The sequence below is a fragment of the Fundulus heteroclitus genome, chromosome 19 (assembly GCF_011125445.2).
Source record: "Fundulus heteroclitus isolate FHET01 chromosome 19, MU-UCD_Fhet_4.1, whole genome shotgun sequence".
Lineage (NCBI taxonomy): Eukaryota > Metazoa > Chordata > Actinopteri > Cyprinodontiformes > Fundulidae > Fundulus > Fundulus heteroclitus.
The window spans coordinates 20,521,950-20,594,038 of record NC_046379.1 but is presented as its reverse complement, the minus strand read 5'-3'; the positions used below and the strand labels follow the sequence as shown (position 1 = coordinate 20,594,038).

General features: G+C 41.7%; 1 protein-coding gene across 2 annotated transcripts; it reads right to left on the bottom strand.

Moving 5' to 3' along the window:
* Positions 1-36,275: 36,275 nt before the first annotated feature.
* LOC105918769 (SLIT and NTRK-like protein 3) lies at positions 36,276-66,781 on the bottom strand. 2 transcript variants are annotated; one of them, XM_012853925.3, is made up of 7 exons: positions 66,292-66,781; positions 61,571-61,851; positions 61,144-61,395; positions 60,800-60,915; positions 58,578-59,504; positions 56,129-56,348; positions 36,276-37,878 (listed from the first exon to the last, which is right to left on the bottom strand). In XM_012853925.3, exons 2-7 carry the CDS (start codon positions 61,784-61,786, stop codon positions 36,742-36,744), a joined length of 2,868 nt encoding a protein of 955 aa, XP_012709379.2. In that variant the 5' UTR covers positions 61,787-61,851; positions 66,292-66,781; the 3' UTR covers positions 36,276-36,741. The 2 variants fall into 2 exon arrangements, with proteins under 2 accessions (XP_012709379.2, XP_036006577.1); XM_036150684.1 differs by lacking the exon at positions 66,292-66,781 and adding an exon at positions 66,124-66,208.
* Positions 66,782-72,089: the final 5,308 nt, after the last annotated feature.

Here is a 72,089-nt window from a genome sequence, read left to right as displayed (position 1 = left end):
CAAAATGGACACCTTCAGGACACCTGACAACAAGCATGTTAGGTGTTAACTTTAACAGCAGTTAAAGTTTCTTTTTTTCTTTTTTTTTTTTTTGCTGAACTTCTGTTATACATTTTTGACACTTTACGGTACTTTGTTTTTCTTTTTATGCTTGGTGGCAGTTTTTCCCCCTGATCCATTTGTTTACTTTAGGTCAATATTTCCATGAGTCTGACTTGCTCTTACCTCTATTATTCCTCCCTTAAGCCGGGTTCACGGCTTAAATTGGTGGTCTGTGCTTATTCAGCGTGACAAAGGCTGCTTCAGCTCTCTGCCAGCAAAAGACAACCCACAAGTAATATAAAACAGTGTCATGTTTTCTACGCCCATAATGCAACTGTTGCCTCAGTAAATCACTGATTCCTATCCCTTTTTTCTGCGGTCAAGAGTGTTTCTGCTGCTTTCTCCACAATAGTCTTAATGAGCTCATAAAAATCCACAACTTGCATTTATTAATAGAGTGATGTGTCAGTTGCATCTGTCTGACACCTTGGCTTCCTGCAACAAGCTGTGTCACGCATTGTGACATGTTCAAGTCCTGTACGATTTGTGAAATTGGATGGTGGAATCAGTCCCACCTCATTCTTTTATGAAGGTAAATCCTCCCTGCAGTATTTTAACTCCGTTTTCTTCAACTCCCTGCAAGATTTTCCTGTTGACAACCTGTTATGCTCTTTGTTGTACTATGCTTCTTTTTCTTCCGAGCTGCTGCTACATTGGAACTTTGCTTGTCTTTGTTCGTTAATGAACTCCTTATGACCATGATTACACCTGCTTCCTTTCGATGCTTAGGTCCTCCATGACTTCTACTCATGAAAAGTAAGGCTTTAAAAGCAAAGAACACTCTACTTGCTGTCAAGCATAATGATGGGAGCCTCATGTTTACTACCAGTGGCACTGGTGACATGTACAAACTAGACTGATGGAATATTGCAGGATGAGGACTGCCTTTACATTTTTCTAACTCAGGTTTTTCAACAGGACAAGGATCCCAAACACAAGCCATTGCACAAGTTTAAAGTTTTTTTTGTTTTTTTTGTTTTCCTTTCCCATACTTGCCCTTACAATTGCCCGACGTGTAAAACTAGACTTCCTCTATTTACCGCAGTTTCTTCTACAGGCTCCATTAGTCAGTTCGCGAGAGAGTGATTCGGGTCACATTCTCTGGGCGTGCGTGCGTGTGATGCACTGCACGTCCTCGTTCACCCAGGCTACTCTGTTGAGTTTCGGCCGACATTGATGCATTAGCGAGAGAACGTAGGCTACTACCTTCAATATTTATTACGTTCTTTCCTCAGAAGACATTACACCTCTAAACAAAGGACTTATGCAGTCGCGGCGGCAGGTGCCTTTTCCTCTCCCTCCATGCATGTGCTCAACACGGTTGTCCTTTCAACTTGTCGCCAGAGCGGGCAGACGTCTGCAAAAACTCATGCACTTTCTCTATGCTACTTTTAAGCAGACTACCATAAAGTTTCTTAAGTGACCTGAATCCTATTGAAGATTAATGGGTATTATTTAAAGGTGCAGTTTGTGCCAGGAAACCAACCAATTAAAAATAACCTCTACCCTTTCTGATTAAAGCTATCCTGCCACAATGTTGCGAGAGGGGTTTTGATGGTTAAAGAAAGTGTCTGGTTTGAGTAGAACTAGCTAAAGGACATTTATCTAAATGTCACATGGGTTATACATATACCTGTACAACAGAACAGCTTAAAAAATTTGAATGTCTTGAAAACACTTTTTCCATTAAGAGAATATAATCACATATACAGTAGATATTTGTAATTTTAATGATTATGGTTTATAGACAATGAAAACCCAAAATTCAGTGTGTCAGAAAATGTAGTATTACATAAGATCAATCAAAAAAGGATATTCTAAACAGAAATGTCAGGCTTCTGACAAGTCTGTTTATCTTTATGCTTTCGGTATTAGGTTAGGCCTCCTTTTGCATGAATTACTGCATCAATGGGGCATGTGTAATGCTCATTAACTCAAAGAACCCGATTATTCAGCCAGAGATGGTGTATGCGTTTAAAAGGTTTATTCGTAAAATTAACAAGCCTTGGTGCAGACAAAACACTGACTGATCTGGGGAGCTGTGCTGGAGTGACACTGGGTAGGATCCGTGCCTTGGTGGCAGATAGAAGTCTAGGGCTGGGTAAGGTCAGAGGTCGTGAGAACAGTCCAGGTTAAATACAAGAAACAAGAAGCCAGATGAGGTATCAGAAAAACACCACGTGCAATATATTCTCTATGGGGTTCAGGTCAGGCCTATTTGTCTGAAAATCAACCACAGACGTTGTTACGGAAGCAGTATTTGGTACATTTGGAAGTGTGGGCTGAGTCCCGCAGGGAAGTGAAATTTCCAGCTTGACGGCTGAGTTGACTGTGGACTTCAGAAAAGACCAGCAGATGACGGGGCTCCCCAAATCATCATTGACTGCAGAAACTTCACGCTGTACTCCAAGCAACGTGGATTCTCTGCCTCTCCACTCTTCCTTCAGACTCTGAAACTTTGAAACGCAAATTTTACCTTATTCTAAGAGGATTTTAACCCACTGTGCAAAGGTCCTGTCTCTGGTTTAGGAGTGGCTTGACACAAAGAAGGCAATATTTGTAATCCATGAGTAGGATTATTCTGTGGATCTTCTTGATGTGCTGATTCAGTCTACTGCTTGTTAAGCTCCCCCAAATAATTGACTGGATTTTAATTGACAATTCTCTAAAGGCTGCAGTTATTCTTGTTGCTTGTGGACCTTTTTCTACCACACTTTTTCCTTTCACTCGACTTTCTATGAATACTTGATTTAGCTTTTCAATAAATTCAAATTTTCTAAGACACTGAACTTCTGGTTTTTATTATCTGTAAGCCAGAATTATCAAAATTAAAGAAACAAAGTCTTGGAATATTTCACTTCAAGTGTATTGAATCCATATCAAGAGTTTCACGTTGAGAAATGGGGAAAAATATAGACATGTTTCACAACATTCATATTTGTTGAGCTGTACTTGTATATGTATATAATATTTGACATTTTTTGAATAGGAGAATTACATTTTTTGAAATCATAAAGTTGTAGGTTGCTGTTTCAGGACACGCTTTAAAGAAATAATGGTTCCGATGAATCATTTAAAGCTAAAAATGGAAATGAGATTCATTCCTGTGAACTTCTGACTGTATATTAGTGCAAAGAAAAACTGTAGCTGGATGTTGAGCGGTAACAAAAAAGAATCCCCATGCAGTAAAAAGAGAAGCCAGATTTTTTTTTAAGTACATGTTTATGTTATGAATTTATAGCAGGATAAGTTACAGGAAAATAAGGCTAGGGTTTGTAAATTATTCCTACCTCATTTCACTGTTTACGATTACATGAATTTTCACTAGACACTGTTATGAGGATCAGCTTCATGTGAGCTGCAAGCATCTTGTGTTTTCAATAAAACATAAGCTCACAGTGTTCTGAAAGGTATTATAATAAATTTCCAGTTATTACAGTTTTTCTTGGTCTCTTTAGCATTGCAGAGTGTAGTCAAAGGACAGGCTTGCCTTTGCCTTGTGGGAGCTTTGCCCAACGACTATAATGCAAACAGACACTTTGGCTGCGACACAAGCATGAGCTAATGTTGGCCTTCACCGTTTACAGTGGCTTGCAACAGTACTCGTTTTCACATTGAGTCATGCTGCAACCACCAACATTGATGTGTTTCATTGGGATTTTATGTGACAGACCACCACACAGTGGTAGTCGATGCTCCAGCGGAAGGGAAATGACTGGCACATTGTTTGAATTTTTTTTAAATAAGTGCAAATCTGAGAAGCATGGCGTGCAATTGCATACAGGGAACACCCTGTACTGCAGCTTTGTTGTCCCTGTAGTCTTTGTACATTTTAAATGTGTGCCAATTATTCGTTGCAAAATGCCCGTACCTCAAGTTGGATAGAGAACATTTAAACATCAGGTTTTAAAATTTGACTTTACCTCAGATATAGGTCTACACTTTAACTAAGCCCTTCTCACACAAGAATGTGGTTTGATCTAAACCCACCTATTTTAGCTCTGGCTGTATATTTAAGTTTATTGTCCTGTGGAAATGTGGCCCAGATCTTTTGCAGCCTCTAGTTATTTACTCTGACCGACATCCCTACAATGCCAACATACCACCATCACCATGTTCTTCAGTGTAGGTTCATGGTTATGTACTCCATCTATCCTGCCATCGACTCTAACCAGGGTTGCATTCTAAAGCTAGGCTTATACTCGACTCATTGAACAGGGCGTGGGCCAAAAGCGATGAAATCACGGCATCCCTGCACGCCGGCCCTGCGAAGCTATCGCGGTGCACCCGGACGCACCTCCAAAGTTTTGAAACTTGGCTTGAACCACCTGTGCAAGTTTCATTCAAAATGGGGGAATTCAAAGGATTCAAGTTCTCCTGTACCGACATCAAATGGCACAGGCGGTTCAAGCAGCACAACTTTGCTATGCTACGTTGTTACTGCTTATTCTGTGATGGAAACCACCATAAATGTATTATTGGTATACTTTCAGGGCAGAGTTTATTGGCCAAGAGTTGCAAACGCACTGCAAATACAAAAAAGTGCTCCAAACACAATAGAAGAGGCTAACACACAAAACACTAGCAATGGAAAAATGCAGCAAAAGAGAAACGCTGCAATCACAGAAATTAGACACACAAAGTGCAAACACGCTGCGAACACAAATGATGCTGACACACAAAATACATGCAAAGGCAAAATGCTGCAAGTAGAAAAAAAAACAGCTGCAAATAAAAAAAACTGCAAACTATTTCCACATAAAGGAAGTGCTCCAGACCACTAGGGGGAGTAGATAACAGTCTGCCGACTATAGACCTCAGACTGCAGTGATTGACACATCAGAAATGCAAACTACTACAATAGATTAAAGTTTCAAGCGCGCTAATATTATGGATGTATATATGCTACTTTTCTATAATATTGTAAAAGATTAAGTGTTAAAAAGACACAAAGGAAAACATGTATTTTCTTTCTATCCAAGTTTCCCTGACTTGGTTGGTGGTATACTCCCCCAAGTGGACTTCCATCATGTGGAGCTAGTTTGCAGCTTTTCTTAACACGCAGCTGTTTTTGCTACTTGCAGCATTTTGCCTTAGCATGTTTTTTGAGTGTTTGTGTGTCAGCGTCATTTGTGTTTGCAGCATGATTGCACTAATTTCTGTGATTGTATTTAATAAAGAAAAGTTTTTTTTTTTTTTTACTTTTGATTAAAACAGTTCCCTATGGGCTTTACAGACTGGCTGTATTCCCCATCTTCATGTCTTTCTGTATGCAATAGGTGAACATACCCTCTTCTGATACGTCTCTAACCTTTCATTTATTCCTGTTTAGCTATTATAAACACACCAACTATTCTTCATGATTCTTTACAATACCCTGTGCGTTTCCTCCCCTTTTACTGCATTTCCACTGGTTGAGTAGTTTTGCTAAAGATCCAACTACATGATATTAAAATGTAAAGTTTTATAACGACAGAATGGGTAAAAAAGTTTAACACTGCCCACACACTGTGTGTAAATAGGACTACTGAAGTTGGGTCAACTTGTCTTTTTTTCCCCCTTTTAGCAACAGTTCGGTATGAGCCACAGTTCAAAGGTGAAAGAACAAGCATTCAGTCCCAAGAAAAGCTATCAGAGCTCCAAAAGCTAATGAAGCAAAGTGACTTTAGGGCACATCCTCCAAAGGTACTGGTTGCTACTATTAACCTTTGTCCTTTGGTCATATTTTTTATTCGCCCTGCAGTAAAACGTTAGCATTGGGTAGTCTGGCATGAGGTGCAGAGTTCAGCAGAGGCTATTAGAAACATATTTTTCTTTTGCGTTACCATCAGATCAAGGACGGAACAGGCGAAGCAGTACCTAACATTCATGCCTAAGGTTATCTGCCCCCTGCCGTCTGGTGGCTCTAGGAACCATCACTGGGTTAACATACAGTTTAGGATGATCCAGCTCCTTAGATGTCAACAGGGATCATGCCTCCCTGGGGCTTTGAGAAAACAAACAGTCTGTAATCACTTAATAAATTTGGTGACTGAAAATACCTTACGAACCTTTTTACATTGAATGCTAAAGTAAATAAATTCTAGGTTTTAGCACCAATTGAGGAAACACTGTATGCTTCATTGATTTACTCAAAAGATTTGTCTCATTACAGGCTTCTTCAAGTAGGTCTAACGGCAGGCTTTTGTTCTCTCTCATAAATACAGCTTTCAACGGCACTTTCAAGGAGAAAGACAATTGCATGCCAATAATCAGAAATGTGGCATCAGAGCTAAGAGAAGTCAACCATTATAGCAAGCAGGAAAAAAAGGGACTTTTAGAGAGTCAAATGACAGCGTAGCAAGGCCTTGTGAAACACTGGCAATGAGATCGGTCTTGTTTAAAAGCCCGCAAACAATGATGACACCATCAAAGGATCAATACGCACAGCTTTGTTCACGGGGGATTTTAAAAAGAAAACTTTATCACAGAGGCATCATCTGCTAAATAAAGAACACAAGGATCCAATCAGCAAAACTCCTGTCAAAAGAAAGCTGTCTCACATTGTTCTCAGGGGATGGGCAGCATCTTTAATCTGTCTCCCAGGAGGGGAGACAGAGCCAAACGCCCGGGTAAAAAAGACTTCCAACGTAACAATAACTTCAGCCTAAAGAATCGCAGGAACGTGGAAAGAGTTTGTGGAAAACGAGGCTCCATGTTGCACAGTGTACAGTGAAACAAACAGCAGAGGATCGCTTCTCTCAAACTGGACATCTGGCCTAAATTACTCCTCTACCTTGACCAAGAGGGCCAACACTCCTTTTTCTCATGACATGATCCACCCTCTGGGTTGCCTTGCAGCGGGATAATGAGCTCTAGCTCGCCTCAGAGTTGTGGGAAAATGACTGAAGAAGACCAGGAAGCTCAAACAGCCACAGTGACAGTCTGCCAGTGGCAGCTGGTGACAAAATAAAAATTTATGGGGAGGCGCACTGGAGGTCGGAGATTACCAATCGAACATGAATCCGCTGATGATCACTTGCCTGATGATCAATTTTAAGTCTGGTCAGTCTATTCCAAGTTCCTGTATCTGTGAATCTATTTTCTAAATAAATGCCTAAACAAAACAGCAAAAAAAAAAAAAAAAAGCTGAAATGGAATAAGACTGCTGTGTAGTCGGACACATTTTATGGCAGAACTGACCTTTTATTTTGTAATTATATTTACTGTAGCTATACTTTATTTCCTGAACTTTTGATCGAGGCGGCGCCCTAGCGGTTCAAAGGCTACTAGAGAAACTGAGAAAATGAAAAAAAAAATCCTGCTATACAGAATCAAAATGCTACCAAAGTTCCACAAATTCAGTCATATTTTTCAAACACTGCCGTGTTTGGTGAAATTGTAGGAAATAAAATTCAAATTTGGGTCATCTCTGGGTACCAGATCTGAAAATGGACAGTTATGCATATTAGTAAAAATGACAGAAAATTATCCACTTCCCTTTTCTCTCCACAAAATAATAAAAAAATTTTCAACAGAAGCCTGTCAAACAGAAGTGTTGCTTCCAAATAATAATTTATCTATTTCCCAAAGCTAGTACTGATCAACTCTGCCTGTAATTACCAGGAGTTTGAAACGCAATCAAAATCATCTGAGGTAAATATTTTATGGTAACCTATGCTTTCAGGATGTAAAAAAAAAATAGAAAATTTATATTTTGGCAGCTTTTGGTTACCATTTATCAAGGTTTTAAAGGTGTTAAAAATTAGGTGTTAAAAAAAAGCTGGAGTAACTCACAATATGGAGCATGAATACCTCAGCTCTGCCCCTCTCCCACTTGTTGCTGCACACAGCCTCTTGCTTACAGGAAATACAACGTTGGAAATAAGTTATGGAAAACTGTTTTAAATAAAAGCAGTTCCATCAAGTAACAGAGTTTTTGTTTTTAAGTTTTGTGTTGATATTATGATACCATAAAACCGTGGTATTTATATTCATGGTTATCATGCTGTGAGAACCTCACACTGCTCCATCCCTAGCTAGATAAAAGGGACCCAGGATGTGTTTTTAAAAAATGTTCTAAAATAACGCATTATTGGGCAAAGTCATTTAGCTAATTATGGGGCGATAAACACGTGTAACCATGAGTTTGTGTGTCTCTCTAATTCTTAAAATAGACATAAAGTATGAGTCAAGCATCTCTCCCCACTGACTCAGTTTGTCCACAAATAAATGAGGAGATACGCACGACATGCAAAATACTACACGAGTAAATTTGCCGTTTTCAAACACCAGACCTGGTTTTACTATGCAGATTACAGAGAAAAAAAATAATACAATCTACTGAAAGCAGCTGGTCATTTTAGGGGATGAAAAAGAGTGAAACTCAACCTGCAGCACTAATGGCTTTTACAAACAGCGACGCACCAAAAGGAGTTTGTCCTTTCTGCTAGTGAGGTCTGCGTGATATTTTAAGAAATAAATAGACTGCTCTTATTCCTGCTGCTGCTTGACGAAAAGGGCTGTTTTTTATAAAATTATTACCTTTCTACTTTGTTCCCCCATTTTTAACATAATCGTGCACGTAGGTCTGTAGGTAGTTAATGTAATGTACTTTGTAAATCCTGCGCAGAGATAAAGTAAACATTGGGTGCAAAAAAAAATGTCAAAATATCAAGGAGACTGCAGTTGTGCATGAATTCCCCCGCTTCAGATTTAAGTCACTGGTGTACTGAGATACATTGAATTTATCTCACTGTGCAAACATCCTCTGAAGATGTTTTGCCTTGGGTTGTGTGGTGTGGTTTACCCTCATTCATACAGATTAAATCCTCCTTTGCTCACTTTGCACAAAAATGCACTGAATGCAGTAAAAATGCTAATCATCTAAATCTTAGGATGGGGGGGGGGGGTCTGTATTCTGCAGGTGTTTGGCCAATAACACCTAAAGGGCAAATTTGGAAATGTGATGGTTGTAGTGAATTAAAAATTACACATTTACCAAAGTCATTAGTCTTCATTTGGTGGGTGATATGAATATCTGTGCAACATCCCAGTGCTGAGTTCTCTTGTTTAAAAAAAAACACACAATGAAATTAATGGAGGGGAGGGGAAATTGGTAGCTAAGGAAATGCCTGCTCGGCAATTCAGTGCAGCGTGGCTGATGTGAAAGGTCACAAGTCGTTAAGTTTCCTTCTTAGCAAAAGTATAAACAAAAACAAAGTTTCTTTGTCTTCGGGATAATTAAAGCCTGAAGTCACAGCTTGAAAAATAGTGCAAGTAAAATAAGTTTTTGGGGTCCAAAGCAATTGCGTAAAAGTGAAAGAGGTGACATTTCCACATGTGTAAACAGGATCTGTCGGAAGATCTGCTGTACAGCCTCAAAAAGAACTTGAGCGGGTCCTCTGGATGGGGTCTTCTTCATTAAACAGGAGATTCAGGTAAACTCAGCAGTAACTTTGCATAGTTGCTCAACAAGTTTAGCTGACAGTCAAAACTGGCTCTTCACGTGCAAAAGAGGACCATCAGGCTACCAACTCTGGTAGCCTGATGGTCCTCTGGTGGTGTGGTTCCCAGGGGGCTTAGTCATGCTGGCAAAACCATCATTGTAAGAGCGGGACAACTGGACCAGGAGGCCTCCATCCTTGTTTAATGACGGGCGGTTTCTCTTCACAAAAATGTCTCACTTTACTCCTCTCTCAAACCAACGTGCCTGTCTAACCAGGATGAGAACATTTTCATCCCTGAAAGAGTCGCCGCTTGCCTGCAGATGACAGTAAACCGCAGAATCTTGGCCAGATGATGTTGCTCTTCTTCAATCGTTTTTGGCCAGTGGCTGCTTAGTTTTCCCGAAGTGTAACTGGTCGTAGTATTCCTGGCACATTAACAGCACACACAACATTGCTCCGATTGCGTCGGGGGACCGGACCTTTGGGGTGAAGCAGTCTTGCCCTAATGTGTTTTGGGCTTTGAAAGCCGCTGAGACGTCATGTCTTGAAAATAAAGATCTCAGTTTCTGTGAAACTCCCACAACATAAGAGATGACTTCTGGTCTGGGTCTGGGTTTATGGGGTCCTCCTTTTCACCTGATGGCTGGCTGGAGTCCTGTTTGGGTTTGTTCTCTGCTTTGAGGAGATGACCACATTACTCTAGCGCCTGCCTGGTGTGTGATTTCTTCTTCTCCCTGGCTCCTGAGTTTGTTGGGACGTTGTCTGCTCCGTGACACAGAGCCCTGATGACTCCTAGCTTGAGCTCCAGTGGGTGATCGGAGTCGAACCACAACTACTGGTCTGTTTGGGTGGGATTGCAGTCCTTCATCTGAGATTGAAACGTCACAGTCAAGCAACGCCAACCTGGCCTTTCTTCCTTCCTTTCTTGTGAACTTGATAGATTTATCCCTAGAGTTGCTACTGCATAGAGTTCCACAGTATCAATACTTTTTAGGGGATCACACGAGTCTGCCTGGCACAAACTCCTGCGTGGCTAAGATCTTTTTTCCTTTTTTCATTCCTTGCCACTAATTAAGTTTGCCAAGTTTAGTTTTAACTGATCAAAGCGTTGCAAAGTTGTGATCTCGCTTCATTTTTGCCGTGTAACAATTTCGGCTGTGATTGGCTGTGACGGAAAGAGCTTCTCAAGAATTAAAAAAGAGAAGAAAATCCATACCATTGATTTTGTAGCTGGGGAAATAAAGTTTATGAAATCAAGTATGTCGCAGAGTCCTTTGATTTCGCTTCATTCCGAGTGTGGGACCTCATTTGTGAAATAAAGGCATCCGTGGATACGTCTCCCACAATCATCGCCACAATCACAGTGCCTTTTTTTCCAGAAATATTCCAGCAGACAGAAAAGAAAGAAGGTTCTGACGCGAGTAGCTGCAGAGCTTTGCTGTGTTTTTCCAAAAGCAGATCTTGTCACTATTTGAAAAATATTAAGTTTAATAAATTTAATTTAAGCTGAATTTGTTCCAGTTAAGGCTCCAACACAATTGATAGTTAGTAGCTCATTTGCTTTCCGCTAGGGATTTTCTACTCTGATTAATGCAAGACCATAGTGAAAAATTACATTTCATATTGAACATAATCATATTCACCCACAAAAAATAAAGAAAAGTTAGAAAATGCCTAATGTGTTTTATTGGAATTTTGTGATAGATCGATGCAAAGAAGCACATCATTTGAGAACCGTATAAAAAATGATCTGTGCTTTTCAGTTGTTTTTTTTTTTTTTTTTTTACAAATCATCATTTTTATTTATAAATCCTGCTGTTGTGTGAAGGCCTCAGAGGTTTGTTACAGAACATTAGCATCATAAAGACCAAAAAACACAGCAGACAGGAGAGGGACAACATTGAGGAGAAGTTTAAAGCAAAGTTAGGTTATAAAACTATATCTGGAGCTATGGACGTCTCAGAGCTCAGTGCAGTCACTCGTCTGAAAACCTCCAAGTTTTCTCCCTATGTGGAACATTAATTTAGAGAAACAGCCAAGAGGCCCAAGGTAAGTCTGGAGGAGCTTCAGAGATCCACAGTTCAGGGAAATCTGTAAAAGAACTGTTAATAGAAGGTCGTACAAATCTGGCCTTAAGTGCAGGCTGACAATAGCCATTACTGAAAAAATAACTATATAGGCCCTTTGCAAAACACATTCTGCAAGGTGTTATGGTAGAAGAGACCCAAAAGTAACTTCATGACCTATATTCAAAAGCTATATAATACTGAAATCTAACTGAGAACACACCGTTTCCACAGTAAAACATGGTGGTGGCGGTATCATGCATCGCATAAGCATTTATTCAGCAGGGATGCTGGTCAGAGTTAGGGGGATGATGGATGGAGCTCAGTACAGTGAAAGCCTTTAAAAGGCTGCAAAGTCCGGGGCCTGGAGGAGGAGCGGGCCACCTGGTCTGGGGTCTTGGCTGGCAGTGGACATGTGTCCGTGTGATCGGCTCGGGTGATTTGGGGTTTTGATTCCCCAGGTGTCAGCCTTGGCGCTGTTGAGGCCGGGTTTTTGGCTCCTCACTACCAGTATTGAGCATTTTTCTTATGGATAAACCTTACATACACAAGCGTACTCTCACAAACACCTACAGGTGCTTGGATTCAGGTACACATTCACTTATATACAGAAAACACATATTATCTGCAGCTGTCACTTTATACATTCCGTATTAAATCATACTGTATATTCTTCAGTGATGTTATCAAGGCATTGGTTGTTTGTACCTGTAATACTTTATCGGTTGGTTTTGCTGTTCTTTTTACATCTCTCTTTGCAGGTGTAGAAGCAGACTCAGAGGATGTTATATTGCTCTCTCCCTTTTCTCGCCTCTTTCTCTTTCACCTTTTCTCCCTGTTAGCATTTTGTCTTATCTGTTTCTCTTTTTTCCTCTTTCCCCTTCCTGTTTCAGTGTCCATTGAACATGAAATAGCCCCAGCATAAAATCTAATAAAGCTTCTTGCATATACAAATCAAGCGGAGAGCTATGGCGAAAGCAGCAAGGCTCCACTTGTGAAAGTAAAATTTGTTGGGCTCTCTTTGGCATTAAGGCAACAATTCTTGTTGCCACATGGCCAGACAGGACACACAAAAAGGCTGTAAAAGATTTGAGACTGGGGCAGAGGTTTCCTTCCAGTCGGACAATGACCCTAAAAATATAAGTAGAGAATTTGTTGTTTAAATTAAAACATAATCAGGTGTTAGACTGGTCCAGATCTGAATACAATTGTGAAACAGAGGCAAGACTTGAAATCTCTAGATGTACAAAGTTGGTGGAGACATTTCAAACATATTGCAGTAAAGCGCCTTTAATGCATGTGTCCTTTCGCATCCACCTCACAATTATGCACTGATTTGTGTTAGTCTATAACATGAAATCCCAATGAAAGCCACTGATTGTTTGTAGCAGTTCAATATTAAAACAAAAATGGAACTCAAAATTCAAAATTAAAATAATAAACAACCGAGAGAAGAGATGTAGTCTAAAAATATATCCGAGTGCTTTGACCGCTATTGTTGTGAGGGGAAGAGAGATGAGTCCAGTCCAATCCAGTGTTCATAAAGCCTTCACCCTCAGATAAACTGTAAACAGGTGCCGAGCATCCAATTCAGCCGCACTGATTTTCTGTTTGACCGTGAGTGAAAGAAAGTAAGAGAAAGAGTCTGAAAAAAAACATTGTGAAATAGACTGAGGCAGATGGAAAAAAGGAAAAGGTGAGTGTGCACGCTTCAGTGTTTCTACGTGGCTGAAATGAGAGAAAAAAGAAGGCGAGCTCGAAGGCAGTGAGGTGTATTAAAGTAATAAGGACTGAAAAGAATACTTGTTGAAAGGATAGAACCGGGAGTAGAAAAAAAAACGGAGCTTCCATTGAGACCAAGTCTTGCACGACAACTAGTAAATCTGTGTGTGTGTGTGTGTGTGTGTGTGTGTGTGTGTGTGTGTGTGTGTGTGTGTGTGGGTCTTTAACAAAACCATTATTTGTGTAGCAGGAGGCGAAGACTTGGGGCTGTAGATGTGATAACGCTGCATTTATATTGCAATATTTAAAAATCTCTTATGGTTTGGAAAGAAGCGTAATTTGCACGTCTGTTCAGTTTTTGAGCAGTTTGCTGGCTATTTATTTAATTCAGCATTTGGCTATCTGTAGCGGTCCAAGTCTATTTTTAAATTGAGGGATAATCTTACCAAAAATTTGCAGTTGTAATGTCAGAGGAAGATTTTCACGCTAAGAAAAAAAAAAAAAAGAAGAAGCTGAATATAGACCTGTAAATAATTTGGTTGGCCTGTTGGTGGCCTAATATGGTTTGAAATGATTTGCAGCAGCATCCTCAGCAGCCGCAGCCGACGACAGCAACGCCCCAGTCTCCCATCGGCTCTCATCATTGCTGGGAATAAGTGAAATTTCTTTTGCCATCAACTGTCCACATGTGGCTGAAGCACACAAGAGCTGCCTCTACAAAGGCACAAACAGCAAGGGGGAGGCAGAGGAAGAATGTCCTGTGGAGTGACAGAATGAAAGAGAGAAATAAAAAACGAAGGCAAACAGCAGACTCCAAAAAGCATTTTTCAAACAAAGGATTCACACCTCAGAAAAAGTGCCTGCAGCGACACCAGAAATCCTCTTTTCTCATCAAAACAACTCTGACATAAAGATTTGCATAATTCATTACGAGTGTTGCAAATTCAGCAGTAGTTAAACATAATTTAATACATATTCAGCAGAAAGATAGATAGATAGATAGATAGATAGATAGATAGATAGATAGATAGATAGATAGATAGATAGATAGATAACAGAAAATATGGAATCTGATACCCTAAAATAAAATCTGGTCGATCTGAGGCCCCGTTCCCACTGCAGGCACATGTGGCCCCAATCGCATTCTTTTGGGATCAAGAGACCAGGTTGGACTTTTTAGAACTAGCAGGAACGCTAAATTCTGGCCCATGTATGATTTTTTTTTACCCCCAGGACAGGTTTAAAAGACTTTCACATGTGGTCCTGAATCCGACCCGTATCCAGTCTTTCTGAGTGAAACCCGTGGGTGAACAACCGAGATGGATTTGATGCCACCTCCGCATCACTTTCCATTGGTATTGGTCACCACTTTGCACATGATAACAGTGATAGCAGTTAGAAAGATGGACAACAGCTGCAATGGCACAGTGGAGGGACGGCGAGAGTTTAGATCTCATTAATGCATGGGGCAACATCTTTATTCAAACCAAACGGGAAGGCTCCTATAGGAACTGTGCTAAATTAGCAACCATGGCTATGCAAAATACGATAATACAGATTCTCACTATTTCATTTTTGCCATTGTGTTTTGTCCTCAGCACCACCTGACACATTAGTTTCTGGACAGGCACTTTGTGAAAGCAGAAACACCTTTTCTTTCCATGTTTCCCGGGTCAAAGCGAGTGGAACTGCAAACCGTGGCTGTAGACATTATTTTTAAAGTAATGTGAGGACCACGCAAAAAAAAAAAAAGAATAGATTTCAGAGGAAAACCGGACCTGCAGCGTGAACGTGACTTAATAGCCTTTTGAAGTGATCTAATTTGTACGTTGCCGGCTTATGTGTGTCAGAGAGCTACAACTGCTCGCCTGCCAGCGCGCCGTGAAGCACGGTGCAGCAGAATCATGCCACGGGAATGTTTTGGTTCAGGGCCGCATAGATCTCGCCTACTTAGTAACTAGATCCCACCCGTTAAACATTTTGGAAACTATGTATCGTTTGCCTTATGCTTCAAAGTTGTTCACTTCTTTGTGTCAGTCTAGCGGCACATAACGTTTCATAAAGTTTCGTAATACACGCTGTTACGGTTTAATTTGTGTAATCTACCGCTAAAAGTTAAAGCTAGTCTAATTAGATATTGGCTGTGTGGAGTCCTTAATGGAACAGCTCTCCCTGTGATTTAGAGACGTGCATTCACTTAGTCAGCTCAAAGACACCCACAAATTAACACGCGCTGGAAAACAGATAACGTCTCCATGACGACACATCCCTTCTTCAGACATCGTTTAAGTCGGGACTCTTCATCTGCAGGACGTGGCCTTTTTTATTTATTTTTTTTGTAGGAGTCCAGTGCTGTAACCTTGTGATTATTTATCTGCCGCATTAGAATAGATGGTTAAGGTAAACTCTGAAGTTGTCATCCTTAGAAGTTTATAAAGGTAAGCTGCTTGGAGAAGTTAAAATTAACCTGTTCAGGTGCTATTGGGTGTGCACATCGAAATATCAACAACACCTTTAAACTGTTCTGCATGGTTTTCAGCTAGATGGCACCACAAAGATTTCAAAAACGAGAAGAACAGCTGTGACGGCTTTTAAAGCTGGCCAGCCTTGTGACATGTTGTACATTTGCAGCTTGAACTTCACAATTCACACCGCAGACCATGCTTGCTAATTGTAAAACGCACAAAGATGCAGGAGGAGGACGTAAGGTGTTTGAAAAGAGCGACAACTACGTGAAATAATGCAGTGTATTTTTCGAGCGATCCCTGTTTTTTGGCCGGATTGGTTTTTAATTTCAAGAAGTGCAAATAAATGTTTGATGTGTGTTGGCAGTAATATACAGAAAGCAAAGAAAGAATATATTAACCCTTGGAGGATCAAATTATATTTTGTTCCACCTGCCACCTGTTGTTCTAAATATTGATATTAAACCATTGTGTGTTCATATGTTTCCCTGGTTTTTTTTAATAATGACTAAATGCAATTTTATTCCCACCATACCTGACAAATTTTCATTGGTTTTCTGGCATTTTTCAGCTGCTAAAATCTCTTTGTCTTTTGTCATTGGTTTTCCGTCTCATGTGTGCAAGTTGGGGCTTCATGGTTTCTGAGCCTGCGTGTATCTGAAATGAGCAGGAAAACTGATTATAATATTTTATTTCATGTGTGAAGTGATTGCTCCCGCTGCTTTATTTAGACACAAAATTGTTCTGTTAAAGATTTGCATATAGAAATATTATATAACAATATATTGTTTCCAATCTCTTTTACTGAACGCTATTTCTATTTTAACTGGTTGCCATATCTGATACATTTTATTGATCATGGATCGTTTAAAATGTGTAAAGTCATTAACTTCTAGTTTAACCTTTTTGTTGGTGTGTTATCAGAAAAAATTCCATCTCCTACGCAGATAAGTGTATTTTACTGGACAAACCTCTGTTTCTTTTAGCACAAAGTTTGTGAATATGTATATTAAATTGAAATTAGAAATGGAACAAAGTTGCAGTGGTAGTGAAACCCTCTCTTTAAATAGGAGTGAAAGGCAACAAAATATCAAAGGGCTGTGGAATGCTTGAGTGCAAAACATGAACATTTATCCACTTCCCTAAGGAAATTTCCACAAATTTTATATCATTTACATAAGCACTGCCAAAGGTGTGCCAAATTACAATTTAAAACAACCCCAGAAGGGTCAAGAACTGATCCATTTTCCATACCCTTGTAATGACAGCAGTGATGCAATGGGGGGGGGGGTCTGGCATCTATGTCCAAATGTACATAGAGCACAACAGTAACATGTATCCACATATTCACTGCGAAGGGCAATTTAGAGCAGCCAGTGATGTATACTTTTGGACATTATGAGGAAGCTAGAGAACCCAAGCAGAGCACATGCACGCACAGGTAGAACAAGCAAACTTCACACAGAAAGGCCTAAGCTGGGATTCAAACCTCATTTGCCTTCTTAGTGTGACGCAACACCGCTAGCAACTGCACCACCTTGCAGACCTCAGAAGTAAAATTATATTGTGTGGATGGTCATCATATTTTACGAGTTCCCCATGTTTATGAGGTCAAAGTGTAAGCAATTCAATTAATAAAATAAATACACTGGGACTTCACAGCATGTTGCCGAAAATAATACCAGGGCTTCTATGAAAAGGACATCTGCATGAGAGCATATGTTGCCACCAAATCTGTATACATATTGTTGAACAGTAATGGAGCCTTCGCAGATGTCTAAGTCACAGATGCCATATGCACCACTGCAGCCATAGCGCCACAGATGCTGGTTCTTAAATTTAGTGAGCATACAGTAACAAGCCATATGGTGCCTCTCCTTCTTAACCTGAAGGACACAGCAGAGTCCATGACTTTGAAAACAAATTTCAAATTTGATACATCAGACCACAGGGCAGCTTTCCATTTCACCTCAGACCATCGAAAATGAGCTGGGACCCTTTGAAGGGAGCAGCGTTTCTCAATCTGATTTTTCCTTTTTTCCCCTCGCACTCTCTCTCTCTCTCTCTCTCTCTCTCTCTCGTGCACGGCCGAGTTTTAAGTTGTATTTGTGGACTGTGTTCACTAACAATGGTTTTTAGAATTGATCCAGAACCCATGCAGGGATTTTCACTGTCGAATCATCTCTGTTTTGGAAAATTACAGCCATTCAGAGTTGGTTTGTGGCTTTGTTCTGCACCATGCAGTTATTTCTTTTGGCTCTCTGTGCATATTTGGACACTTCATACTGTGGACGGCAAAATCATTGAAATAGCTTTATTCATCCATGACTGCACCATTTATCTATAGTCTATCACAGAGTAGCATGCGTCTCCTCGTCTTTACTTAGAACATCCTGGTCTGTTTTCTTTCCTCGTGCAAATTCTGCATTATTTTGCCTAATTTTCAGAAACATCTCCAACTGCGAATGTCTCTGTTATCAGGGGATTTGTTGTGCATGTTGGGCCGCTTTACTGTAACATTTGAGTCATTTTGGCACAAAAGCGCTTGTGAATCTACAAGGAGAGCAGGGATCCATACGTAACAGGCAGCTTAGCGAACGCATGATCTTAGATACAATGCCCATTTCTTTTATGAGTAGTGAAAAATACCAAATTTCTAAAACTCATCACACTCAGATGCCACATCAGGTCATTGCTGTTTTGTTTTTTTTAAATTATATATTTCTAAAAGAAATCCCTCTCAAAAACGATTCAGCTGAAGTTTTTCAAGCCTGATATTTGTTCTTTTGTCCTCCACTTGTCCATGGTCCTTATTTCTCAGCTCAAACAGGGCCAGGTAAAAGCAATGGACAGAAAACGAGTTTTAAGAATTGAAAAAAAATTTGGAGAAAAAAAAAGGCTGAAAAGTGTGGCATGCATTTGCATTTATCCTCTTTGATACCCGAAATTAACTCTAGCGCAACCAACTACCTTCAGAAGTCGCCTAATGAGTAACTTGTCAGCCTTTATGTGATTTCATCTCGCGACCAACACAGCTGTTCTGTGAAGGCTTTCAGAGAACATTAAGGGATCACATCTGACCTTCATGGAACATTGACAAGAAGAAAGACATCACTGAAAGAAAGCCATAAGAAATGTTGTTTGCACTTTGCTGCAAGCCATGCAGAGGACATGTGGAGGAAGCTACTCTGGTCAGGTGAGACAACCTCCTGTCCTACATACAAAACACCAGGTGTGTTGAGAATCTAACATATTAACCTGAACATACAGTGTCATCTCCACTGTGAAACATGAGGGTAGCAGCATCATGCTGTTGGGCTGTTTTTTTTTTTTTTTCACAACAGAGACATCTGGTCGGAGTGGATCGGAAGATGGATGGATGGAGCCAAAACGTCAATGGAGTGGATTCGATCAAAGTAACTTCATGGGTAAGAATGAGACGGTCAAAGTCATGACCAAAACTGACCAGAGGCAAGACTTGGAAACCAGTGTTTATCTTTCCTATCCATATAAATCACACTGAGCTTGAGTTATTCCTCAGAAAATTAGGGGAAATGATGTCAGTACAGACATTTGCCAGACAACATTCAGCTGTAATTGTGACAGAACGCAACAAGCGATGGATAGTAATTTAGGGGAATCAAAGTAAAGGGGGTAATTCTGAAAAAAAAAAAAGTTAAATAATTTACCCTCTTCTTCACAATCATGCATTGCTTTGTGCTGACCCGTCCTGTAAAATCCCCCCCCAAAACTACACTGACGTTTCGGTACATAATGGGAAAAAACTGAAACGTCTGAACGCGTTTTGCAAGGTATCGGATAAAGACGTCGGCTTTGACTCAAGGCTTTTACACAGTACTGTATGGATAAAACATTAAAATGTCTCGGATTTCAGTAAAATCGTTTCTGCCGAAGGATTCACAGGGAGTTAAGGAAAATTGCTTTTTTTCTTAGCCCTCAGAGAAAGCATTAAATAGATTTCACTGAACACTATAATTGGAAAAATAATTATCATGACAAACAATGCTTGATTATTAAAAGTAAAAAAAAAAAGAGCTGTCTGACTAACACAACGTTTAATGTCAAGGTTTTAAAAAAAAAATTCAATTCAGGGTGTAATGAAGTTATCAAATTAAATCGATGATGTTTGCAAGTTAATCGTCGGGGAAGCCTTAGTAGCCCGAGGAGGAAATGTGTCCCACAGCAGCAGCGGCGGCGGCGGCGGCAGCAACATTGAGTCACATAACAACTGCCTGGTGAACTGTGAACACTCCCAGCCGCTGGGTTGTGTTTGCTATCGTGCCCCCCCTGATCCCACTGTCCCGGCGTTGTTAATGATAATGTCAGCGGTGATGGCAGCGCGAGGTGTGCTGTTTGCAGAGTGCTGAAACCTTTGTGTGCGCATGTCGGCTCACGGCGCTGCATCGGAGCGGCCTTGGTGTACGGGTGACCCAGAGGTGACCCGCCGGTGTCCCTACTGGTCCAGAGCGGGGATAACACCCTCCGGAGGCAACGCTCATTAATCATCCCATTCAAACACACAAAACACAATCCATCCTCCCATCTTCTCCTCCTCCAGCTCCTCCTTCTCTCGCCTCTTCTTTCTTCGCCGCTCTGCAACACCAGCACCCTGTAATGGGGTCAGCGCACCCATTTAACAGAGACAGACAGAATAGTGGGGGGGGGGGGGAGAGAGAGAGAAAAAGGGGAAGGGATGGAGAGAGGATATGTATGGAGGTAGGGGGGAGGTGGTGGTGGTGAGAATGAAGTAAGATTAAATAAGAAGTAACAAAGAGGGAAGGACAGAGAAGGTGGAGGATATAATAAAATGAGGGGGAAGCTGGGGAAAGAAATAATTACAGAGGGAGGTGTTTGAAAGTATGAGCGATTAAGAGGAGAGGGAGATGTAATAGCATCAGGGTGAGAGTGTAAAGACAGGGGGGGGATGGCGCGAGGGAGGGGGGGGGGGGTCTACGTAATGTGCCGGAAAGCAGAAAGTTTTAATGCGTGCTCTTTGCGAACGTGGACAAGAATCACTGGAAAATGCGGTTAATTATGTGTGTGATTCACTCTGGTGCTGCAGGACAAGCATGTGTACATAACCATCACACAGAGAGAGAGAGAGAGAGAGAGAGAGAGAGAGAGAGAGAGAGAAAAGCTGGCACACAGGCACTCTCAGACACGCACAAGCTGTGGCGAGCAATGCCAGGGGGACGTCGGCAGAAACGGGTTCCTCCTGCTGCTGCATTATTCTCTTTGGAATGTTGTTTTTATTTCCTGGTTTCAAACTGTGGCGCCCTGCTCCCCACCACCCACCAACCACCCCCGCCGGTTATCCAGCGCTATGCAATACACACACACACACACACACACACACACACACACACACACACACACACACGCACACATACACACACACATTTCAGCACTCATCGCTGTCCCGTTACCACTTTCGAGAAAACAGTCTGTGACAGATGCCCCGAAACAAAATCAGAATCCCGAGACTAAGAAAAAAAGAAAAGAAAAAAAAAAAAAACAAGAAGAAAAACATTTGACGAAAAGTGCTGCTTCTGTTGGCTTTGTACGGATTGTCCCCAAATTTTGTTGCGTGTTGGACGACCAAGGCCTCCTGAAGAGTGGAACTTGAAACGCACTTTTGACTCTCGGGAAACTGCCGCTGCTGCTCGCTTCTCTGCGCAGCGAATATGTGCTGCTTTATCCAGCAGCTGTGAAACGTTAGTGAACAAACAGCATCGTGAAGCCTTTCTTCCGCCGGGACATGGCCCGTAGAGTTCAGGAGGAGACGGTTTGAGCTAAACGCAGAGAAATCCTGCTAGAAAACATATTTGAGGCAGCAAAATGCGATAACAGGGCAGACGTTCAGCTTCCAGCAGGACAGATGGCCTACTGCACAGGTACAGCCAGAACTACGGCGGCGTGGTTTGGATCAAAGCATATCCGTCTGTTGGAGTGACACGACGACGTCCAGACCTACATCCAAACGGGAATCTGTGGCAAGACTTGAAAGTTGCTGTTCACAGACCTGCTTTGCATTATGAGCACCGTATTAAATGCTGGAGGCAGCATCATGCTGTGGGGACGTGTTTCCTCAGATCAGGATGCCCCAAACAAAACCAGAACGCGGAGGCGGGAAAAAAAAAACACATTTCGAGTTGCTTTTGTTAGCATTGTATGAGAACAAAAGCCTCGTAAATAGCTGAACTTAAACTTTTCACTGCTAGGTATCCCGCTTTGTCTGTTGACAATCCCACTTTTCATGCTGCAACAGTCAAAAGAAAATGGCTCTGTTTTCTTCCCTGTGCCGCAAACAAGAAGCAACACGCTCGCTTTATCCAGCATTTCCAACCTCTGCTCGGCAAAACCCTTTCAAACTCAATATTTAACGGGGGATGCATTGTTTAAACTCTGAGAGGAGCTTCGGCGAGGCGTCGGGAAAAGGTGAAGAGGGAGAAATGTGGAGATACTGTGTGAGGTGGAATGGACAGATGCAGGTCAGCGCGCTGATAACGGTTGGAAATTATTACGGCTCGGCCCACTGATTTGGCCTGCTTATCGACACGGTGAGCAGCTGGAGCGGAAGCAGAGGCTGCGGCACACAGCTCACAGCGGGAACCGAGGTATAGCCTATTTTAGAACCCTTTGTGCAGCACCTGCTTTACAAGGTTTTATCAGGGATACTTGCGCATACCTGCGTGCGTAGGGGTTGCGCTGCACATCAGTCCCATGTTTGATTTACATTCCCCCCAGATTCAGCGGGGCCGAACTGCTGCAATGGGTACGTAGCGCCAAATCCGAATACAATGGATTCCATCTATCTTTGCGTACATCTGCCCCAGCGGCCGCGGGGCCAAAGATCGAGTACAGCCAGTCACAGACAAGCATGCACGTTCATGCATTAGGTCAAATCAGAGGAACCTGGAAACACAGATGTGAACATATACAAGATGTGTCTCATTTCAATGAAAGAGACAACTACCCCTTTCCTTTTTGCAAATCGTTACCCTTAGGGATTAACTAAGCTGTCCATGTCTGTAGATCGTTGTGGTAGAGGAGGAAACTTGAGGATCTACTCAGAAAATCCATATTGACAATCTAAAAAAAAGAACTACACACACACACACACACACACACACAAAGGGATGGGATTTTATTTTTATTTCTTTGTTGTATACCGCCTTATTCTCTCCAAACTGAGGAAGAATTTCACAGAGACCACTTGTTTTAGTTTTGGGGGCAAAAAAAAAGGAGAAAGAAACTTTTTTTTCATTTCTTGCTTGTTAAAAGTTTGTTTTGTTGTATTTTGTTGATTCATAGCTGCCAACCACAGTTTAGCACTCCGTCCTCTCACAAGGCCAAACTGTTGTAGTATGTGCAGAATGTAGTTTCTTTTTCATGAAATGTGAAGAGCTTCTTTGAATCATCACTTGAAAAGACTGGCTTTAGGAGATTTAAGATTTTTCTTTTTTTTTTTAATACCGAGACATTTCTTAACTATGAGAGAGAGTTGTTTTGGAACTTGTGAAAAATAGATGGAGTTTTTTTTTCTTTCTGTTTCTCAATATTTCCACAAAACAGTAGTTTTTTTCTTCATTTTGTTAAGATATAACCCAGAGCTGCACTCCTCTTTCAGTCATTATGAAGCCTGAACCAGGAGAAGGCGTCAGCAGCTATGTTTGCATGTACAAAATTTCACGATCGGATTAAAATACATTCGGATTAAATAATCGGATGATACTGTTTATATGGGCACACAATCAAGTAATCCGATCCTAATGTGTGTGTAAATGCACCTGGATTTATTGCGTATAGAACCACAACATGTGCAGTTATCAAATCCTCCCACCCCTAAAAAAAAGGACACAGAAGAAGAAGAACTTCAGTCTTTGCTAAACAGCAAAAAATAGTTACCAAAGCAGTATTATCCGAGTTTGTTAGCCTCCTGAGTATCCAGGAGGTTCTAATTACGGTTTCAACGTTACTGAATAAGCAATCATTTTGAGGTCTTTTATTTTTTGCTTCCTGACGTATTTCTGCCCCTCACCAACACAAAAATACGTCACGTTTAAATCAGACCCACATGCACATTCAGGTCAGTTTGCCACATTCAGAATAACTTGAGCCTGACAAGCGTTTACACGCCCGTTGATCGGATTATCAATCGGCATAAACCACCTCTCTCATTCGGATTACAATTTAATTCCGATTGATCTAAATCCGATCATAATATTCGGATTAGCTTGTTTACACAACATATTTTCATTCTGATCGGCCCTTTATTCGGATTACTTTTGTCCGTGTAAATTTAGCTAAAGTTTCTAGTTTCTAGTCAGTACCTCCTCACTATTCAAATATGGCTGATCCTGGCAAATCTGGAACACCTACTTCCTGTGTGAAGGCAGCCGTGATGCTACTGTACTCTTTGTACTTGCCTTGTATATTTGTTCACACTCCTTTTCCAGCCTCAGGGCTATCATCTGAGGTTTCTGCACATCCACAATCAGTTTCAGTCTTACTACAGAGAATTAAACAACATAAGGATTTATTTTTTTTTCAGTTTGTCAGCAGGAGGGTGCAGGCGAGGGGGGTTTTCTGTGCTCCTTTCTTAGAGGGAGAAATCCATCTGGAATCTGAAAACCTCGAAACTTTCTTCAATACATCTGTCTCTGCACAACTTGGAGGAGTGGAAGCGAAATGCCCTATTTTCACACAATAAACACCCACCTTACGTCAGAAAGGCACGAACATTGTCCAGTTGAGCTGCTTGATGAGGTCCTTATGATTGTAGCCACAGTACTGCTGAGACATCCAGAGCCCCAGCACCCCAACATCCTGCCATCATGTTAATGAACCACCACTATCTCATTACTGAAGTCTTTGGCAAAGCTCGGGGAACTCTCACGGTTAATTGCACATAATGAGGAGAGCACCGAGTTCACGACGCACCCCGGAGAATCTCTTCAATACCTTGCATAGACCGTCCAGGTTCTGGTTGATAATCTTTTTTTTTTTATGTAAAAGGAGCCTTAAAGGTGTTTTTTGTTTCGTTGTTCTTTGTGGATATTTGACATTTAATTTAACATCTTTTTACAACTGTCTAAAAGACTGTGAGGTTTCTGTTTAAGGTTCATGTGACTTATGTTTAAAGATTTCTCGGAAAATCGCTGTGCTGTTGTGTCCTTCGACAGATGAGCAGTTCAAGGTGAAGCGAATGGGCTTCTCGTTATTTATGAAAAAGGGTTTAGTACATCAAGTGAAAGATTCAATCCTGTTTCGGGTTCTTGAAGAGCATTCAAGGTGATTTCATCCGTTTCCAGTATTTGAGTTGGCCTGAGGTAGCATTAGAGGCAGGCAGAACTGGTTTCCATCTCCTCAGCAATTCTTTGCCCGCAAAGAGAATAAGCGCATTTCCCAAAAGGTCTATTGTTTTCCAGCCGGCCAAAGAAAAGATCACGGCTGTTTCTTGTAATGGTAGTGATTTCCCCCAACTGAGTGTAGAGAGGTCTGGGCATCTGGTGTCGAAACAGAAAGCTCTGTCTGCCAGAGACGAGGAAGCTAATTTATATAAGAATGGGATGGAGATTAAGACCTCTGAGGGTATTATGGATTTGGGGAATTAAACATAATGGATTTCATGTCGGGCTTTCTTTTATGAGTCCCTCGTTGAGCGAGGTTCCCAGTCTTGTTGAGAGCAGATCTGATTCATTTTACGACTGGCGCACTGGCATGGAGTGCAACGCATGTACACCCACACACGAACACACATTCATTCGCTATGACCACGTTCATTCAACCAGTGGCAGCCCATGATGAAATATGGCTCAACGTGCTTAAATTAAAATGCATTTTGTCATCGCCAAGTGCATATTTATGAGAAGTTTTTTTTTTTTTTTTTCACTTCAGCTTTTAATTCCCCCAAACCCCAAACAAACCCACTGCAGCAGAATGTGACAAGTGTGTTAGGCGACACAAAACCAGGCAGCAGTGTTTATCAAGCAGCCTGAATAGTAGCTCCCATGTTTAGATTTCCCCAGCCAACTTTTAAAATACTATGAACGGATGGATTAAAGACAGATCAGTTGTGAGGGGGGAAAAAAAAACTTGCTGATTTGATAACATTAATAGCCTTAGCAGTCAATAAAGAAATAAATTAACTTCAGGTTAACTTAAGTGCAAGTGTAGCATATTAACAAGCAAACTTTGAAGGCTCCAATTTAATTACTGCTTTCGGTTATATTAAAATTGCAATGACATTTTTGGATGACGCATACTAATGGTTGTGGTCCTGCCTCGCCTCATCATACACACCTAAATCTGGGATAAAATAAAATGTAATAGATATTTATGGGCTAATTTAATTCTTAGGTCTTTTTTTTCTGGGTTTTAATCGTTTTCTTAGTATTTCCTTAAAGCTGTTTTGATTTCCTTTTTTCTGTTTAGCCACCTGGGGGCTGAGTAAGGGCCGCACGACATAAGGAAAAAAAATCCCCTGCAGGGTTTAGGCGATAATTCTGCACCAGGTTTGGGAATCTTTGCTTTGTGGCCCATACGTTGAAACACTGGCAACAACCTGATACTTTAAACGGGATACAGGATACAACATGATTTGATTTCATTTGATTTCAAGATGTTATTATGAGCCCTGCATATAAAGATGTTTACCACCTCTTTTAAATCCTTTGTAGAGCAGCATGTTTGTTACTCAGAAAAAAAGGAAAGAGAGACAAAGTAACAGACAAGTGATTGTAAGTGCTGCAATAATATGGAGACTGATTAACTGTTAGTCGCTGAGCCTATTCGGTTCAAAAGTTCGTCTCAGTGCTGAACTAGGGACTACTTCTCAGTTTGATATAGTGTTTTTTAAAGGAATCTGGACTGCAGTTGTGCACCTCTAGTTCAGAATCTAAAATATATAGAATGCTGAAGCATTAATGTGATAATTTTAAGTCTTTTATGCATTTAGAATTAGACAAAACAATGTATATACTATTTAAACCTAGACTGGAGTATTAAGATGCTAGGTGTTGGGCTTGACCTCTTTGTTCCAATGAAAGACGCTGCAACAAATGCTTAATGGTTCAGGATACCAAAACAAATTGGGATCATTTCATGCTCCCATCTTTGACATAGCACCAGTGCACACAACAAGGTCCACAATGACATGGATGAGCATGTTTGGTGTAGAAGAACCTAAAATTAACCTCATACCACTAGAGCATGGATGAACTAACATGGAGATGACGAGCCAGGCCTCTTCGTCCAACATCAGTGTCTGACCTCACTAAAGCACCTCAGGAAGAACAGTCCAAACATCCATAATCAAAGCCTAAACTCCTCTTACAAGTTCATGTGTCTGTGAAGGCAGAACGTTGAGTACGTTTGGCAACGCAATACGCGATTGTGAACCATGAACCCACGTTCATTTTAACCTGGAAGAACCGCGTTCTCGTAGCATGAACTAGCACAACACTGTCAATTACAAATTCAGTTTCTAATCAGTGAAACTGTCACTCTGGTTGCTAAAAGAACAACTATGAGCCTCCGAGAGGCATTAATGCAATATAGCCGCTATTAGCCTTTTATTATTAGCCGTGACTCGGCAGTATGGAGGAACAAATATTTTCATCATTATGACAATCAATCCACACACAAACACACACACCTAATGGCTATTTTGAGGGACCAAATAACCTATTAGTCATGTTTCTGGACTGTGGGAAGAAGCCGGAGTACCAGCAGAGCACCTATGCATGCACAGGGAGAACATGCAAGCTCCATGCAGAAATACCCCAGGACTAGTGCAGTCCCTCATTAGGACCAAGAAACAAAAATTAACCTTTAAAGGAGTGCACATAAATGGGCACGTGTAAACCTGCTGACATTCACAGTATGTAAAAACTAGTGCCATTGTTAACAAAAGTAACAAATAGAACAGGGAAAAATGAGCTGAGGTTTGATTTTCTTTTTTAAAAAGGAGATGACCTTGTGGCAACTCTGAATATTAAACCAATAGCATGTGTACAATAAGCTGTTTCTTCAGGAATGTGAGCTTATCCACATGATCAAAGGTGAACTAGACTGCACTGGCTACATCCACAGCATATCTCTGCCCAAACAGTGAGAGTTGTTGCTGAGGGGGGAAAAAAAAAATCCTACCGCTAGATAGGAGGGACGGCAGCAGGAGCGTTACCTTGAAAAGAATTCATTCACAGACGTAACCTTTGTCTTTTATCTGAACGGATCTGATCGTTACAGACATAAACATTTAAAAAATGAGTTTTCATGAAAAAACGCATCATACAATGGCTCCTCATCTGACATAATCCCGCCATTTATGCACATGTCCATGAATCGGTACAAATGGGTTATCCTTTTGTTTTTTTTCTCACAACCATAGTGCGTTATCTATAGCTAACAGCACATTTTTCACTGGTAAGTCTCTAAAAAATGTATTCACGACTACGATGTCTTCTTAGCGATTGGTGGGCGACAGCTTGACCAAACAGCAGTGGTCCCCACAGTGTTTTACTTCCCCATTGCTATGAATGTTGTTGAAGGCATCTGAGTACCCGGTGTGCAGAGTTCAGTTTATATATTCAAGGTTGAGAGGATTAAAGCAATTGCCAATGAACGGCTGAGTTTAGGGCATTGCAGTATGTTTTAAATATGCAAGGGCTGCTTAACCACATTTTTTTATGTCACTTACTTTGCTGCCAAACTATGAAAATGAATGCAAAGTACCGACTCCAGAGAAACAAAGTTTGAACCTAACAGAATAAAAGGAGAGTTCAGGACCTCGCTTTGATTGAAACAAACAAACAAAAAAAAAACATTATACCTCACTTTCTAAATCTCATTATGTTGGGAAATGTTTCGGATTTCCTTCATCCATACAGATGCTGCATTCTGTTGTCTCTGTTCTCATTAGTTCTGCATCATGAGGATTCCTCTGCAGCAGGGGATTTTTTTTTTAATTGATAAAGGCGCGATGTAAAAACTCTGCATTGTGGCTGAGAATTTAGACGCTAGATGCCATAACTGCATTGAAGGAAGAATTTAAGGCCCTGTTCCTTAATCCTGCCCGGCGCACCGGGGTTAATAAATCTCTGTTACGGCCCTGCACCCAGACGCGTGAAGGTAGCCGTGCACCCGGTTTCAGAGAAGCACTTGGAGGGAGATATTCTGAGTTATCTTTGTAAACGGGAGCCTTCCCCTGGCTCGCGCTCCACTCTTGGCTTCCCTGCCAGATAAACATGTTGTTCCAAACACTGGTTCAACACACGGCGTCGGGCGAAGATTAAGACCGACTTAAGTTTATCATAAATGAATTGCAAAGTCGACAGTTGTGTGGCCCACTGCCTCTCAGTTCTAAAGCCACCAGCTGTGGTATTTTGGAGGTGACGGGAGCTGTGCTATAGAAGCCACGAGGCATTCCAGTGCTGAGGTGGGCTGTAATCCTCTGCTCCTGGCTCGCTCCCGACAGAGAAGAAAGCAGCGGGGAGACACAGCCGCAAATCAGAATTTATGGTGCCCTCCACACTGCCTCAAAGCTGTTTCAGGGAGACAGTCATTCTTAGGGTCTGTGGGATTTCCGACACGTCTCAATCCGGCATGAAAAAGGCATGCAGCCCGTAGCGTGTATGATCAGGTCTGATGTTAAACTGCAGTTGCTTAATTATTAATCCTAGGGCTGGATGATAATTCAATAACGATATATATCGATCCATAGACGTATAATGGGTCAATAAAAAGTTCAATAGAATAACAGTTTTTCTTCCTTTTGCTTGCTAGCCTATAATGTTAGTTAATATTAGAGTCATTATTCCCTCCCAACCAATCACAAACGCAGACCCAGGAACTAAGCCCCACCCCCTTCAAAAAGTTCATAGAGCACTCATTCTTTTTCTTTTTTTTTTTTAAATACTTGCAGTTTTGGTAAAAAGTTGGTTGAATAAAGGGTTGAGTTTGAATTCAGTGGTTGTGTGTTCTGTATCTAAAAACAGCATAAAACGGCCATGGCTGCACTTAAAATATCTTGTTTTGAATTTGTTGATGATTATCGATATCGATCAATACGATTTCTATTTTATCGATAGGTTTTTTTTTTTTCTATATCGTCCAGGCCTAATTAATCCTCATCGTTACATATAAAAGCGCAACTGCAACAAGAGATAGCTGTCCGCCTAAACTAAAAAGCTGGGCGTGGAGAGAGCAGAACAGCCAGAGAGCGAAACACGGCGGTGGAAGCATCGTGCTGTGGGAATGCTTTTCTTCAACAGGAACTGGGTAGCTCAGAAAACGGGTGGAGCTGGGAGACAGATCGTTAGAGGTTTCAAAAGACCCGAGACTAAGGACAAAGTTGGCGTTCCAGCAGAACAACAACTCTAAACACACAGCCTGAGGAACAATGGCTTAGTGTATAGTGCATTAATGCATTGGCTCATTCAAAGGCCTGACCCAAATTCAATGGAGAGTATTTGGCTAGATTAAAAACTGCTGTTCACAGAGGCCGTCAACCATTCTGGCTGAGCTTCAAGACTTTTTTTTTGCACAGAAGAACGGGCAAAAACTCAGTCTCCAAATGGGTAAAGCTAGTAGAGACGTACTCCAAATGACTTGTGGTCTTAATATCAGCAATGATTTTATTGGTTCATTGGTTGGGGACTGAATAGAAAATGCACACCGAAAGCCACGAGAGACACAGGCAACGGGCCGTAGGTGCTCTGGCCAGAGGAGACTACGTTTAACCTTTTTGGCGTACAGGCAAAATGCCGCATATGGTAAAGCATTAAATACACGGCCATCCATTTGTGGTTTTGAGTTGTACATCTGTTCTCTGTTCGGGCTTCATAAAGCATTGTTTGGCTCGCATATCAACTGCTTTCATTGGTGCCAGCATGTTCTAAACTGGGAAGGAATCCTAAAGTGTCATTGGATTAAGAAAGAAACTGCAAAAAAAAAGAAAAGAAAAAAAAAATGCAGGGAAGAATCTTCATATGTTTCTGTCGGTCTTACGCGCAACCCTTAAGACATATAGACATGTGCAAGAACACATCAACAGACACTTCAGCGCCGCGCATGTAAGGCTGATGTGATGTGCCATCTTAGTGTCTTTTCCTCCAGCTTACTGCAGCGGCAGACTGACATGGTAACAGACACACATCAGCTTACTATAATAACACCTAAACCGGCACGCCAAGTCATCTGCCATTTTTTTTTTTTTTTTTTTTTGCGCCAGCGCGCCGTAAATAAGCATTGTCGCGCTGCTCTCCGCGACGCATCCAAAATCTCCATCTTCTCACTGTAACCGTTTTTGGCAGACGTCGAGCTGAGCTCCGAGTCTTGGCAAAGATCACGCGGGGTGACGTCGCGCGTCTGAGAGAGCGGAGACAAATACACAGAACCGGACTCAATTCACACACTCCGAGCCCCCTCAAAAAAAAAAAAAAAAAAAAACCGAACAAAGTCCTCCGGCGAGCCTTAAGCCTGGAATCACCCGCTTGCTGATCTCTCGCACCTTCTTTTCATCTCCTCCCATCCTCTCTTAAATCTCCCTCTGTCCTCTTTAGTCCCTCTCTCCCTCCCTCTACCTTTCTCATCACGCTCATCTCTCTCTCTCTCTCTCTCAATACACTTCAAGTCTCTCGCTCTCCTGCTAAGTAGTCCCCGTGCTGATGTAGTCCATTGAGAACGGTGATTCTCTTTGGGTGAAAGCAGGAATAAAAAAAATAAAAAAAGAGAGAGAGAGCAGGGCGGCTGATCACTGCAATGCAGAGCAACATTACACAGCGGCGGGCTCTGCGTGCCTGTGTGGACAGTCTGTGTACACATTTAGCCGTACTTTGTTTGCTCTCAACTTTGTGTTTGCAAGTGGAGGAGCGTGCGCGCATTCGCTGCGGCGCCATAACGCCGTTTACGCATGTCCCACCCCCCTCTTGTGTGTATTTGTGAAGGATGACCGGCTCAGCCGCAACTATTTATCATGGCCGAGCACCAAAGCCTCTGCAAGCTATGCACCATGACTTTTAAACAGATCTCTTTTCACTGACATCAAACCATGCCCAGCTGTGCATTTTTAATACCCACCCGCCCGTGTTTACGCGGAGAAGAATATGTTTTTTTTCCACGCCTTTGCATAAACAATCAGGAGGGATGCGCCTATCCCCTGCTCCGGCTGAGTCCATCATGTAGGCAATCTATCATGAAACGGGCATTGTTTTAATCAGGCTAATTGTCCCGCTCCTTCGACACGTCTCCGCCATCTCCGCTTAACTGACGCCGCGGCCCCTTTTTATTTTATTTATTTCTTTCCAGAGGAATAAACGACACGGCGGTGGAGAGAAAGCGAGAGGCAATCTAAGCCGCAGAGGCCCACGGGCGTTTGAAGTCTAAAGACTCTTTCATCCTTGACTCTGGGAAATGAATGATTTTTTTTTTTTTTTTTTTTTTTTTACCCAAACAGTGATGGGACAGTTCTGACAGGACCCAAAACACGTGAACCATGGCAAAGCTGTTAGGCAGGCAAACACACATGTATTATGCAATAAAGGAGGGGTGCGTAAAGAAAAACATCCACCTCGCTGGAGTCGGCCCAGAGCGGGAAAAGTGCTGTAAAAAAAATGAGATGCCACGGGCGAGGAAGTGAGTAGGGAAGCTTTAAGCGTGAGAGGGGGGTAGAAAGTGTGAAAAGGATGGAGAACGATGCTTTAATTAGTCGTTTGTTGCTTTAACTGGCATTTAGTTTAAACAGCGCTTCTTTTGTCTGAGGACACAATGGGGCTGATGTGGTATGAGTAAACTACACAGTTTAGAGGATTAAGGCTGGACCGAGGCTGTGCTGGCAAACAGAAGACTGCACAAAACTTCACACACTTCCCTTAAACACACACGCTCACACCTTACAAAGGAACACACACCCACAGTCCCCAGTGTGGACACGTACACACACCCACGCGCACACCCAAGGGGGAATTATCTGCAACACAGTTCTGAGCGCTGAGTGTGAGGAGGCCTCTAAAGCACGATGCTCGTGGCCCGAGAAACAAAAACACACACACACACACACACACACACACATATATTTTCAGTGGGAGCTACCTGGCATGCCGAGCAGCATATAGAGCAGCATCTCTCTGTGTCCGCCCTGTGAGGCTAAGATGACAGCCGGAGCATTGAGAGAGAGAGAGAGAGAGAGAGAGAAGGGGAAATAGAGGAGAGGGGAAAGAACAAAAGCAAAAGGTGAGCAGGAGAGCAGGGGAATAAAGAGGCGAGGAAATGGAGAGAGAAAGGGAGGGGAACGAATCAGACGGAGAGATGAAAGAAGAGGAGAGGCTCATTGCGAGAGACACGCGGGCTAGAGAAGGGGACGGCGCGATGTGCGACCTTGGCCCCGGGGCCACCAGCCTTACATGTCCTCATTTCGCAAATAGATTGTATTGATTTCATACAGTTAATGTGGCAGATTTGCCTCTATTAGATTCTTTCAGTGTGTGAGGAACCCTGCAGGCCATCGGCTTTGCCCAGCTTTCATCTGATCTCTCTAACACTCTGCACGGACAAGCTTAGCAGACCCCGGGCCTCTTTATTCATGCACTATTAAAGGGAAAGTTCAGGATTTTTGAAGTGAAGATCTTTAAGATGTTATAAGCAGACGATCACTCTCTCGGCTTCTTCATTTAGCATAAATCCAGGTAAGGTAGTCCTGGAGGGCGAAAGCTAGCATCTAAGTTCAAGACCAAAGCCGAGTCGCCAGCTGCTTGTTGTTTAGTCGCTTGGTTTGAGGTTGATTTGTCTCCTCAAAAACAGTTTGAAGAATTTCTATTCATATTAATTAAAATGTTTTTTGAATCAGCCACACAATCTGTTAGTTAACGTGTAAGCACCGGTACTCCAAAAATCAAATCCCGGATATGTGGACAAATGGGTATTTAGCCCACTTCCATCCAAAATATTAAATGTTTTTTATCTCAGTTTTCTGAATGTAACCGCAATGTTTACAACCATTGAAAAAGAATACAAGCAGATTGCGATTTCTTTTGTTTTCCTGATGTCTGTAATTGTGAAAATATATTTTTGCTGTGCCCTCCCTGTCCCTTTGGCTGAATAAAAGGAGTATTGCATTACAATTTTCCTGAGATTTTTTTTATCTAATGACTACAACAGGAGAACAATTCTCAAAGATTGTTGGTTTAAACCGTCCTTGGGAATATTTAGAAACATCTTTGATTCTAAGACTTTTTCTCAGATTTTGATCACAGCTTCTTACAGATTTTTAAGTAAACTGGGTGACAAAAAATAGCCCAGCATTTTGGCTTTAAAAACACCATGGCTTGTGTCTTAATCTTTATCTAACACACAGGATCTTGGTAACAACTGAATTCCTGTGCTACTTGTTTTGTGATGTAATTGTTTCTGCTAAATGTAGCTAATAGCTAGATTTAGCTAGCGTACCTACTTTTACTGACTTTAAACAACTTCTATGTCTTTTAACCGTCATCACGTGCATCAGGTCTTCATTTACATAGATGATTACAATATTTGTTTTATAATTACATCAGTTAGTTACACAGGAAATGAAGGTTGGAGGCGGTGCGCCATCAATGATCCTCCTGTGAGAAACAAATGCTTAAAACGTGACACGTAACGCACTATTGCTCAACAATCTAGTAATTAAAATGTATGAGGTTTGAGTGAATACTATTTTATGTAGTTTTACACCAACAATTTTTTCTATGAATGGTTTAGCTTGACCCAAAATGATTTTCATTGTAATTTTCTCTTGTAAATAATCATCAGCTGCTGTGATGACAATATAAATTAGCGTTCACCCTAAGTGCTTTTGAGGCTGGAGTTCTTTAAAGACGGTACAACTCCACTTTGATCTCGGCTCCTGTCAGACTAGCCGTTAGCTTCAGCGCCCAGGACCAACTAATCCGGATATATGGATTTATCTACTGGTACTGTAAGTCAGATTTTTCAAGTTCCTTGTCTGAAATAGAACAAAAAACGACCCCTTACGTTGGAATTTTGCACAACAGGATTTCACCAAGCAGCCCAGAGATCAGTGTTCAGTACGACTCCCACACATAGGACGCATGTGGAAAGTTGCTGACATAATCTATTGTCAGCACTTCTTATGGACTGTATATCTTCTTAAACCAGAGGCTCCCATATCATCAGCGTTTGAATACATGCAATTCAGAAAAGTATATTACTGGCTCGTACTGCAATTAGTAGTTAGCAACAAAACCAACAGAAACTCCTACTCACCCTACATCAATCCTCGATTCACAACTAAATGAAGAAAGCAGGAGTTATCTACCAAAAAAAAAAAACTATCCCTTTAAGGCAATAAAGCTGCAGAGAGTGAGAGTGCATATTATGTGGGTCAGGTTGTAAGTGTGTGTGAATCTGTCATACAATAGTTGCCAGGGAAAGTCTTTTTTTTTTTAATGTAGCACCCTTTATTGTACTTCGTGGGTCGGCGGTAAGAAGGCTGAACCAGATGCAGAATCATCCTATACATTAATATAACATGATCCCTTACAGAGGAGAGCTTCAACACGCAAAAACTAAGAATAAATATATTCACAACTGCCTCTACTATTGTTCGGAGATGAAAGCATAAAAAGTATCTCCATAAAAGATATTAACCAGTAGTTGATAGAAGTGTCTTTTTTTTTTTTTTGAACAACAGCAAAAAAAAAAAAAAAAAAAAAAAAAAAGAGAGAAAATGCCTCTGCACCCGCTTTTTTTTTTTGTCCTTTGTCTTTGTTGTCATTCAATTTTTCCTCTGAGAAATACTTTAAAGAAAAGAAAGCAATACATTAACCTCTGTGCCTTTGTTGGATGAAATAAAACATGAAGCAGAGGTCCTTGTGGCCCCGTTAAGTCTGACAGGTAAAGAAATCCAAGATATATCCATTGGCTCGGCGTCCTTCAGTGGTTCTGCCTTTGTTGGGTTCGTTTTCCATTAAGACGATAATAACGATAATCAGAACTTCCAAATCCAGAATCTCACTGCAACAGACAATCCTGAATTAGTCTCCATCATAGCCGTGTAAAAGGTTTCCAGATCAGCAAACTAAGTTTAACCGGATGAGATGAAGAAAATGAACAGAACTGCATACAAACAACTCCAATATTGACTCAGTAGGTTATTATTTTTGGCTCATCCAGGGAATGCAATTACTCTTCAGGTTAGTCTCAGTTGTCCATCAGCATCCTGTCCATTGGTAGTCAAACCTCTTTGTTTAGATAAATAGATCTGTATTTATAGAAAAATAAGCATTGACCATACTGCTGGCTGTTCATTGCTAAGGCACTTGGCTATTTTCAGTTATTTCCCTTCTTCCTGGGTTGTCTTGGTCGTTTCTCTATCTCAACGTGCACGCCGAGCTCGCTCCAACGCCTTCGGGGCCGTCGTGGTTCATGACTCTTGTGTTTGATGTTTTAAAGAGCTGTTTTTTTTCTCCTTTTTTTTTTTTTTACCTCCACGCAGGTCCTTTGAGAGCGATAATATGAACGTTAACGCCTACAGCCGTGCTGCATCCTGCTAATTGTGGCATTTTGGTGGTAAAACTGAGCCTTTTTTTTTTTTCTAACGTAGGACTGTGGAGGAAAAAAAATAAAATGCTGTGGTATCTGCAGCTGAAGCTTGGCCCCCAGGCAGAGATCCTGGTTCGACTAATCCTTGCCAAATACCAACGTATGTGCCAGTAGTTGGGAGGGGGGGGGGGAAAATACAAAAACTGACCTCAGGTCCAGGAATAAATGTGGTGTGTAGTGTAGTCCCACTCTTCCTCAGGCTCCTCTGAAAACATACCTCTGTACAGGAGTCAATGTTACTGGGTGAGTCATCAGCAAAGAGAGAGATGATGGGAGACAAGAGAAAAGGGATAGCAGGGAGGAGAGGGAGAGGGATCAGAGAGAGGAGGAGTGTTAGAACTGATAAGACCGGTCCAGAACTTCCATGTAGTCTGGCTTGGTCCTCAGTCTGGGTCTCTGCTCTCCGTCTCCCTGCTCACTCAGGCTGTCGTGGCCGCCTCCCGCCGAGGAGCCGGGAGTGGTGACCATGAGCATTTGGTCAGGTCTCACATCCTGCTTTGAGTCATGGGTGTGGGGGTAGCGGGGCGGGGGCCTCCCGTACCTGTCCGGCAGATCCCTGAACTCGGGAGTCGGGAGCCGGAAGAGGCAGTCCACGAGCTCCACCTTAGGAGTGGGGCCCTGGCTGTCGATGACCGTGGGACAAAGGATGCCGTTTCCGTGGAGGCCGGCGAGCGCTCCCATTGCTCCTGTGATGGTGTTGATGGGGGATGACGACACCTCCAGAGCCCACTCCTTCTCCTTCTCTGGCGTGGGGCAGTATCCTCCCTTGCACTCGTTCGAAGACGCAAACGTCTGCTGCTGCTGCAGTTGCTGGTTCGCCTGCGCGTCCTGTTGGTCTTTGAACATCGGGTTGCTACACATGTGCGAGGCCGCAGCGGGGTCGGCTCCTTTAGCGGTGGCCTCTCGGGGCAGGATGGTGTCATAGACGTGGTTGTGTTCAGGCAGCGGCAAGGGGGGCTTTTCTGGGAGGCCGTGGTGAAGGTGGTGGTGGTGATGCGTCTGCTCAGTGAAGATCCCGCACTCCATCTGGATGCCGGCCAAGTCTACCTCTCCCTGGCGACGAAACGGCAGCTTTTCCCTAATCCTCAGGGCGTAGGCGATTAGTGCCGCCACTGCAAAGAAAGCAGAGACAAACAGCACCAGCAGGCTGAGCACCAACACCGACAGAGGGATTGAATCGATCCACGGAGGGCTGAGGGGTCCCAGCCCAGGACTGGGGTAGCCGACCGACACGCCTCCTCCTGCTTCTGTGGAGTTTGCCGTCTGCTCTTCCTGCACGCGGTCCTCCTGGGGCTCCAGCTCAGGACAGAGCAGCTCCATGGAGAGGGAGCGCAGGTCCACGCCTTTGGTCTTCTCGGGCGAGTGACAGACCGCCTCTCCCATAAAAATCACCGTGCTGAGCCCCTCGAGCCAACGCTTCAGTGGAGCTGCTTCACAGTTGCACTCCCATGGGTTTTGTTGCAGGTCCACCTGGAGAGACACATCCCACCACAGCACACTGTCATTGTGCAATAGAGAAAAAGTTACTCACATGCCATGCAATGTGAATTCACGGATCATTCAGGTTAATATACACAAAAATATATCATTTTGCAGCCGCCTTTGAAATTTGTATTAGTAATTTAGAAAATATATCCTTATGTAAGCCTGGTGCAAGCACTCACTTTATAAGATGACATGAAGGAAGAATGGTGCTTACTCATTTATTTTTAACAGGGCTTTGTAAAAGTATGTAAACCCCTTGAATCTTTCTACATTTGTTCCACATTAAAAACCAGTATTTTATTGTGATTTGATAAAAATAGACCAACACAAACAGCACAGACAGTTGTGAATGCGCTGCAAAATGATGCATGTCTTTTTAAAAATGATTTTACAAAATAAAATCTGATAAGTGTCCCATGCTTTTGTATTCATCCCCCATTAATGAATGCTTTGTAGAACCATATTTCACTCCGATTACTGCTGCAAGTTTTATTAGGATATGTGCCAGCTTTGCTTAGATGGATATAGCTATTTTCTGCCTATTCTTCTTTGTGAAATAGCTCTAACTTAATCAAGTTGCATAGGGAATATCTGTCAACATGCCTTGCTGCAGACTAGTGCATTTCTCCAATGTGTGATCAATAAAGACTATCTTAGACTATGTGGATTAAATTCTGGACTTTGACTGGGTAATTCTAACACTTGAATATGCTTTGATCCTAATTATTCTAGGGATGCAACGATCCGATACCTGGATCAGATATCGGCTCTGATATTGACTAATTAGCTGGATCACATATCTGATGATTGATGCCAATCCAGCATTTTGATCCAGTCATTTCTTTTTTATTAAAATTATACATAGCAATACCATTCCAACGATCTAGTCCCTTCAATTCTATGTTTGCAACGCTGGTTACGTCACCACGCAGAACAGCTAGTGATGAACAAACACAGAGCAACATGGAGCAAGCGCCGTATCAATCCAAGTCTGCTATTTGGAAAGATTTCAGACTTGATACGCCAACAAGTCCGACTGCAACATGCAGTATCTGCAATGTGAAAAATGCGAGGGGTGGCGATAAAGCTCATAAATTCAACCCCACAACCTTAAATAAGCACCTCCAAAAGCACCATGCTAAAGAAAATGCAGAACTTTTTTTAAACAATGTTTATGTCTCGCCTGATGCCTTCACTCACATGGCATCAACCAATAAGCTCAACCCAGGTATCGGTATCGGAAAAAAACTTGATCGCGCATCTCTAAATCTTTCCGCGGCAGTCCTGGCGGTAGGACCAGGTTTTATCGTCCTGCATGAAGGAAAACCTCTTGCACACTTTTAAACTTTAGCTTTTGTACGTTTTCTTCCAGGATTGCTCTTTGATTAACTTCATTCATCCTCCCAACATGTCTGATGTGTACTCATGACCCTGCCTGCATTTCTTCATTGTGGCACAATAAAAGTGTTTCTGTCTATTCTATCTTAAAAAAACATCCCCACGTTGTGATATTGACACCACTATGTCTCACCTAAGGGATGTGTGTTTGTGGCGTTGTCGTCCACAAAAAGTTAAACCTTGGTCTCATCTGACCATATAGGGGACACGTGTTTGCTGCATCCCCTACATGGCTTCAGGCAAACTGCAAACAGGATTTCTAATGGCTTTCTTTCAACAAGTGTTTTCTTTTTTGCCACTCTTCCTAAACACAACATTTGTAGAATCGATCTCTATTAGCAGTCCATCCATCAAATTCTTCCACTTGTAAATCTCTCCAGTTACACCAGAATTAGCCTGAGCTTCTTTTTAGCTTCATCTCTAAACGTTCTCCTTGTCAGGGTGCAACTGTTGCAGTTGTGCCATACTTTTTTTCCGTTTCAGGCACATCATTTCAAAATCAGGTGCCCAAAAGAAACATCCTTTTGAAAGATAAAATGAACAGTGCTCCATAAGATGTTCAAATCTTGAGATGCTGTTTTGCTTTGGTCTGTATTCCTCATTCATTTACCCCAAGATTCCCTCTTTTTACCCCTGTTCTGAGGTGTTTCTGAGGGCACCTTGTTTTGGTGCTGTCTCTTTAAATCTAAAGGAGGCACTTAACACCCCGCCCCCCCCTCCAGGTCGCAGAGCATTCCCCTCCACCCCGTTTGACCATTTCTGTTGCATGCTGGGGGACGGTTTGATGAACATCCGAACATTTTGACTTATCCCCTTGTAGCTTCAGCATCCTTCTGCTTGGATTACAAAATCGCTCTGACAAAATAAAAATGGAGGATTCGCAAGATTAATAGCCAGAAGTCCATGACCTTGTTAAGCAGTTCCACAGCAAATACTGTGATGTAATTGTTGTGAAAAATGTCATAGAAAACCGAATGGCTTTAAAATATGGCCCGAAAAGAATAGAAAGATATCTACGCAGCACCTGGACATGCTATATTCAACTTTTCTGCAACCCTAGAGACTCCAACTACACAACAATATGTATTTAAGAGCTAAAAAAAGGGGATTTTGTGTGAAATGTCCCCTTTAGACTTCACATTGGTGTCGTGCTCTGTTTCCATAATGCTGTGCGTTCACCAGTGTTATTTAGCCAACCTCCAAGGGCTTTACAAACCAGTTATCTATCTTGAAATTAAGCTACATATAGGTGGACTTCTAAAGGCAGTTGGTGTCAATGTATGTAATCATAGTAACGTGAGTGAATACAAATGCACACTGAACTTTTCAGGTTTTTATCTGTAAAGAAAATGTTAATAAATGTGTACCTTTTTTTTTCTTCCAACTCTAGCGTTCCAGTGTAGAGCAAACTTCTAAATGAATGCAAAAACTACACATGATGAGTAGCATAAATAAATAAAAATACTGTCATTAAGTGTTATGGGAAATGTTTATTACTCATTTCCATTTTTTAATAGCTGAGCACGGTTTTAATTTAAACCAACAACAAATGCTTTGGAAACAGATCCACACTATGGACCGGTGGCTTATGGAGGAATTTTAGAAGGCTATAAAGAAAACCTAGGGTTTACATTAAGTGCTTTGTCATAAAACTCCCAGGCAGACGGACATGCAAGAGCATCCCAGCGCCGCGTCTTTAACAATAGGCAGGATGTGATGCAAGTCTCCCCCCTGTGCCATAATCCAATAGGTATGCTCACAAATCCATTTTCTGCCTCCCAGCTATTGACTGTGGGTCCTAAAACAAACTCGTATATTCACTTTGAAACACTTTGAAAAAGCTAAAGCAGATTATGCACAAAGGGAATCACATCATGTTGTATTGTCTGCAGGACTGATCTGTTCCGTGTCTTTAGCAGCGACGCTGGCAATGGAAGCAGATATTCTCTCTGTCACACTTCCAAGGAGCTTGCACAAATGTTGTCATGCTAATTTGGTTAGGCCATCTCCCTGGCTTGCGGAGATAGATGGAAGATTTTTTTTTTTTTTTTTTTTTTTTTTTAAAGAGATGATTCAGCATTGCTGTTGAGGGAGCCGCTCCTTCCCCGTTGCCTCACGCTCAAAGGCCGGATGCTTTTTTTCCCCTTCATTGGCGTCAGCCCACTTTGGGCTTTTACAATGATAGCTAGAACTGATGGGTGACTGGAAACAACACAGATCTGTAGTTCCAAATCAGTTTCTAAACTTCTGCTAAATTCCCCTGGAAAAAACAGAACTCTGCATTCTTGCAAAACATCTAGGAATAGATTTAGCGTGAATGAGCCAAATGACATGGAACTATGTCACCAAATTGTAGGCTTGCTTTTTCTTTCAGCTCCATAACTTCCATGATGATGATCTTACATCTGTCTGAAATTCCTGAGGCATTTTATTGCATCCTTTCATTCAGATCCCTGGAACTCTGTCAAACTTCTGCTGTTGAGGCATCTGTCCAACGTAACCAAGAGTGTTTACAGTTTACAAGCCTGGTCACCAACCGTGGGATTTGCTGTCAACTTGTCAATCATGGCACGACTGTGATAAGAAATTATAGACCTTCACTTACCCCTGACAGTTGTTACCAGTATATCAGACCACGCTGTGTGCTTTTGTTAAAATAGAGGCCTGTGATTTAATACTTCTTAGAAATGTCATGGAAATGCAATGCACTACACATATTGTATTATTTTGTTATGGGTTACATGTACTCAATCCAGTTATGACTATATCATTCATTTTTAAACTCAGGTTCTGGATTATTCTTTCGATAAACACTCTCAGTAAGTCAGTATTTAGTTTGTGAATTCCTCTGGGTGCTAAATACCTGCCCTATGGGGGGATATCATGGTACAAAATACTGCAGAGAATAATGCAGGCAAGGTTACTTGAGAGCAGGTCATTACCAAATGTTTCCCACATGGAGGTATAATAATAGTCCTGGTTCTCTATTCATACTTTCTGTGCATAAACTCACATACTTGAAACCAAAATTTGACGTTGCTGAAGGGTATAAATGTCTGTGTCCCAATCAGTTATCAAGGATAACCCTCTTTTCTGTTTTTCTATTTATTTATTTTTTTCAGAAGAAAATCCAGGAAGGCTGAAAAGTTATCATTCGTCTGTATGATCTCTAATTTCTTTTTAACGACAGTTACATTAAATCCGTCCATTTATTTGCTATTGCAGGCTTCCTCGTTAACATGAAGATCAAAGATCACACAATAATTGTCCAAGATTTATTAGTGAGCTATAAAGATGCCCACCAGTGGAGAAATTCAGAAAGCTCACTGAATGCCTTCTAATTGAGCTCTTTGCTTAAACAGCGATATTTCATCAGTCGGTAGGTTTGCTGTTAGTTGCTCCAAGAAATCAAGTTGATATGAAGTATGTTTCAGAGATTCTGGCAGAAGGATTTTACTGAAGTCTCTGGTGATTAGCTGTAGCTTGCCAAGCCTTCCCCGTTCTGATGAATGTCTTCCATTGTTTTATGAATAATAAGACCCAGATTGAACCAGAAGAGAGCAAAATTGACAATCAGAAATGTTGGAAGAACTGTCTTTGTGAGACATGTTGATTCTGTAGTTGATATAGAGCCGTAGGAAAAATCAGGTTTCAATAACTGTCAATATCAGTCACTTGCAGAACATCTTTAGCGGCCATACTTTAAAATACCCATATTTTGTGCAGCCTTATCAGCCTTTGCATCATTGTTGAGGACATCTTGCTCCATTCTTCTTGACCTGTCCATTCATGCACAGCCCAGGGAATGTCACATTAGACTTTGACTGAGCCATGGTATACACATGTTTTTTTTTCTTCTATTTCTGCCACTCTCTTGTAGATATGCTGCGGTGTTTGGGATAATTCACATTTCATGACCCAATTTCAGCCACGTTTCAACTGTCATACAGATAGCCTGATATTTGGCTCAAGAATACCGAGATAGAAAGGGAGGCAGATCTTTTAGTTATCAGGCTCCTCTCCTGTGGAACCAGCTCCCAGTTTCAGTCCGTTAGGCAGATACAGTCCACTTTATAGACTAGATAAAGCTTTTTAAGACTTATAAAGCTCTGGCATAGGTTATGTTGAGCTACAGTATCTCTGTTGTTAAGCTGCTATAGGCATAGGCTACAGTGGACAAGAGGTGCAAATGCACTCCAAATACATAAATGCACAGCAAACCACCAACCAAGACATATGGACCAGACCCGGCAGCCTTAGTAAACTTGGATAGAAGAAAGAAAATGTTTTCCTTCGTGTCTTTTTAAACACTTAATGTTTTACAATACTGTAGAACAGTGGCATATATAAATCCTTAGTATTAGGGTGCTTGAGACCTTTGAATTTCTGATGTGTCAGTCACTGCAGGTTTGTAAATCCATATGACTTGGTTGGTGGTCTACTCACCCTAGTCGTCTAGAGCACTTCACATTATGAGGAGCTAATTTGTAGCTTTTCTTAACTTGCAGTGTTTATGCTACTTGCAGCATTTTGCCATTGTATGAGCTTTGTGTGACCGTATCATTTGTGTTTGCAACATGTTTGCACTTTGCGTTTCTAATTTCTGTGTCTGCACAGTGTTTCTCTTGGGCTGTATTTTCCCATTGCATTTGTTTTGTGTGTTAGCCTCAGTTTTATGTTTGGAGTACTTTTTGTGCTTGCAACACATTTATTTATTTGCAGTGCGTTTGCACCTCTCAGCCACTGTAATAGGCGACTGGAGGCATAACATCCACCCCTTCATTACTCTACTACATTCTCCTGCTGCTCTCCAATTTTGCTTAATTTGCTGTTATTAATTTATGGTTCCCCGTCTGTTTTTTCTCTTCATATTAGCCCAATTTTGCCTGGCGTTCTGTTTGGCTGTGACACCGTCCTACTGGGGGGCATCTGAAAAATGACTGAGCATGGCATTTTTAAGGCTGTGGGACTATTCACACACTATTCTCCCCAAATAAATGCAACACGGAACAGTGTTGAATGTTCGCAGGAGTAAACAGCCTACCAAAATTATGCATGCATTATGAGTGCATCGACAACTCTTCCAGGACATCAAAAAAGAGCCAAGAATCACACCAAAAGGCTCAGTTTCCTGCGTTATGTCAGTGTTAATGATAGTACAGCAAGAAAACAACAGTAAAAATTGGTATCCACGAGAGAGTTCTTAGGTGAAACCACTGAAAAAACAACAAAGGGCAAACTCAACATGGGCTAAAAACCCAATATGATGATTCAAGAATTATGAGAAAATGTACTTGGACTGACAAACAAAAGGAACTTTTTGGAAGGCGTAAACTTAAATGTTACACTCCCAAATCAACTTTTTTTTTTGCTAATAAACTGTACATCTGTGTCTGCATAACCAAGTCATTATTTTGACCATTTACCATTTACCATTTGTTGAAATCCTGCTTTTGTGTCCAAAATCATCTGCGTGACGCCTTCCTAAGGTTTAAAAAGTGTCTTGCATTGAATTTCCAATCAATATTGCTATTGGCTCAAAGATTTTTGTGACATCACCCAGATTAAAAGCGTTTCTGTTTTGTACACCTCGACTTATAGTTTGAATAGCGAACCTCTGTGATATCTTTATTGAACATCAGGCTAGTGAATTATTATCTTAGCATTCATTTAGTTTATTGAGTATTTATTTATATTTTTTCAGTATTACAGACCTGCCAAACCCTCACTGCCCACACGTTTCCTGGTCCACTGGGCACCGCCTTGTCTCAGCACATTTTTCAAATATGAGATTGGCTGATTGTTACGGGGGTGACTCCCACATTCTTGCACAGACATGAATCACCGGACAGATCACGCAGAGCTCTATTTTTTACAACCGCGTACACATACGTAAAGTTACACTATAAACTGCTCAGCGGGAAGAAGTCTTCACATCAAAGTGTTTTAAAAGTAACACCAAGCTTGATACACTGACCTGCTCCAAGCAGGCAGTCGTGTAGATGAGCAGTGTCATAGCCCCTCTCAGACAGATGTGCAGTGGGTGACTGCTGGAGAAGAAATGGCTCTAGGCACTCAACTAGCTAATCAAACATGCTACTATTCCCCCGCTTCCTCTCACCGGTAAGTGTGAGAGATGTAGGAATTGTGACAAGAAATGTAGGCAATCGGTGCGCTCGACTATGAAGGGTAAAATATCCAAGGAAAGTACGCAAAGTACGCCTGAGTATGTGGCCGCCCTTACTCAGTGTGTCATACTGACAGTCAAATATGGCAGTGCTAGTGCGATAGTCTCAGGCTGTTTATTGAGATCATAGATGATTTCTCTTGATTGAATGCAGTATTAGTCTGGTTACCAAAAAATCACAAACTGAAATGTTTGATTATCACTTTGTGACTTTAAGCTTATGTTTGCAGGAGGGCGATAATCTGAAGCACACCAGAACACCTAAACAAGTGAAGGTTTTGGGAATGGCCTAGTCAAAGTTTGGACTCAATGCTGGTTGAGATGCTGAGGCATGCCCTAACACAGGCGGCTCATGCTTGTAATCTCTCCTCTGGGGCTGAATTAAAAACACTCTGCAAAGAAGAGAGGGCCGGACTTTGTCCACAGAGATGTTAAAGACTAATTGGTAGTTATTTCAAACCCTTAATGACAGTTGCTGCTGCTAACGGAGGAACAGCCAGTTATTAGACTTAGGGGGCAATTCACATTGGGCCAAATTGGTTTGGACAGATATTTTTCCCTAATAATAAAAAACATTATAATTGGAAAACTATGGTTTGTATTCACTTATGTTATTTTTTCTGATATTAACATTTGTTTGATGATTTAAAACATGTAAGTGTGACAAAAAAAAGCAAACCTAATTTGTAATGGAGCAAATACTTTTTCACAGCTCTGTATCTGTCCAAAGGGCATTGCTCAAGATATCCTATAGTTCATTTATTTTCATTTTATCCCATGACTGTCCATGAAGTAAAAAATATCTCCGGATGAGATAATAGTGACAAAGTCAATTTACTCTTTGAAGACCTGCACCCAAACTGTTCGATTTAATGAGTTTGTGATGTTTAAAAATTTTCAGGGAAGTTTCTCCATGGTGTTGTTAAGAACTCTCATGATGTACTCATGCTTTCTTTGCCTCCAACACAGACATTTACGTTTGCATATTCCCCCGAGCGACTTCACCAACACCCCCAAGAGGAATGTCATGAACTTGTTCTGTACAGCTGTTTGTCGTTTCGTGTAGACAGAGCACGATTGGATGTAATAGCAAAGAGTGAAAGTTTCTGGTCCATTGAGGCCGCTGTTGGTAGAGAAACAGGCATCTCTGCCTCTGTGTGATCGCTAAACATCCCTGCAACAAGCAGTGTCTGGAAAGAAGCCTCTGATCTTTTATTCCGTGGGAAAACAGATACAGACTTTTCATGCTGCAGAGTTTCACATCAGTTTGGATATTTGGGATTGGGAAAAGCTGCTAACTGTTGAGCATTGTAATGACATAAAGAAATATGCTCGTTCTCACAGCCCCTGCCTTTAAAAACAGGCAAATAAATGTGTGCAGGGGACTACCATGCGGATATTAAGTCATGTTAATACTAAAATAATACTATGATAATTAGTCTTACACTAATTATGTCCTGCCGTATCATCCACCCCAACACATAATTAAATACCAATGGTTATTAACAGTAAATTACTCTTATCTCAGTGGTTAGAAAATTCTGTCTTTATTTAACAAGAGAAAAAAAACGCCATCACTGAAGTTAAAAAGGCTTTATTGGCATGTAATGTGAAATCCCAATTGCTGAATCATACAGCTACTGAGACTGAGACGCATCTTGTCTCCGGAAATAGAAAATGCACACAAATAGTGCGGTCAAACTTCCGAGCTCATAAAAACCTATAATGGCAATGGCTTTTTGCTGAGCTACACTGTTTAGGTTTAAAAACACCTATGGTGGTTGAGTTTTATGCTGTGCTGCGCACTTTAAAATGAAGAAGACTGGTTCATGTTACAAGACGATCTAACTTATTTTCAGCTGCCTTTATTGTGCTGATGAAATTGGATACAGAGGATGTGCAACCAAATAAAGGATGGTAGAAATTGCTATTAGTATTGACATTTTATGGATTTAAAAAGTACATAAACAAAAAATAAGTTTAGGTGTCTAAATTTAACATCAACTGCCTTCTCAGCTACCTTCTATTCATTTTCTCTACCAGCCTAATTCTATACAGTCATGGGGTGTGGTACCTGCTAACAGATTGGTAACAGATATAAGTTTCTCTTGGATACTCTTATCCAAGGATAATCTATGTACCAGCTGACTTAATGTGCATGTTTTTAGACAATGGTAGAAAAGCAATGTCCCTGTGACGACACACGCACTAAAAACAGTTGCTTCACTATACAGCCTGACCATCTCGATGGTTAACTTCAGGGATTTGCTAGACTTTACCTCAAGACACATTTCACAGTATTTTATTGTGATTTTATGTGATTGATCGACACAAAGTATGCTTAAATGTGAAATGGGAGGACATGATGTAGAACAAATAAATCTGAAAATTGAGCTTTGTGTGTGTAAAAGACACAAAGGTGCAAACACTTGAGACTAATGACGCTAAACAACAGGTAACACTAAGCACACTAAGCACACTAACCACGCTAACCACGCTAACCATGCTAACCATGCTAACCAGCAGCTGATTGTAACACATTCACCAGCCTGACTGTCTCAACAAGCTCTTTTCATTTTGAAACACTGCTTACATCTGGATTTATTCTGTTGCCTTCACATCATGATGACATAAAAAACTTGTTTTCAGTCGCTATCAAGAAGTATGCTAACAGCTGGCTTAGTCACTCAGTGCAAACTTGAGAGGTCGTCCTGCTGAACATGATATAATCTCTTGTAATACTTGGAACAATGTGTTTCTAGACAAACTCAACTGGACTCTGATATAGAGCAATGCTTTGCCTTACATTTATATCATTACACTATAGCCCTGTTTATACAACGTTCCATTGAAAACCGGACTTTCCAGACGTTTCTGTTAACACGTTTACATGACAATGTGCTAATTAAAATCTCTATTTACACAGTAACAGTAGAAACTTGAAAATGGTGTAATTTCCATGCAGTGCCATTAGAGGTGATGTTCTTTAAAAATCATCATGCATACTCCCTAAAAGCTACTACAACTAATAAACATTCAAGATGAGAATAAAGTTTTCCTATGGACAGACGACAATGTTCAACTGTTGCTTAAGTTGACTGAATTATAGCCATGCCTAGCCGTGGTTACATTCAGAAGAGTCAACAGTCAAACAGTACTCCACTATTTCCAATTTTATTTTCTTCTTCTGTGGTCTTAAAGATTGTAGGCAACCGTAATGTTGTGTCTGTGTGCATTCATTTCCACTGATCTCTGACATACTGCACATGAGCCAGGGATTCCCTGTAAGAAAAGTAATGTTTTTCATGCTTACATCACAATGAAAACCGGGACATTTTCGAAATCATTACACTGGAACTCGTTTTCAAATGGTGCCAATATCAGAGGAAACATCCGGCATTGTCGTGTAAATGAACAGTACAAATGCAACCAGACTGTTCTGTTTTCACTAAAAAAAAAACGTTGTGTACATGGAGTCTATATGTCTACAATTTTACTTACTTGGTTTCATTTAACCTTTTACATTATGTTATAGGCTTATTTTTTGTTGTTATCATTTATGGTTACAGTTTTAAGAATTTGTAGTCTTTTCTAAACATTCATTGAGATGAATTTCATTTACTCTCAAGTGCAGTATTGTTTTTACAGTAGTGCAGTCATTTTTAGTGCATCAACAATGTGCTACTGCTAAAACCTTAGCCTCTTAGGGCATGCTTGCTGTGTTAAGAAAATGTGGTAGCTCACACTGGGAAGGGGGCTGTGGGGTAATTTTTTCTGTCAAGATCAGCCGGCGAGTTTTTCCGACCCAACGGTCATGATATGGAGACTGAAAATGTATTCTGATACTAATTTATTCATGTTTAATCATGATTAATATTGTACCCATTTCATCTAGTTTTGTATTTATGTATTCACTGTTTAATAGATAGTATTTACATGCAGAGTTACATGATACATTACTTCAATGTACTACACTTATATCTGTATGCTGTTAAAGATTACATGCATTCAGCCCAGTTATAAGTTATGACTTCATCCATAATCAATTTATAAACTAAGTTTTTGATATTCATTCTCAGTAAATTGGTAGTTTGTCAATTGTCATACATACATATCTATCCACTGTGGGGTTATGTCATGTGAGAAAAACAGCAGAGATTGTTATCAAAGGAGTGTTCTGATAAACAATTTTATACTTTCTAAAGCATAAGAGTTTCTCATGAGTAAAAGTTGGTTTGCCAAGGTATTCTCCTCATATCAACAAACTTTAAAATACTGAACAACTGGCCATGTTGTCCTAGGAGGGGGTCATTAGTAAATGTTTTCCATATTGCAACCTAATAATGGCTCCAGTTCTCAATCCATGCTCTCTGTGTGTGATAACACATACACAATTCCAAGATCTGGCAACAGTAAAGGGTATAAATGTTTGTCACTCAAAGTTTATTTTTTAATTCAATTTCTGTTTGACTCTGACAGAACATTTTTATCAAAATAAAACCAATTCAATTCAAAAATACATTATTAGTCCCAAAGGGAAATTAGATACTGGTGTAACTCATGTTATAGGGGTTTCTTCAACAAGTTGTTGTAGATGCTGATGGCTGCAGGCAGAGAGGATCTCCTGTACCGGTCTGTCTTACACCGGATCTGGAGAAGCCTCCGACTGAAGACACTGACTAGGTTCACACTGCAGGCCTTAATGCTCAATTCTGATTTTCTTTGTGAAATCAGATTTTTTTGCGTTGTCGTTCTCATTTTCAAATATATGCGACTTGTATGTGACCTCGTGAGTGAACTGAATTCATACAGCCTAAGTGTCCCGCATGCGCAGTTGAGGACACAATGACGTCACACGTAGCAAACGTCCTCAGTGTTTGCAGAAGTAAACATGGATTATAATACTGGCGCACATTTTGCGATCTTTAATTTCTTTTCTAACCGGACCTTTCTGTCCATTGACTGCTCTCCTCATTGTTGTCCGCCATGGGTGTCATTTTTCTTCCTGCTTCTGCATAGCAGGACGCAGAATAGTGACATTTGTCGAGTATCAGTGACGTACAGGTCGGATGAATGCGACCCGGCCGTACAGACACAGGTCACATTTGAAAAAATCCAATTTGTGTTGTTCAGACTGTCATGAAAACATCAGATCCAGGTCGCATATGGGCAAAAAAAATAGGATTGGGTCACTTCAGACTGCAGTGTGAACGTAGCCTCTGTTGTCGCATGAAGAGGTTCTGAAGAATCCTTCTTTGTAAAGTAATCTCCAGAGGTTCTACAAGAGTCTCTAGAACAAAGCCAACCTTCTTTATGAGCTTGTTGAGCTTATTTAAGTAGATGACAGAGGAGATCACACGCTCCACAACAGACTTATAGAAGATCTGCAGTATCTTGCTGCAAACCCCAAGAAGTACAGTCTGCTCTGTCCCTTCTTGTAGACAGTTTTGCAGTTGCGTCTCCAGTCCAGTTTGCTGTACATGTAAACGCCAAGGTATTTATACTCCCCCACCACCTCCACTTCTTCTCCCAGGATGGTAATAGTGTGGGTACTTTTCCTGTTTCTCCTGAAATATACAACTGTCCCCTTTGTTTTATCTACATTCAGAATGAGATGATTGTTTTCACACCATATCACGAAGAGGTCCCCCAACTCTGTGTACCTAGCTTCCTGTCCATCTCTGATGCACCCAACGACTGCAGTGTCATCTGAACATTTCTACAGATGACAGGATTCTGTCTTATATTGAACGTCTGAGGTGTAAAGAGTGAAAACGAACGGTGGGGGTACAGTCCCCTGTGGTGCTCCTGTGCTGCTGACTACCTAGTTAGACACACAATCCTTCAGTTTTACAGACTGTGGTGTGCTGGTCAGGTAGTCTCTGATCCAGGCAATGGTTGAGTCCCCCACCTAAATCTTCTGGAGTTTCTGACAAAGCAAATCAAGCTGAATTGTTTTAAATGGACTGGAGAAATCAAAGAACATGATGATTGCAGTGATGTCTGCCTTGTCTAAATGACAGTGGGTTTGTTGAAGCAGGTGTATGATGGTGTCTTCAACTCCAAATTTATGGCAATAAGAAAACTGCAGGGTGTCCTGAAAGCTGCTTGTTTGCGTACTCAGGTGGGCCAATGGGAGTCTCTTTAGGACCTTCATGATGTGGCATGTCAGAGAAAAACAGGTCTAAAGTCATTGAGAACTGACAGGTGAGTTTTCTTCAGTACCAAACTTATGAAGGAGGTTTCCACAACACTGGAACCCTCTTCTGGGTCAGGCTAAGGTTGAAGAATTGCTGTAGAATCCCAAAGAGCTGCTCAGGACAGACCTTCAGGACTCTGGGGCTGACACCATCTGGACCTACAGCCTTATTCCAGTTTAGTCTCTCCAGCTGCCTCTTCACCTGACATCTAGAGACAGAAAAGTGGAAGGGGGAGGCAAAGGGAGCATCATGATGTTCGGATTTGGTTGAGAAAAAAACATCCCAGTTTCTTGCCTTAAAACAACCCTTAAGGGCTTCTTCAGCTTCCTGTGACCAACTTCTCACACTTCGCTTTATTGCAGGCTGCCTCAGAAAAAGAGGCTTATGTTCTGAGAGGAGAAAAAACAGATTGTGATCTAATTTGCCAGGAGGAGTTGCTTTAGGTATGAGTTCCTTACTTTTGGATAAAACAAACCCAGAGTTTTGTTTTCTCTAGTAAAACAGGGGCCAGACTGTTAAAAACTTGGAAATGTAGCAGAGACTGAGGCATGGCTAAAATCAACACATATCGCCAAAAACGCATTGGGATCTTGTGTCTGCAGTTTACCAACAACTGAGTTGATGACGTCACATGAGTGTCTATAACAGCTGATGGTGAAATGTAGACTGTGTTACCAAAATAACACTAGTAAACTCTCTGGGTAAATAATATGGACAAAAACTCAGTGCCAACGCTTCAATATCTGAGCTGCAGAGACGCTACGTCAGAGTAACATGTCCTGGATGACACCATCTGTTGTTCACCAGCACCGCCAATCCATCACCTTTGCTCTTTCTGCTCTTCTTTAAATCTCTATCTGCTTGCATGGTCAGAAAGCTTGGCAGAGAGGTGCTGGGGTCAGGGATATGATTCTGAAATCCTGAAACACATAACACTGCATTCCCGATATTCTGGCTGGGTCCTTGTTGAGGCCTGGCGTTCATCCAACTTGGTTCCCATAGATCTCACATTGCCCATGATAATTGATTGAAGAGATGGCTTAAATTTCCTCCTTCTCTCTCGTTGCTCTGCATCCTCGACGTCTCCTTTGCATCTCATCTGGGATTTGAAGATGTAGTTGAAGTATTATTTCAGCTTTTGAGATGTTAATCAGCTGCTCCCGGTTGTACAAAACCAAATGGTTGCTATGGTTATGCATCATAACAAATGTCCCAAAACAAAAACAAAAAAACACCAAGAAAAATCCTTCAAGCAGCACAGCATCCAACACCAGTGTAGAAAATCCCAGAAGGCTGAAAAGTTAACATGTGTCCATATGCTCTCTCAGTTTAATAGCAGTCACGTCAAATTCCAACATTTAGAGGCTTTATGCAAAGCCAAACACCTGACTGGCTTTAAATTCATGATCAGTGAATATTCATGACCCTTCTAACTCACAAAAATCAACTTTTGTCTGAGAGTGAGATTTCTAACGGGGACAGGGGTTCTGATGACACTGTTAGCAGGACACATCTGAATAATTCAGCAGCGGTTACAGCGGATACTTTTTCCTCTATGTTAGAAAACCTCCCAAACTGTTTTGCTGCCCTGTTCATACAATCGGTGTCTTTCGCAACTTTCCACATCAAGGCGTAATTGGTTCCTTGTACATATTGTGTCGGGTACACGAAGCTTTGTAGACAGAGAATTGTTTCATTAAATGGCAAACCTGGCCACGGGCGAATTTCCTGATTAATGCTGGCAATGACAAGGAAGTGTCTGCCTGAAACCCAACATGTTCTTAGCGCGTACTGACAAAGACATATGTGTTCCTGGGCTGTATATATTTCTGGCCTCCATTCAGATCCTGCTTCGCTTAAGTCAATTTTATTATATATATATATTTTTTATAGCTTTAAGGCTCAGTTGCTTTCGTGCTGGCATTAATTTTCCAGTTGAGAAATTGCACACAGCACAATGATTTTAATTTTCTCTTTAATGTCAGACTAATATTTATATTTTTTCTAACAGTACGCTAAGGGAAATATTTTTCATATCAGTTAAGTGGGTCTGACTGCATAATCTTGTTCTTGACAGCGCCGCTGACTCTAAGCTGTACATGCAGCTGCTTTATCAGAATTGTTTTGTGTTTCTTGTTGTTGTTTTTTTTTTTTTCTTTTTCCAGCTGCTGTGAGCTAAATCCTGCTTCCATCAGTGTTAGCCTTTGATTCTACAGTGCAAACTCTGTCTCAGAAACACACAGCAGCACCCGCAAAAGCCCACACCCCAAGCTTCAAACAGCCAACCAGTAAGCCAACAGGTGAGATCGCTGTCACGTTATTTTCTGCACCCAACGGGGTAGTGCTAGTACGGTTTTGTACGGGAAATAACAACCCGCGATAAATGAACGGATTCAGTTACTGTGACACAGATTTCCAGCACTATAATAGTGATACAGCTGGGCTCCATGAATATGGCCCACTGCGTGCATCCCATTTGCGAAAGCTTAAATTCTCTTGAACATAAGAGCAACGCACAATGGGCATAATGCATTTATCTGTACGTGCATGATTCCTCCAGCTCGTCTCTTCCACGAGGAAACATTTAGAAATTGCTAAATTGCCAGTCTCACCCACACAAACCCAGAATTGGGGACTTTGTGATTTTTTTTTTTCTTTTTCATCAAGCTAAATAAGAACAGAAATTCACAATGACATTCAGGCTAATCTACACCCACTTTACCTCATTCTGCTCTAGCTGTCTAAGAAAAGCTTACATTAAATTTGCTGAAGTCTTAGAAGGCTGATTGAAAGGGCTTAATATGTGTCCTTATCTGGGTGTTGCGGGCTGCAACCACTCACTTAAAGCTGTGGTTAGATGTGAGGAAAACAACAAAAATTAGCATATGCGGCGTTTTATACAGTTTATTTACTGTAAATTGCATTAATTAAAACCTCGCTTAAACACTTAAAGGCTTCTGCTTTCTCCAGTTTAGCTCCTGATTTATTAAGGCCACTTATGCAAATGGAGTCAATTGCAATTTTCCAATTGGAATACCTGAGGCACAACCAGAGTCCCACATGCTGCAGCAGAGCTCTCAAAACAACAGATGATGGGAGAAAAATCCAGCTGTTTCAGAGGCCAGCAGATCAGGAGCTGCCAGAAGTTTAAAAATGCAGCAGGGGCTTGTCAGCACTTGATTCATTAAAATGTAATACCAACGCACGCCGTTTCTTAACAGCATGTCAGACCTTTGTGTTTTCGTTGTATTTGATTGAGGTTATAGTACATATTTTTTTAAGCAAAGGGCATGAATGAGTAACATCATCTCAGTTTTATTACAGACACAACAAAAAAGTAGCACATTCAGCTTGATGCCCCATGCAAGGTGTCTGATGAATATAGTTATGTGCAAGTTACAGTTAAAGTTACCCCTGGAACCGTAAACTGAAACTAATGTGCTTATAGTTGCATGTATTAGAACAACGCAAAGTAGCACATAAGAAGAAATCGGATTATATTTCCTTTCTAAATGAACAAAAAATAAAAAAATGAAACTGCCAGCATGTGTTTTTTTTTTTTTATTTAATCCCATCAGTTTATACTTTGTGGAACCACCTTTTGGTGCAGTTACTGCACCAAATCTTTTGAAGTATGTTTCTACCTGCTTTGCACATCTACAGACTGATCATTCGTCTTTGCTAAATAGTTCAGAATGTAAAATCTGTTAGTTCTTGACTTGCTAACGTTTCCAGATGATTTGATTAAAATCTGCAGGAAGATGAACTTGTGTCCCGCTATTAAATCTTTTGCAGCCCCCAACACGTTTCATATCATGAAGCTGCCATGACCGTGTTTTACTGTAAGGGATGGTGCGTTTAGGATGATGCAGTTTTTCACCACACATAGCACTTTGAATGCAGGCCAAAAAGGTAACATGTTGTCTCAGTTGACAGGAACACCTTCTTCTACATGTCTGCTGTTTCCCCTACACGGCTTGTGGCAAACCGCTAACACGACTTCCTATGTCTCTCTTTCAACAAGAGCTTTCAGAATCATAACCCTGCTATAAAGGCCAGATTTGTGGAGTGCAAGACTAATGTGCCGTTTGTCCACTATTGTTATGTAACAAACCTCTGGGGTGTTTACTGAATGGCTGTATTTATACTAAGATTACAATGGAGGGGCTCCATGAATTAAGTGAAAATAAGACATGTAAAACATTTTAGACAGTTTTGTGAAAGAATAATTGAAAATTTAGGATCCTTCTATTTAAACTTTATGCCTACCTTGTAATGTTCTTTCATCTTAAATCCTATTAAAATACATTGCATTTTGTGGTTGTGACAGGACAACATGTGAAAAGGTTCACCAAATACTTCTGCAAGGCATTATACCAGCTCAGCAGAGCTACAAGCCCACCAGCAGAAATCCGTGGTTTTAATAAGTAAAATATGGATTTACACCAACCTGTACCAGTCCTCGGAGGTGTTCCAGCACACCCTCCATCGGAAGATGCTGGAAGAAGTTGTTCCTCAGGTTGAGACGGGACAGATTGACTCCGGAGAACACACCGACAGGCAGGCTCCGCAAAATGTTGGAGTTGAGAAATAACAACTGTAGGGACGGCATGGTGTCAAAGGTCCCGGGATCTACCACACGGATGTAGTTGTACTCCAAGTAAAGGAACCTAAAGTCAGGAAACATAAAATCAGATATGATCAATGTTTACCAAAATAAATAAATAAATAAAAAGACAAGACAAATGGGCCACGCAACAGCATAATAAAAAAGTCCGTGTTCAGGGTAGAGTAACTCTCCTTTATTCCACCAATACACCGCTGAATCTTCATGTTTCAAAATCACAGCAGAATTTTCTTTAATCCCCTCTCTGCCTGTGCACAAACAGATCAGTACCAAATTTCACACTGATCTCTGGTTACCACGGTAAATGTCTTTAAAAGAAGTGCCTATATTTGGTTTTTAATTAGTAAAAAGTCACATATATATATATATATATATATATATATATATATATATATATTAGCATTTAGTATTCTCCCGTACACATCTGTGATCAGATATCGGGGACCCGGTTACCTATTATTGAATTCAGTTGTTCTAGTTGGACTTTCTTGACATTTTTTTGCATCCTTGAGCAACACCCAGGATTTGCAGAGATGTTACAGAGGATCCAAATGATCTCCGTGTACAAACGCATCAGTCAGGGTAAGGTTGTAAAAGAAAATCCACATTATCGCATACATGCCATGGCACAGCAAAGACAATGATCAGCACTAAGAGAAGATGTGGAACAAAAGCAAAATTGGATGTTGCTCCAAAAGTGATATAAATAAAAGACAGAAACTGTTGAAGGAGACTTCCAAAAGCCAAAACAGAAAGAGCAGCAGGTATTTTGTGTTAGTATTGGTCTCCTTTGGGGTCAGACTCCTTTTCTTTCAGGGAACACATTCAAACGTGGCCAAAATCTGCATAAATCTTGTGGTAGAACAGGGTTTTTTTTTATGCAACCAAACTTAGACGTTGGGCCATAAAACCAATTGTTAAGTTGGACATTGCAACAACACTGCACAGTGAAACATGGTGGTGGCAGCAGCATGCTCTGGGATTACTTTTCTTCACATGGACAAAGACCTTTTGTTAGAAGGTGGTAAAAAAAATCATGTAGCGATGTGAGGATTAGAAAGCTGTAGATGGATTTTCTTTTTCCGCATCGCAGTGAGTCCAAGCACACATCAAAATCAACAAGCGTATGCCTTGGACAAAAGGACTGTGGGGACGCCAGAAAAAGGCAGTGAGTAGAAGATGTGCTCATAAATTGATAGATTTTGAAAACTTCTTTAACTCAGAATGGGCAAATATCACCAAATCAAGATGTGGGATGCTTAAAGACTCCAACCAAAGATGACTGAATTCTGAAAATGAACACAGAGATCCTTCAACAAACAATTTTAGTTTAATAGAATTTGTACTTGTGCTACCAAGTTTTTGCAACTTTTTAATTATATTTTCATCCCCTCAGAGGGATTTGTTTAAATATCACATTAAAGGTTTGACACCTTTGAAATGATTCATAATGGGTTATATTCAACGTCCCCAAATCCAACTATTTTATCTGGGGTGTGTATACTTTTCATATCCACTGTAGACCCAGTTCAAATCGCTCATACCGCTCTGTCACCATTTAGCACTTAACAAAGGCTAACGAGAGGTTAAGAGGAAGACATTTTCCATGTCCGCAGAGGATCTTTATTATTGATTAATAGTCAGATTAATGGCTGTAGATTTTCTTAAACCTGTCTGGAAATATAAAGATGGCACTGCTGAAATCTAAAGCCCAGATGACTTATCATTCTTAAGATAGAACTGCGTGAATTCTGATCTGTTGTCCCTCTAAATGTTTAATGCACTCACTGAAGGAAGCTATGCATTATGTACAGATGAATCATCTGTGTGAGCTTAATCTGACAATTATATACATATGCATCGCTCTGACAAGCCTTTCCCCAAACACAAAATCCTGCCGTCATCCTGACACCTTGCTGTCTTATCAACACCCCTGTATGCAAATACCAAAAAACATTAATTTTCACATTGTCACTCAGAACCAGGCTTACAACTCAACTGGAGCATTGCATCAGACAGCGTGACTAAGTAATGACAAACACGGAAGAGAATGGGAAACCTTCATTTCAATCAAACTCCAGCATAATAGTAATCAACGTTTTCAACGCTATGCTGTGCCAGGATTATAGTGAAATTAATTCCACCTTTTTTTCAAACAAACAAATCTCTAAGTATCTTAAGCTGACACGTGGCTTCAGTTTAGGAATTTTGTTTGAAGTGCAAAAGAGGGGATGGTGTGTTTGAAACGCGGAGCGCCGCAAACCCTCCTTACCTTAGGCTCTGCAGTCCGAGGAACATGTGGGGGCTCAGCTTATCCAGGTTGTTCCCGTTCAGGAAGAGGGTCCTCAGGTTTGTTAGGCTGGAGAAGGCCCCCTCCTGGAGGTAACTGATGCGGTTGTTCCCCAAGTTAAGCAGGTCGAGGCTGGAGAAGTTCCAGAAGTCCGCGCGATACAGCTTTTGGATCAGGTTCCCGCCCAGGAACAGCTTCCGGCCGTTGAGCGGCCGAGGGATGAGCTCGGACATGTTGCGGAAGCCGTTCTCTTTGCAGTTGAGGGTTTGGCCCAGATCCGCAATGTGCAGGTTGCAGGTGCAACGGATGGGGCAGATGATGGGTATGGGGGGCCGTGTTTGGTAGCCGGCAACCGGGGGGTTCTGGTTGGGCATCAAACTGCGGGCGGTGGGGGGCATTCGGGAGGGTCGAGGTCTTTTAGTCGGCCTCGGTTGCCTGTCCCTTTGTCTACGCTCCGACGAAGAGGAGGAGGATGAAGTGGAGGAGGTGTGAGTGTTCTGTCGGGAGCCGTGCAGAATGGACGACGGCTTTGTCGGCCTGACTCTCCCAGGGTTTGTGTGTTTGGAGTTTGGGGGCAGAGGCTGGGGCTGGGATCCCTCTGATGAAGCACCCCTCTCTCCTTGCAGCTCTTTATCTGGCAGATCAGCACACAGTTCTTTGCGGGGTATTTCCCTAAGGTCCTTTCCGTGAAGATGAAATGGGTATTCGCAGGTAACATCCCCGACTACGGCCGTGTAGGGGATCTGACCCAGCCACTGCAGTAGCTGCACTGCCTCGCAGCTACAGTTCCAGGGATTCTCCTCCAGCTGTAGCTCCATCAGGGATCGGCCGATGTACTCAAGGGTCCCAGCATATGCTAGGCTTTTCAGACGGTTTCCCCGCAGGTCCAAATGAGTCAGAGACACAGATCTGCAGTAGGAGGGGGAGGAGAGGCAGCTCGGTTAGATGAAAGAACAAACTGCAAAGGAGAAATATCTGTTTTTTTTTATGTGATAATTAATTCATCTTCTATGATATGACATACACTGCCTTGCCAAAGCTACGTACAGATCCCCTGAGCTTTTTCACATTTTGTCGCATCACAACTGCAAGATCCAGTGTATTTATTTCTAACAGACCTGCACAAATTGGGGTGTAATCATGAAATGATAGAAGTGATGCAACATTTTTAGCAAATATAAATCTGGAAAGTGTGGCCCGCATTTGCTCTCAGCCCCTGTTAGTCGACATGTTGTAGTACCACCTTTATCTGTAAATACAGCAGCGTGGGTCCAGGATTGTCTCTACCAGCTTTACATGACTAAAATAAAAATAAATCACCCTTGTTTGCTAAATTAAATCAAATGGAGAGCATCTGTGATGATAAAAATTCAGATCTTGTCACAGATTTTCACCCTGTGTTAAAGTCCACTTTTCTTTCTGACCAGTTTCCCTGTCAGAGCTAAAGAAAAGCAATCCCACAGCATGATGCTGCTAACACCATATTTTTAGGTTGTTTAGACCGATATGAAATGTTAGCTTTCCTGCCACACAACACATTTAGATCAAAAGGTTACATTTTGGCCTCTATTTACCAGAGCAGTTTCTTCCTCACATTTGCTGGATACTCTGTTATGGATTTTGGCAAACTGGACCTCTTGTTATAAAGTCAGGTTGAAGTGTAAGCCAAATAGTAGAGCTGTCAATAGATTCTCCCTCCTGATATTGTTTTATAACGCAGACCTGTCACAGCTTTCCTCGCTGACCTGCCTGCTGATTCCCTTGGTCTTCATGAGGCTGCTTGTTCACTAATGTTCTCTAACAAATCTCCGAGGCCCTCACAGAACGGCGGCATTTATCTACAGATTAAACCACACTCTGGTGGACTCCATCGGCTTATTAGAGGATTTCTGAAGACGTCAGTAAAAAGGTCTGAATGGAAAAGCCGAAAACACTTTTTAGATTTTTCCTTTTTGAAAACTTAAATCATGAACCGCTATCGCCTAACAGTTCCAGTTTAGCATGTCAAAGTTTGGGGCCGTAACGTGACTAATCGTGAAAAAAGTTCAAGGGACAGGAGTGCAGTTTTTCAAGGCGCTTGCGTGTGCTCTACAATAACCTTACCTCAGCAGAACACTGTGACTAACCGTGCCTGGCAGTGATATTTCGACAGATCAGTCCTGGCATAATTAAAAAGCTTTGGAGTAAAATAATCGGGATGTAACCTGAACAGATGAGCAGGCAGGACGGGGATCAGATTGTCATTCAGTATGAGGACCCGGAGCTTGTAGAGAAACCTCAGAGCGCCGCTGTCGATTCGTTTGATCACATTGTAGTCGGCCTGCAGGAAAGAGAAAAGCAATACGGACCACGGTGTCATTGCTGAAACCAGGGCCTGGGCACGCTCTGTTTCAAAGACAAACCTTAAAATTCCTTAACCCCATTTCACCCACGCGGCCTGCCAATCCATGGCTGTTTCTGGCATGAAAAGGAATTGTACTCCTGGGCTAATTCATCAATAATAAAGTCAATCAGGGATAATTAGGACTGATTATGTCCTCGGGCCTACCTGGAGGTATTCCAGGGCTTCCAAACCGGCGAACGTGTCGTTTCTGAAGACCTCCAGCTTGTTCTCGTGGAGGTACAGGCGCCTCAGTTTGGCCAACCCGTTGAAGGCCCCCACTCGGATATCCTGGAGCGCATTGTTGCCAAGGTTCATGGACACCGCGTTGCCAAGGTGCTGAAACCCGTTGCTATAGAGACGTCGGAAAGAGTTCCTCTGGAGGTTGAGTTTGAAAGGGCGGATCCACGACTGTGACACCTGGATGATTAATTACAGCGCTGATTGCTTAGTTTATTAATTAGGGGAAATGAACAATAAGAATAAGCCACAAGACACAACAAAGACGACGTATTAGCATTGGAGATTCGGCATTTTTAACAAGATTAACGACACTGTCAGGAAGCCCGTGATGAATGGGGACAAGTGGGGGTACCTGGCTGGCGTTGGTGAAGCCCCGCCCATCGCAGTGCACGTGCAGCACGCCCTCCTTGACCTCGCACGTGCACGGCTCAAAGCACGGCTCGTCCACTTCCTCCTCGGAGTTGTCCACCAGAGGGGTGTGAGTGGAGGTGGGGGTAGGGGTGGGGCCGTGCGATGCCTGGGACAAGCACACGCACCCCAGGGCCACCGCCAGTGTGACCCACTGCATCCTACTGCTTCTCCCTTTCAGCTCAGCAGCCTGGGGCTACGGCGCGGCATCAGGCCTTTATCTCACTGCCAGGCGAGGCAAAGATGCATACATTCAAACGCACACGCGCGCACACACACGCACGCACGCAGGATTAGGAGAGGACAAACAGACAGGGAAGGAGAAGGAGAAGTCGTTTCAGGATGAATCAGATTGGTGATACATCATAAGCATATTCAAGCAGGCTGGAAATAAATGTTAAATCACACAGGCTGTTGAGCCACGGGGAAAGCATTTCCTTATCCGGAAATAATGATGCCGGGCCAGCTGCAGGCCACAGTCCGCTATACGAGTCAAACCATGACAAACACAAAGTCCCATGCAAAAATATTTGCACTCTTGTCAAGTTTTTCACACATTCTCCTGTTGCAACCACAAACTTTAATCGAGTTTATTGGCATTTAATGTGACACACCTTTATAAAATACTTCACAGCTGTGATGGTGAATAATACAAATGTTTTACACATCAAAATATTAAAAAGTTTAGCATGCATTTGTATTCAGTCCCTAGGAAGCAATATCTTCTGAAACCACTGCTCTGCCCTTAGTGGTGTCAACACAGCAAAGCACACAGATTATTCATCGACAGATGATATGTTGAAACTATAGCCAACAGAGAAGGCAAAAAATGTATCTGATTATAAATACATGCAATCGAATATCTTTCCTTACTGCAAAATAGCCGAATGCACAAAACAGAAATTAATGCTTGAAGCCATATGACACTTTTACTCAGAATGCTTGCTTTAAAAATGTATCTTCCCATAGAAATGAGAAGTTACTCAAAAACTAGAACTTTTCATAGAAATTAGTTCAACATAGGTTAGAAACACAAAACACTCATACACAGGGATTTAAATAAAGCAACAAAGTATTTGTGGAAGTGGATGAAACAGCAGTACTTCTTCAGTGTTTAATATACCAGGGGGAGTGGTGGCCTACTGGTTAGAGAGCAGGGCACTTGTGTCCTGGAAAGGCTGCAAGGTTGTAGGTTTGAATCCCACAGACTGCCACTCTGGGTCCCTGAGCAAGACCCTTAACCCCAGAATGTGCTGCACAGGGGCAGCCCACTGCTCCCTGAGGGGCGGGTTAAATCCAGAGGACCAATTTCACTGGAACATATGTATGTTGCAGTGACATACAAAGATAATTAGAATTAGCGGCACATGTCTTAATCCACCTGATTCAGTCTTTTATAAACCTGCATCGGCTGCTGTTGAACACAAACCATGAAACAAATGCCTTTAAACTCTGACCATCTTTCATGTTCTTGTCTAAGAAAAGCCCCCCCCCCCCCCATGATGCTTCCACCACCATATCAGTTTTTTTTGTTGTTGTTTTTTACAGAACAAACCATATCTACATTATGTTGAGATTAGCATACACTATTTACTAATTAGATGGCTTCATAAGCACAGGGTTTTATTTAGGGCATCAGAATAAAGGGGGATGAATACATATGCACATCATATATTTTTTTAATTTGTAACGAAAAGTCATAAAAGCTTGTGGTATTTTCCCTGCACTTCACAATGACGTGCTACTTTGAGTCGGTCTGTTACATAAAGGCGCAACAAAATCTTTGGGTGGTACAGATGTGACAAAATGTGGGAAAACTGAGCAGTGTGACTATTTTTTGCAAGTTAAGTTTAATCCAGCAACAGCAAACAATGCTTTATAAGAGCAATCTGAACAGTCTCTTAGGTGATGCACCAAATGCTTTTATATTGCAAATTCAAATACTGACATTGTAAATGCAAAACAAAGACACACACACACACACACACACACACGTGGACTTGCTCACCTGTGAATCACATTTTACCATGTTCAGAGTGGCTTTTCGGACAAGTAGGGGACGAAAAAAAAAAAAAACAACAGCTGTGATGAATATATTCAGCTGTGTTCTCAAATGGCCGGCAAAACCGAAATGTCACGCAAGCGTTGCTTTAATGTATGCGATATGAATATGAGTAAATGCAAATCAGATTCATAATGCCTCTGTCTAATGAACTGCTCCATTTAATGGGATGAATGGCAATCAGGGAACACAGGCGGGGGGTGAGGCGCAAAACTACCCAAGATTATCAATCAGCAAAAATATGTTGGGTTATCAACAGCCATCAAGACCTGTCACAGTCATTATTGTGATAATGACAGCGGAGCTGAAGCACCGCTGCAAATCAAAACTCTTCAAAATCTTTCAAAAGCGGGTTGATGTGGAGGCAGCGCTGTGACAGGCAGGAGCGTGAACTGATGCTGATAGTGGGGGTGACGTAATAAGGGTAGGATTACTACACATTTTTTTTTTTACGTGGTCCAATTCAGTGCTTTTCCAAACTCAGATTAGCAGAGTTCTCTGTTCATTTCTGACCCACTTTTATAAATACAATGGTTCAGCATATGGATGGATGGATGGATGGATGGATGGAAGGAATCTGGCAAAAATTCCAGTATTTGTCTATGCTTCATTTTCTTGTCCTATCTTTATCCAGACCTGGAAAAAGACATCAGTCTAATTCCAGACCCTTCCAGGCTCGTGTAGAAACGCTTTGAGACGAGAGAACGAACCATTTTACTGAACTTAAAAAGAAAGCAGGCCAAAAAAGAAGAGAAAACAGCTGAGAATGCAGAGCCTTGCACTGGGAAATTTCCTCTCAAGCCTTAATGAGATCTAAATTGGATAAAGCATCTCGATCTGCTCATACAGTGTTGAACACTGGCACACGGAATGCAATAATGATCATGATGGTATGGTAGCTGTAATCATCCAGCAATAATCTGGCATCGGCGGGTTAGACAAGAAGGCAGCAGTGAAAACATCACCGCCTGGGAGAGGAAGAGCAATCACAGAGGTGATTAAAACGGGGGTGGGTGTGGAGGGGGGGGGAGAAGAAGGGATGAGTGAAAACCAGAGGGGGAGGAGGAGGAGGCAAGATGGGAGAAAAGGTGAAGGAATGGAGAATTAGAGAAAGACTAGACAGATAAGGAGAGAGTAATGGGTTATAGAGTGGGTGCGAAGGGAGGAGGAACGGAGTGGGATTGCATAAGCAGTAAGAAGTCAGTCAAGTCTGCCACTCAGGATGAGAGCTCACAGTGAAACAGCTGAAATCTGATATTGATTACATCAAAGCCCTCCTCCTGCTCTGCACACAATGTACACCCGCCTCAGAGAGAAGCAGCTCCCGAGCCAAGTTTCTCACATCCGTGTGTTTGTGTGTGTGTGTGTGTGTGTGTGTGTGTGTGTGCAGAAAAAAACAATGCAGGAAAGGTCAAAGCATATCCAAAAAGTATGCTTTTAAAGCCTGCCAGGGAACAGAAACAGGTGGCGGGCACACGTGGGGATGGAGTGTGAGCTTTCGTAATGCTGCAAGACGTGCTGGACGGCCCCCAGGAAGGAGGAAACTCACCAATCTGGGCTAGCGTGCTCAGTGCACTGTCAAACAAACTGGAACGCAACAGAATAGAGTCCCCAGTGGGTCATCTTTTTTTATCCGAGGGGTGCGCTGTTTATCTCTGGGTGAAAAAAAAAAAAAAAAGAAAAGAAAGAAAGAAAGAAAGAAAGAAAGAAGAACACCCCTCCTCCTGTATGAAAATCAATAGTCAGTCCAGATAGACCACTGGGATCCCTCCTGTTAGACTCTGCCTTGATGGGAAGCAACACAGTCAACACTCAAGCCTCCTTCTCAGATCAGCCAAGTGAAGTAGTCAGCAGTCAGCATAGCTCTGCATCATTATGGGAGCGAGGAAGGACTCTGGCCGAATGTGATTGTGCATATGTCTCTCGCTGCTTTATCTATAAGACAGGCCTGGCACAGGTGTGGCTTTCCTCCTTGTCTCTCTTGAGTCTTTTCTTTCCTCTTTATTCCCCTGCACACACACACACACACACACACACACACACACACACACACACACACACACACACACACACACTGACGCAAGCCAGCCAGAGATGACGGTCACTGCTTCTCCTTCCCCATATTATTCATGTCACATATTTCCACTGTCTGCCTCTGTGTCCTCTTTGGCGGTCAGAAAACACACTCACTGGTTTTTTTTTTTCCTGTCTTTTCTTCTTTTTTTTTTTTTTTTTTACATAGGGCCCCCACTCCCAGCAAAGCAGAGCAAAGCACAGACCCTGCACTATATCAGACGAGCAGCAGCACCACAGATCAAATCCATGAGGGGCAATAACTCACAGCCACTCCAATTTAGACATGGCAATAGTGAAGTTGGAAATTAAAAGCTGAGCACTTCGGTCACTATACGAAGGAAGCATATTAGAGCATTTACCAGGCTAGGTATGGAAATCCTTGGCAGAGTAACGCAATCCAGTTGCATTCCTCATTGTCTGCCTCTCTCTTTGCCCCCCCACCACCACCACCACCAGCACCACCAGCACCCCCTCTCCGATCCGCGCAGCGACAGCTCGGCACAGCTCGGATGCAGGTAAATACTCACTCAGTCCGCCGGCAAAAGCTACGAGGAGCGACAGAAGAAACACTTCAGCGGGGGGACTGTCGACATGTCGTTTTCACGTCCAGCCGCACTCTTCTGCCTCTCTCCTCTCCTCTCCTGTAGCGGCCGAGGCGGATGAGGAGGATGAGGGAAGGTTGGGGATGGTGGGGGTGGTGGTGGAAGAGGAGGAGGAGGAGGGGGGGACGTGATAAGACTGCAATGAGGTAGAGGATGAAAACCGAGCGAAGGAGAGAGAGAGAGAGCGCGCGAGCGAGAGAGAGAGAAGGACTTTAAATAAATAAATATATAAATAAATAAGACGTTTGGCTTTAGGATGCAGGGTCCGCGTCTCCTCGGCGCAGCCCGTGGGAGCTGCGGCAGTGAGCGAGTGAGTGAGTGGACCCCGGCGGTCGTGCGCTGCGCGGAGTTGGAGGCTGCGTAACGATGGAGAAGCCTCTCTTCATCTCTAACACAACTGGGTAATTCACGGAGGAGAGGAGAGAAGAGAGGAGAGAGAGAGGGAGAGAGAAAGAGGGAAAAGCGGAACGGAATTAATCATGCAATATAAGGCGGCGCGCAAACGGGCCCTGTTTTTAGTTCATAAACAGATTACAGAGGAGACATCAGAGTCACACAGCCGGTGGGGCCCCTATAAACTTTCCCCTCACGGTATCCGAGTGAGCGGCGTGCTAAAAAAAAAAAAAAAAAAAAAAAAAAACGGTTCCGCTATACCGACAATAATTTGTAATCTCATTAGTTTATTCATTTCTTCTCCTGCCCTTAAGCACCTACGGATTTCGCTTAAAAAAGGGAAAAGAATAACGGTGTGTGCGTTACCATGGCGACTTGGTGCCAGCTGTCTTTGGCTGCAGAGGAAAACTGTGATGACTTTTCAGGAGGAAGAAGTGTTGACAGCAAGGCCCCGAAAGTATGCGCGAACTTCCTGTAGACCGCGGTGTGAAGTGGCGCAGCGGATCGCAGCGGAGGAAGCCCTCCACCTGCCAAGAGGGGACCCAGGCCATAATTGGGGGACCTGAATGGAGTTTGATTCGGGGGCCCTTCCAGCTACCTCAGCTCAACTGAAAATCCCGTAGTGTCATCACGCCTCTATTTTAATGTTTGTGTATTATACTGGTCGTCTGAATCATTAGAATATCCTTGGCAAGTTAATTGACTTCAGTCATCCAGTACAAAAAGTAAATCTCATGTTAATTCATTACACATAATAATATATTCTATGCAATGATTTATGTTAATTAGAATGATAATGACTTGAAATAAAAAAAAAGAATAAGTTTTAGAGGAAATTAGAACATTACATACAATGATTAAAAATTATCTTTGGCCCAGATGTCATTTTAGGGCCATGTCACTCATGGAGAAGGCTGCTGGCTTGGCTTGACTTTTCTTTTTTTAGTCTGCAGCGATTGATACAAAATGTCACTGAAGTTGCTGAAGAAGCAGACTGTTAACATTGTTCTGCATCAAAGAATATGAATATAAGGTTAAGGAGGAAAACAAAATGTGGCAGAAAAAGGTGCGCAAGCAACAGAAATAAACTGAACCATGCAAATACTTTGTGGGTGAGTGGCAAAAAAAAGCAGTTGTAAGCAGTAATAAGAAGTGTTGCAGTTTGTCAAGAGTAAACGATGCTAGACCTAAGTTGAACTTTTTAAAAACTTTTTTAGTCTGTATAATAAAACATTATGTGTGCCGGCAAACTGCACATTAATACAGTTTCGATTCAATCTAGTTCATTTGTGCAGCACCGATTCACCACACGTCATCTTAAGATACTTTACAAAGTTACTTCTATCGATATCATACAGACAGATTGGTCAAAAGGTTTTCTGTCTAAGCAGATTGCATCAAGTCATTGACTTCTCCAGCATTCAGTCGCCTGCATTTTGCCGTTGACTTTGCAGCAATCCCTCATACCGAGCATGCATGCAGCGACAGTGGAGAGGAAAACTCCCCTTTAACAGGGAGTAACTTCCAGCAGAACCAGGCTAAGTGTGAATGGTCATCTTGCCCTCGACTGACTGGTGGACTGAGTAGACAGAAGAGACACAGAAAAAAGAACAAAGAAGCACTGATCCAGGAGTATAAGGGTAATGGCAGTAGCTCATTCAGTAGCTCCGTCTAGGAGAGAAACACAGCCAAGCAGATATGCACTGTGTTGGTGCATTTCATAAATAGTTGGCTATTTTGCAATTTAAAAAAAGGTGAACCGATCAAAAGTTTGTGACTTATTTCTGACCTCCAGTTTTCAATTAATCTTCCAGGGTTCATATATTAGAAGAGCAGTCTCTCACTGCTTAAAACAAGAGCAGACATGCCTTAAAAATACATTTTCATTTTTATTAGTTTCCTACAATGTCCGTGTTCCCACCTGACTTCATATTTAAATAAATATTCTTATGTGCATCACATAACATCCCAATACAATACAATGAAGTCTGTGGTTGTGACATAACTAAATGTGCAAGGGTACAACTAGATGTGTATTGCTTCACTCAGACAGTCACTTTATGAGATTTATATAATAATAGCACTTGTAAAAAAGCACCCAACTTAAAAATGTTCATAAATCTTTTTGTTTTAATTTATATGAGTGTTACACAAATAAAAAACTACACTTGTAATAAAAAACTAGACTTTTGACAGCTCCAGTGCTCTTGGAGGCCCTCTGCAGGAGTGGGGCTTTAAGCAGCTGCCTAGCTCTCTTTTGCCTTGGGCCGGCTCCACACTTACCCCTCCAGCTGTGAGTTTAGCTCCCTGCTTAGGCAATCACAATATACTGGGTTGTTTCTTCTCCATCGATAATGCCCCTAAGTGGCAGCTTTGGGAGCCCCAGTGAAGCCGAGGGTCCCCTGTAGGTCTCAATCAGACACATTGTGGCACTGCATTGCTAAAAGCATGCATTCAGAGGCGTTCAGATACCAGTTGGCCAGTTTCACAGCTATAGGAAAAGATTTAATAACAACATGTCTCCCACGTTACTGAGCTGAAAGTTCAATTTTCAGTTCAATTTCACATTGATTTCTGCGTGCATTATAAGGTGAATCACCTTGAGGAAATGGAGAGGTGCATCTCCCCCTCTCTCCACTCCTTCCTTCCACCCTCCCTGCCCCGTTCCTCCCCTCTCCCTATAGCAGTGGAGGGAAAAGCTCTCCCTGGAGATTCCTATCAGAAACAGTAACAGAGACGGTTCCAGTAATATCAGGGAGATGTAGATGATGGTTATAGATCTCAGGGCTCTCAGGTGCATTAGTCTTTATTACAGCCTCCCCACAAGGCTACTTAATGCTTGCTTGCAGTGGAAACAAACAGCTAGAGACATAGCATGTAAGTATGCACGGCCACATGGAAGCATGTACTTGTTGAGAGGGCTTAACCATTGATTGTTTGCATCTGACTTGTTTAAAACGTGCTGGAATGCTACGCTGCTGGGGTAAGGTTAACATACACTTATCATGAATATCAAAACTGTTTGGGAATCCTAATGGTTTATCCGAGCTGATGATTCCTGGAAAGAATAATTATACCCCATGAAACGTCAATAACTTTTAGGTGTTACCACGGACTCCTTTTATCCACACATATTAAGTTATGTATATACATACAAAAAAGAAAAACACAACACATCTAATATTTAGATACATTTTGTGCTGAAATCCTGGCTGAATATTTGGAACTGTCACAGTTTGCACCTGTTTGTTGTTTGGTTCATTGAAATCACCTGTGTTTTAGGTGATTTCCATTCATTCCCAGTTGTATTTAAGTTCTAGGTTTTGTTCATTCTTTGTCGTGTCATCTGCTTATGTTGCTGTTTTGTTCCTGTTCCACCGTGTTTTGTAAGTCTTTTTGATAAATATCCGCCTGTCAATATCCTGTTGCTGCCTTAGGCCTTCGCCCAAACAAGTCATGTTAGAACTGGTAGACCTCCTTTAATTTGGTTGGTTGACTGGTAGACACCCTGGATTCGAGTATAAACCTTAAGTTTCCAGCTGAGAACTGGACCATTGCAGGAGCTTAATGTGAGCTCTCTTGTTCCATTGAAAAACTAGCTCTGTCGTGTGTTTGGGATAGTTGTCTGGCTGAAACACCCTATTCTATCCAGGTTTTTTTGTGTTCTAGCTGTTGATTTAAGGTGAGGTTGGTACATTTGAAGTTAGTTCTCCATTATCACTTCTCTCACTTAGTGTGTTGCATCAGGTCCACTGGAAGAGAAGCAATCCCTCAGCATCACGCTGCCCCATTCTTGCTTCACATGTGTTCTTAATTAGAAGAGCTTCACTATGACTCCTTCAAGTATTGGTTGTCGTGGTGGTCAACAAGCTCAATGCTTGTCTCCTCTAAGATTAAAAATGTTCTCTAGAATACATTCAGCTTTTCCATTTGGGGCTGGTGCTTCATTTTTGGTTGACACCCCTCTCAGTCCATGGGAATGAGGACAATAACAGCGTTCACATATCTTTAAGGCTTGGGCCTTGTTTGTTCCTGTGTCATTTTATTTTAAACAATCTCATCAATTTTCTTTCATTTGCAGCTGACAGTTTGGGTCACATGTTTGAAACTTAGACACAACCAAGGGTTTCAGCAGGAAAGTTGTCCCAAAACACATGTTAGAACTTGAATTTGAGTAGATCAGGAAAGCTATATGTTTGGCCGCAACTATCCCTGTTAGACTTTAGTTAAAGATATTCAAGAGCAACACAAGAATGAAACATCAAGAATCAGCACCCAAAGGTTGCTGGAACACCAGCGTGTCACTGTCACGAGTGAAATGGGCTTTTCATCAGTGCGGCCTGAGAGGGTGCCGACCAAAAACAGAAACCGCTCCAAAATTGATTCCTTTAATCTTGACTGAAATTTGCTGTGTACCACATGGACAAGTCAAATGTCCTCTGGAAAGTCGTTGTATGATCAGATAAGAAAGACTAAGTGGCTATTTGGTCAAAGTAGCAGTAACTATGTTTAAAGGAGTCAAGTTGAGGCTTCCAAACCCAATAAGACAGTGGTGGAGACACAAACATCGTAGTCTTAGCATCATGTTGTGGGGCTATTTTCCTTTCAGAGTCACTGCACTGCACAACGGAGAAGGAATAATGGAGGCAGAAGCCTACTTCCAACACCCTCAACCCTACTTCAAATCACCAGCTAGCTTAGACATAAGCTTATGTAATAACAGAGACCTGAGTCATAAAAAATCTGTGTACTATGCTTGAAAGCTGATTCAGGGGCTGCAACTTACTAACATTCATGAACTTTACCGCTTTTAACAAGAGTGGTTAAATATTGAGCCAGAATTGTGTCAAGACCTTATTGGTTACAAAAATGATGTGGGTTTTTGCAATTTGGGACATTTATCTAAATATTGGTGGTCATGTATGTAAATAGTTGCACCTGTTTCTTTTTGATCCAGTGTGAAACAGAAGTAACAAGGAGTAAAAGTAAACCTGCATGTCCAGTTCAAGTTTTGAAAAATCACAGATGCTCTCTTGTGTATAACCACTTCCTCCTGCAATAAAAGTTCAAATATATCAATACTAGTCCAAAGTGATTTGACGTTCAGCCCATGAGTGTGTCTGCTTCTGTCGCTGGGTATAAAAATACAGCAACTGTGCACAAGTTTGTGATTATTTCCATTTAAGGGTGAAAGAATCACAGGCCTGCGCTCATGCAGGATGTACCATATAGAGAATATGTCGGAGAAAGATTGACTTTGCTCACCGTGGTGACGCTGTTGAACCGTGGAGGCGGCCTAAATGAAGAAAACAAATGGAGAGGAACTGAAA

What these genes read in the sequence shown, in the direction of transcription:
- LOC105918769 (XM_012853925.3), bottom strand. Translation starts at nt 61,786, where the DNA reads ATGCAGTGGGTCACACTGGCGGTGGCCCTGGGGTGCGTGTGCTTGTCC. An exon ending in GCTTCACCAACGCCAGCCAG is followed by an intron (nt 61,396 to 61,570) that starts GTACCCCCACTT and finishes TTAATCATCCAG; the next exon opens with GTGTCACAGTCGTGGATCCG. An exon ending in CTCGGACTGCAGAGCCTAAG is followed by an intron (nt 56,349 to 58,577) that starts GTAAGGAGGGTT and finishes TCCTGACTTTAG; the next exon opens with GTTCCTTTACTTGGAGTACA.